Source organism: Tachypleus tridentatus, chromosome 2 (genome assembly GCF_004210375.1).
Source record: "Tachypleus tridentatus isolate NWPU-2018 chromosome 2, ASM421037v1, whole genome shotgun sequence".
In the NCBI taxonomy this organism is placed as follows: Eukaryota; Metazoa; Arthropoda; class Merostomata; order Xiphosura; family Limulidae; genus Tachypleus; species Tachypleus tridentatus.
This window is the reverse complement of record NC_134826.1, coordinates 42,010,805-42,080,928: the sequence shown is the minus strand read 5'-3', so window position 1 is coordinate 42,080,928 and position 70,124 is coordinate 42,010,805. Positions and strand designations below refer to the sequence as shown.

The following is a 70,124-nucleotide window of genomic DNA, read 5'->3' as shown; positions in this document are numbered from 1 at the left end:
ATATGACATCACTAGATGACGCAACATACAATATATCCATGTCATATTTGTGTATGGTTTGAGCGTGTGTGTGTGTTTTCGTTATAGCAAAGCCAAATCAGGCTATATGCTGTATCCACCAAGGGAATCGAACCGTCATTTTAGCGTTATAAATTCAAAGACTTACCGTTGTCCCAGCGGAGAAATAAGGTTTGAAATAGACACTTATAAAATAAAAGACTTCAATATACTATAAAATTTGTATAGTTATGAGTTATTACTGTACTTAGATATACTTCGTACACGTATATTATAAATATGTATACATATATTGTTATTAGTAATTATTTTGGTAATTTACTTTTATTCTGATTCTAGATAACTTGAAAATTACACATCAAATATATATTTAAAAAATACAGCCAGATTTCTGAATGGTCGTGAAAAATAAGAAATGGACTCAAAACTTATCTTAACGAAATTATTTATTTACGTTTCAAATATAAGGACTTTTAGCTTCTATTACAAAAGGTAAAGATATGATCAACATTGGCACAAAGCAGCGCTATAGGGACTGAACAGAAGTTTCAACAGACTGAGAAAAAACATTACTGACTTGTTTTTATATATGCAAAGAAATTAGTTTAAGTTCACGAATCATACTGTTAATGTTGTAAGGTAGTAGTAATACAGTTAAGTGTTAATATCTGAATATTTTAGCTTGTAATTTTAATATTCTTTTGTTAGACACACAGGTCCAATATTAACAATGCAAATCATTTCTTGGACTTACAAAATAAAATAGCTTTGTTTTATTTTACTTCCAACTTCTCTTGCAGGAAAACTTTGACTTGTCCATTGAACATTACTAAAAAACAGGAGAACAATCTAGCTGACTATCACACCTCTTCACCCGGCGTATCCAGGTTGTTAGGGAGCTCGGCCCGTAATCTGAAGGTCACGAATTCGAATCGCCGTCACACCAAAACATGGACGTTATAATGTTACGTTCAATCCCACTATTCGTTGGTAAAATAGTAGCCCAAGAGTTGACGATTGGTGGTGATGACTAGTTGCCTTCCCCTCAGTCTTACACTGCTAAATTAGTGACGGATAGTTCTCATATACCTTTGCGTGAAATTCAAAAACAAACAATCAAACCATTTTATACAAACTGCCTACAACACCTCCCTTATTCACTGAATAAATTCGACTTGAATATTATTAGTTACTTGGAGTAGAAATAGCCACAGATGCAACTCTTTACCAATCCTCCTATATCTTTCGTACAACTGGCACAGATCCATGGGTAAGCAACCAAGTTCTCGGATGAAACCATATTTCCAGTGTTGAACTCTGTATGATAAACACCAACTTGGTCAAAACATCATTACAAGTCGGTTTCTAAGATTTATTATAGTCCCATAAGTTTACCAAATTTCAAATCATGTGTTACATTGCCTGTTTCCATGTTCAGCCTTTCCAGCCTTCAAGAAATGATAGAGGTCCTCATTCGTTGCACCCTCAAACATCAGAGATGTGATTTGTCTTACATACACTGCTGGCCAAAATCTTAAGGCCAATGAACATAAAGAAAAAATATGCATTTTGCGTTGTTAGACTCAACAACTTATTTTAGTAGAGCTTCCGAAAGATGAAAATAAGAAAAGGGAAAATAAAAAAAAACCTTTTTAGCATTTAATAGGAAAAATGTGAACACTATGAAATTGGTCTAAATACTAACTGGTCAAAAGTTTAAGACCATACTGAAACGAAGCGTTAATTGGTAAACACGTAACGAAATTTAGTCATTTGTGTTCAAGCATTAGCGTGGCCAACATCTCCCACTGACATCTCCTGTGTTACATTGGGTGAAAACACGACAAAGGCTAAAGAGTTGACAGAGTTTGAACGTGGCAGAATTGTCGAGCTTCAAAAGCAAGATATCTCTCAACGTACCATCGCTGGTGAGATTGGGCGTAGTAAAACTGTTGTTGAAAATTTCATAAAAGACCCTGAGGGATACGGAACGAGAATTTCAAGTGGTTGGACCAAGAAAATTTCGCCGGCATTGAGCAGGAGGATTCGACGGGTTGTCCGACAAAACACCAGCCGATCATCGAACCAGATTAAGGCCCTCACGGACGCAGAATGCAGCTCAAGAACAATGAGACGGCATCTACAAGAGAAAGGCTTTAAAAACCGTAAACGTCTTCAAAGGCCACGCCTTCTTTCATACCACGAAACAACTCGGTTAAACTTTGCTCAGAAGCACCAAACATGAGACGTAGAAACGTGGACGAAGGTTTTGTTCTCTGATAAGAAACAATTTAACTCGGATGATCCAGATGGCTTCCAACGTTATTGACACGTTAAGGATATCCCACCGGAGGCGTTTTCTACACGACACAGTGGAGGAAGTTCCATCATGATCTACGGTGCTTTCTCCTTCCATGGAAGAATGGAGCTTCAGGTTATATAGGAGCGTCAAACAGCAACTGGCTACGTTGGCATGTTTGAGAGAGCATCCTTATTGACGAAACATCCTCGCTTGTGTGGAAATGACTGGATCTTTTAGCAGAACAACGCTGCAATCCACAATGCCCGCAGGACAAAGGACTTTTTCATGGCGAATAACGTGATACTTTTGGACCATCCAGCGTGTTCACTTGAACTGAACCCCATTGAAAATGTTTAGGGGTGAATGGCAAGGGAAGTCTATAGAAATGGACGTTAATTCCAAACAGTGCATGATCTTCGTGAAGCCATCTTAACCACTTAGAATAACATTCCAGCCAGCGTTCTGCAAACGCTTATATCGACCATGCCAAAGCGAATGTTTGAAGTTATTTACAATGACGACCGTGCAACTCACTACTAAGACCTCTTGTTGGACATTTCCTACCCTGTTTAGGACTTCTTTTTGGTATGGTCTTAGACTTTTGACCAGCTAGTATTTAGACTAATTTCATAGTGTTCTCATTTTCCCTATTAAATACTAAAAACGTTATTTATTTTTATTTTCCCTTTTCTTATTTTCGTCTTTCGAAGCTCTACTCAAATAAGTGGTTAATTCTAACAAAGCAAAATGCGTATTTTTTCTTTATGTTCATTGGCCTTAAGATTTTGGCCATCAGTGTATATATATCCCCTTCACCTTTGAATTTTAAATAAAGCCATTGTTACAGAATCTTAACTAACACAAGGCAGATACATCTTAAATGTCAGAGGTGCGATGCAGTGAGCTGGTACCCAAACAAATGATAAATTTCTGTTTATGGGCTGCAAGGTGGCCAGCTATCAGGGAAACCTAGCCCATTGACATTGCACAACCAGCAAGTGTACCTCCAGTCATGAAAAGTTTCATCACTACCCCAGTTCAACCCGTCACTATTCCATTTTCTCTGTCTCATTTGCTGGCGAAATTGCACTTGTTCGTGTATGTTATCTTTCAATGACACTTCCAGAATCTCTTAATCATTTATAAATGTCATAATTCAGAGTGGATGTCGAATTATTCGGGTTATGAAATCCTTGAGAGTCCTGTAGAGACTGCCTTATCTAGTCTTAGATTCAACAGATACACGCCACTCTGTGCACTGAAGTTAAATCTCTTGACTGGGCATTCTTGGGCATATGATTTTGACGTTTCTCCTTCACAGGTCTATGGTCACAACAAGAAAGATGTTATAGACCTTAGCAGTATCAGCAAAGATTTAATGTCCAGAAGAAGGATCTGAAAACTCTCTTTAGTTGTTGACTAACCCCAGCACCTACCCCTATACTCCTGATTATACGTCCTGAGAAAACATCAGTTCCTCAAATATGTAGCTGAAACTCAATAAAATAAAAGTTCGACAAAGCACAAACAGATTCACACTTTAGAAGAAAACAACAGCAAATTCTCTACACAAAACAACAACAGATTATCTACACAAAACAACAACAGATTATCTACACAAAACAACAGCAGATTCTCTACACAAAACAACAGCAGATTCTCTACACAAAACAACAGCAGATTATCTACACAAAACAACAACAGATTCTCTACACAAAACAACAACAGATTATCTACACAAAACAACAACAGATTCTCTACACAAAACAACAACAGATTATCTACACAAAACAACAGCAGATTCTCTACACAAAACAACAACAGATTCTCTACACAAAACAAATTACCCTGCATCTTTGCATCCAGATCGCACTTGTAACCAGGAATTTCAATATATCTTAGCAAAAATGCTTATTTAGTAATCATTTAGAGTTGAAAGGAATTTTTCATGTTTTGTAAAACCTGACCCCTAAATTAGCAAACTTTTAATTACTGAGTAGTTTCATTGTGTTACTATATTTAAAACTTAAAAATGTTTCTATACGGTTTACGTTGTTTGTCTGTTTTTCATCAGTTATTAGCGTTTAAAATTTTCTTCTAAAACATCATAAAGGAAATGCATTCGTAATTGAAATGTTCATATATCCGGCACCTCCCACATCTGGATGCCAGATGATAGATTTTTATTGTATTAACTAAATGGATAGAAAACAAATTGTAAGCTTACATGTCACAATACGCGTCTTAATAGTTTGTTTGTAGTATGTACTTGACATATTACAGTGTAGCTATTTTTGAAAGATTACTTATAAATTTACGTTCCACATATACAAAGTGAGCTGAATTGCAAAACTTCGGTTTCTTAAAACTTCAAGTCACTGCACCACATAAATTGAATTCTTAAATTTTTATTTTTTATTTTTGTCTTTTTTTCGGTGTTTTATCAGCAATTCAGTACATATATTTATATTTATATTGCGCTTTCATGTTTTCTTGGCCCGACATGACCATGTGGTTAAGGCACTCGACTCGAAATACGAGGGTCGCAGGTTCGATTCCCCATCACGCCAAACATGATCACTCTTTCACCTGGAGCATTATAATGTGGCGGTAAATTCACTAGAAATGAATAAAAACCCTATAACCCGAGCACTTTCGAAAAGTAGGCTATTCGCTGATAAAATAGTAGCCCAAGAGTTGGTGGAAGGTGGTGATGAATCGTTGCCTTCCCTCTAGTCTTACACTGCTAAATTAGGGGCGACTAGCACAGATAGCCCTCGAGTAACTTTGCCCAAAATTCAAAACAAACAAACAGTTCTTATCTTTTCTTGTTTAAAAAACAAATGAGAAGCCTAATCTATTCTTCACACTGATCGTGTTGCTGTGTTTCAATGGTTTGAAGGAATTCTACTTTTCATTATTGGACAAGCGCAGACCTAAGAATGAGATTATGCCTCCTTTAGTGAATTATAGTCAACGTAATAATGTGTCTTAACGTTCTCTACTTAATCCTTTTGATCCGCATGACATGAATTTGAGTTTCTTAAATATCCGCTTTATCATTGACAGCATTAACTGTCAAGGATATTGTTTCACCGGACACGAACGTATAAGCATAATCATTTGAAGAACGGATAATATTAATGTTACAATTAATATTTCTGTATTATACGGCGTTCATAACGTTTGAAGTATCTTAAACATTTTCAGTTTTACCAATATAGGGTTTCCAGCATTAACTGAATTTCATACTAATAAATTAACTAGACACACGACAACTTAGAGATGCAAATTAGTACAAAGCTACACAATGGTCTGTCTGTGTTCTGGCCACAACATATATCAAAACCCAGTTTCTAGCGTAATAAGTTTGTAAACATACCATTGAACCACTGGAAGCCAAAATTGCATTGCAGGTTTATATTTGTTTGTTTGTGTTTTCTTATGGCGAAGCCACATCGGGATATGTACTGAGTCTACCGAGGGGGATTTGTGTTATTTCTTTTGGCAACAAAGTGAGAACAAACTTGAGCTAATTTTTAAAAGTTTTATTTAACTATACCATTATGTATTATTACGAAAAGTTAACAGTAGGTTTACGGATTTTCAACAGTAAAATTCCTGGTTCGATTTCTCATGGTGTACATACCCCATTGTGTAGCTTTGCGCTAAAAACACAGACAAACAAAATAATTATGTTATCACATTTTAACCAAAAAACTTTACATTTGAAAAAACAAATAGAGGTAAGTTTAAGAAAAGGATATGTGTGTTTTTCTTATAGCAAAACCACATAGGGCTATCTGCTGTGCCCATCAAAGGGAATCGAACCCCTGATTTTAGCGCTGTAAAGCCGATTAGTTACCGCTACCTCAACGGAGGTCTGAAGTAAATAAAACAATGAAAAATAATTCTTACAAGAAAGATCAAATTACATAAACGCCAAGTGATCTGTAAACAAGAACCAAGTTAGCTGAAGAGGTACAAGTATACTAACTTACATAAGGCACAGTTGGTGCAAACTCTCAAATTCTTCCTTTAAATTTAAGCTACTACTAGTTCATATTGCAATATCTCCTGCCAGTGGCATAGCGGTATGTCTTTGGACTTTCATCGCTATAAATCGGGTTTCAATATCCGTGGTGGGCAGAGCACAGATAGCCCATTGTGCTTAATTACAAACAAACAAATTCTATTGCAGTGAAAAATGAAATTTTTAATTTGAGGCCACGAATGAAACCGCGGGATAACTTTAAAATAAATAATATATCATAAATAATTGCTGTTCTCTAGCCCAAAAATACATTTGACAGACCTTCTACAAAATATCATCGGATTAGCGCTTTCCAGAATTATTCAATTGCATTGGATGTCAAAAGTTAACTTCAGTATTGATATAGTTTGATTGGACACATGAATGTATAAGATTTGCGTAGTTTCAATGTAGTGCCTCAGTTTGCATTCTGAAAAAAAATCATTGTTGTTTTGGATCAAACACAAAGCTACACAATGGGCTATCTGTGCTCTGCCCACCACGGGTATCGAAATCCGATTTCTAGAGTTGTAAATCCACAGACATACCAAACAAATAAAAAAGTCAAAACGTTGTTCTTTACTTTATTTTAATTAAAGTTTTAATACCCATACCGGCTGTCTTGAAATACATTTTTACTTCAAATGGGTTTCTCGTCATCATTAAGTGCCTTAGTTTGTGACCGCTATTTTTCTCACTGAATTCACAACCTTTAAACTTTAACCTTTCCTTATTGGTTTGTTAATTTGGTTTTGAATTTTGCGAAAAACTACACAAAGACTATCTGCGCTAGCCGTCCCTAATTTAGTAGTGTAAGACTAGAGGGACGAAAACTAGTGATCACCACCCATTGCAAACTCTTGGACAACTCTTTTACCAACTAATAGTTGACCGTAACCTTATAACTCCCTCTCGTCTGAAAGGGCGAATAGTTTGGTGTAACGGGGATTCAAACCCTCAACTTTCAGATTACGAGTCGAGCGCTCTAAACACCTGACCAGGTTTTGATATCTTTCGATGCGGTCAGAATACCCAAAACTGGCACGTGTCCGACTGTGATCTGCAATTGTTTGTTTGTTTTGAATATCGCACAAAGCTACTCGAGGGCTATCTGTGCTAGCCGTCCCTAATTTAGCAGTGTAAGACTAGAGGGAAGGCAGCTAGTTATCATCATCCACCGCCAACAAATGAATAGTGGGATTGACCGTCACATTATAACGCCCCCACGGCTGAATGGGCGAGCATGTTTGGCGCGACTGGGATGCGAACTCTTGACCCTCAGATTGCGAGTCGCACGACTTAACACGCTTGGCCATGCCGGGCCCATCTGCAGTTGATTGACATGTGTGACAAAAAGCTACGGTTTGTAGCTAGTCCTGCAGATTTTCGATAGTCCTACAGATTTTTTATTGAAATGATACCCAATGACTGCACTTGCCAACTGACAGCCGAGATATCAGAACCAAGTTTAAAGAAAAATGATTAATTATTATATTATTGTCTCGAAAATCAATTAGATTGCAAGTGCGATCGATATTGCACCAGCAACAGAATTCGGAATATTTCGAAATTAATTCACTTTTCAAAGAAACCAAAGATCGAATCTCTTCTAGAAGTATCTTCCAACATCATTATACCATTTCCCGTCGATTGCATCGCCGAAACAAATAAGTAGAATTCAGTCTTCATGTGATTTACCTCCATATTCATCTCTTCCATCAGTACAGTGATGGATGAAATGTGACTAATCAGACCACGTGACATGTCATTCATTATCTAAAGTTTGCGCTATACTTTCATGTTTACATTTGAGAAGTAATTGTCCAGATTGGTCAACAGGTGTCATTCGACAGTTTTTATTATATTTTACATCTTATAACAGGGAGCAAACGATTCCTCACAAATGTTTAAGAACTCAGTTAATTACGATACAGCTTTCAGTGTGGTGCACTTTACAAGTTTATCCACTCTTCTTCTATGTCAGTTGTCACCATAACTGTTAGTAAAGTGAGAGGTCTATTCCCTTTTTATTCCATTTTTAGTAGATTTTAACGACAAGTGTCTTTGAACATCAACTCAAAGAAACAATCTTTGATAGTTTGAACAGCCAAACAAATAAACCAAATTTTGTTACTTCGATTTAAAGGCACCAATTATAACGTCCCTGTGAAAGTCAAAGAGATTTGTGTTCTTATTTATTGTTTAACGCCATAGCTTAAATTCTGCACTTTCTAGGGCTTAAGTGTTTAACTAACACATCACATAATCAGTAAATTTTCAAATAGATTGATTGTTCTACTGATGGACGAAGAGAAGTTCTAAACATATTTGAAAATGAGGAGAAATAACGCAGTAGAAACGAAAACATGATGTTTCGAATGTAAATATTCAACTACGTATATTGAGTGCTCACCTGCTTATTTTCTTTGTACACATAATTTACTTTTTGTTACGTAAGTATGCAACCCAGTTTGTATCTGTAGGATGGTCTCAACAAGTGCTATCTTGTTGTTTCTATTTTTATGGACGCTCAGCTTTTGTACTTAATTAATTGTGTTTAATAAGTTTGTTAAATTGAAACCTTAAGTAATAATAGTTGTTTTATTCAACAGCAACTTAAAATTTCCTTAGTAGTTTAAATGGCTTTAGAAAACACAATGACATAAATTTAACTTTACAATATGATCCATTCAAAAATCCATAAACTCTTGAACGTAAAATATCAGTCGTTAACAGAAGGGTAATAACTGATCGAACCACGCAGAGAAAATAGTAATGAATGAAAGTAGTTACAATCGAACTTCAAGTAGAGTCATTTATTTAAACAATATTTGTATCAAATTTCCTTCACCACATTTCAAGGGCGATGACGGTAAACGTCATGCTTTGCACTGAAACACTTAACAATAATCCTTATCGGTTTAGTAGTAAGCTCGAGGACTTACAACGCCAAAACTGGGGACTCGATAACTGTAATGGGCATATCACAGATATCCCACTTTGCACCTTCGTGCTAAACAACAAACTAGCAAAACTTTTAATGACGTTTATACTATTTTCATAATAAAAATAATTTCAAGAATAATTCAAGTATACAGTATCGTAGTCTGTCGATAATTGAAGTATACAGTATCGTGGTCTGTCGTCTAAAATTGTTAAATTAAATATTATTACTCCTGAGTAACCTTTACGACTCTTTTAATCGTACTCGGTCAGCAAGATCAAATTATCGGACATCTAAGTTCGAACACAAAGCATAATAATGTAAACAAATTACCTCTTCTTTCATGAACTGGTCTAACATGGCCAGTTGGTTATGGCGCTCGACTGATAATCTGAGGGGCGTAAGTTTGAATTCCCGTCACACCAAACATGCTCGCCTTTTCAGCCATGGGTATGTTATAATGTAACGATCAATCCCACAATAAAAGAGTAACTTAAGAGGTGATGGTGGGTGGTGATGACTAGCTGCCTTCCCTCTCGTCTTATATTGCTAAATTGTGTAGCTTTCGCGAAATTCTAAAACATAACACATGACATCTTCATGAACTGAACGTGTTAAGAAAATTAGTTCTATGTATGTTTTGCATTAAATTGTCCAAAACAGCTGTTTAATATTAAAAAATGAAATTCATTATTAAAGTGCTGAAATGAGGATTTTGCATTTATCGTAGAACTGTAATTTGATTGGATTCATACATTCTTGTTTTATGAAAGAAAAAAGTTTAATATACATTCTACTTAATATTTTGGCTAGTATGTCACACTTGTAATCATTATTCAAAAAGGCTTTAGATGAACCAGTTCAGATATATAAAGAAACCATACTATTATTATTAAAAATTTAATAAATTACTCAAAACTAATTCGCTCTCCAATTAATGAAATAACTTTACACATCATACATGCGACTAAAACTCAATTGTTAGCTTTTTTGCTGCCATCTATTGACTATAACTGAAAAACAAAAGGAAACATAACACGATTATTGTACATTGTTATATATTATAACGTTGTTCTTTCATTGGCGGGTTCTTTTAAATTATCTGATAAAAAAATAATTAAATTTCAAGCCTGTGTAATACTAATAAATTATTTTATTTTGTCATGTAATGCTTTTATAAACTTAAACACTGTGGTATATCGTCTGCCACTTTACAAATAATGCTAGCTGTACTACGCTAACAATTACAGTATGCACAATTTAAAACACAGATACAAATACTTTACTAAAAACTGAACCACACTTACTGTTTCACTCTTTGTTCTCAATAATCTTGGTAACTCTTGTTCGATGCTTCACTGAGCTTTGTACATATATACAATCTTCCCTTTAATTTCTAGAAAACTCTGACGCCAAATACTTAAGAACTTTCCAGGATTTTAGGACTATCTTAACGTCATTGTGACGATCCACAACTTCTTCTAGCTAGCATCTAAGTTACAACATTAAAAAACAGCTTATGATGATACACCTTTATTGTTTTTGTGAATATAATATATACACAAAAAATTAAGAGGGAGCGTAAGTGTTTTGACAATATTTGATTTATTTACAAATTTTATGGGATATAATTAGATCACATGTTTTCATCTATGCTCTGCTGCATTAATAAAATTATTTTAAAATAATACGGTGGTAAAATTAACCTACATCTGTCAGAATGGATGGTATTGTTTTTTTATCACAAGGATACCGTATAGGAATCGAGCCCTGGATTTTAGCATTGTCAATCCATAAAATTACCGCTATTACACTAGAGGACGTCACTGTAGGAATTGCCAGATAGGACAACCGTTAATATCGAACCACTACAGTGACTAAATGGGCCGATAATATAAATTATGTAAACCTTTTGCAATAATAAAAAAAAACATTGTGGATTTGAAAGACAAAGCAAAATTAAAGACCTATATTTTCATTCTATTATATAAAAGAATGCTAAATATGTACTATTGCAAACAGACTTTGTAGTAGTTATAATTAGGATTAAACGACTAAGTGATATAATCCAAGGTAATGGAATTTGTGATTAGTTGTTGTTGTTTTCTTAACGCAGCGTACACAACGAGTTATCTGCACTCTCTTTACTGCAAAGTATCGAACTCCGGATTTTAGCGTTGTTAGTCCGCGAACTTACCACTGACACAGTGAGGAATGTTTGTGAGGAAAAAAATTAGTAAAAATATTTAATGTTTTCCTTTTTTTTCCTTGTAGCTTTTTAATAAATGTACTTCTGTTCTGACTTCATATTTCATATATTTCAAGCTCAGTAAAAGTTATGTATTTTACAAACAGACATTTTAATCTCATAAAAATGAAATATCATTAAAAAGATAAAACTTTGAGAGAGTATAGTTTTGTTTGTACATACATGTTTTTTATAGCTTTCTTTCAAATACCTGTATTCATATAGAGCTACACAACAGTAATTTGCACACAGCCATTACTGAGTATAAACTGACAGACTAAACAGAGAGATTAAAAAACAATATGATGCACCGACATCTTTGGAGTGCTCAATTCGAATAGTGGGATTTCACTATCGCTCCTATAACCTACTCACTGCATCACAATAAGAAGCCTAATTTGAGGACAACAAGATGCGAACCTTCGGCCCTTGGATCCACTTTTAGCTTACTGTTAGGCAATGCCTGGATGACCTTCTTATTATAAAACAAAGTTTGATTGTTACCAAATTTTTCGACTAAATCTAAAATTATGGCACATATTGTAAAAATAAGCAATAAAGTCTACAGTATCAATATTATCGGATTATACTAAAATATCTGTATCATACTTATTATCTTTTGAATTTCAAAAAGGACTTGCTGAGCCTCAGTTGTTGACACAGCTTGCCTCAGGTTGGTTAATTATATTTTCTTTCTGACTCTAGTAATGAAATATTTACTTCATAGATTTACATCTACTTTACAAATACAACTAATAAATCAACGTTTTTGTTTTAATAAGTACTTTCATAATTGTTTTGCTCTTTTTTATTTCATTTATTTATTTTTTGCTCATTCACATAACTCTTTTTTTGTATACCGTGAAGTTGTCTCCATTGGCAGCATCTCTTCAACACCGTTGAATTTTTTTAATCCCTAGACTGTGGTTTCAGTCCAGCCTAACTCATTATTTTATCCTGTCAGGATGAAAAAGCAAAAGCTAGAATCATTATTTCCCTTGTGACTTAGTGATAAGCCTCAGGGCTTTTAACGCTAAAAATCGTATTTTCCGTGTTTGTCAGTTTCTTTAATTTATTTTAACCTTCTTAACTTAAGACGAGAGGGAAGGAAGCCAGTCATCACCGCCCACCGTCAACTCATTTACCAAAAAATAGTGAGATTGAACGTTCGTTATAATGCCCCCACGGCTGAAAGAGCGAGCGTATTTGGTGTAATGGAGATTCGAACCCGCAAATCTCAAATTTCGAGTCTATCTCACTAACCACCTGGTCATGCCGAGCTGAATTTTGATTATCACTGTCAACAGAACACAGATAGCCAATTGTTTAGGATTGAGCTTAACAATAAACAACAATGGTGGAAACATTATGGAGATTGCTCGTATACACATATAACGTGGTTAGAAAGGAATTAACTTCTCGTAAAATGAAAATATAATACGATTACAGCTTTTTTTAATACTGATGTTTTGTAATTGCTTTAAATTTAATCATCGGCGTTAAAATCCCAAAAGTTAGTTACAGCATTCTATCCATAAAAAAATGTATTTTTTAATACCGTCAATGGCGTAGAAAGAATAGATTTGAGCAATAACAGTATAATGGGATGTACGATAAAAGGTACTGTATATATATGTTTAATAATATCAAGACAAAATACCATAAAATCATTAAGAAAAACAAGTTAAATGTAAATATAAACATTGTATCTTTATATAAAAAAAAACACTAATTGTGTTATAGTCAAATAAAAACACTGAAGATCTGAAAATGTTGTTATTTAGCAAAGGATGGTGATAATTAGAAATAGAAAAGCCATTTTATAATAAAGGGCTGTAATATGTTGTTCTGAGGCCGATTTTATATTTGTATGTATTAATGTGTTTTGAACGTTTATTACAAAATTTCGTTTTTCACCTGATGAATAGTTGCAAAGTCATCAATATAACATTCTGTTATTTATGTTTTGTAAAATTAATTTTTTACTTTTTAGGTAGACAACTGATAAAACTAATTCTTGGTTGTTCAACGTTGGCATTATAAGCGAAAAATATCAATATTTTAGATAACATTTTGCACTCACCAGTCTTGTTACCAAATAATATTGAACATTTAGAAATTTACAAACAGCCTTGTTAATTGGCCATCTTCTGGCTAAACTGGGAAATTGAACATTGGGTAAAGGGAAATGATACTTTCAGTTGTGTATCCGAGTCGAGCGGGCAGGGGACCTTGATTTGTTGTAGGGAGTATTTGGAAAGTCAGTTTATTAACACTAAAGGAATGAATTTGTACACGTAGTTTATGTACTGTGGAATTTACTTGATGTATTGTAAACAGGTTTGAAATACATGTTTGTTGCTGAAACATCGCAAATGAAAATAAGAAAAACTGGAATATAGTGATACAAGTACAATATGAAGTAGGCAAACAAGCGGATGGTGCAAAGGCGATTTAGCCACTGTATCCAGTGCGACGAGTAATGCCACACTATTAGTGTTGCTGTTAGTACTACTAATAGTACTGGTGCGTAAACTTAATTCAGTTTAACATTTACCTTATTTATTATTGTTTACTTTACTTTAATAGTTTAAGCTCTCAATATGATTATGATTTCATTAGCTATCGTTATTAACTATTGCTTGTTTTATATTTAAATTATTGTTGTGATTTTTATTTTTATTTTCTATATCGTAATTCACATTTATAAGCTGTTCCTCGTTATTTAGAACTTAGAAAAATAGAAACACTCGAGAGCTATATAACGTTAATTATATCCCGATAACTAAATTTTAATTAATTATTTTGATACTGACAGTGACATTATGCTTTTGATTATAAAAACAAATTAACAGGGATGTTTTATAAGTATAATTTATTAAATCAGTGATAACGAATTGAAATCCTTAACGAAATACTCAAACAAACTTTGTGAGTACATTAATAAACCAGACTCTTATAAAGTAAATAACTAATTTGTAATACTGTTAATAGTTCTTTGACTTTGGTGTGGAATTATTCTTTCAAAATGGATGGCGAATTTGGAGCACTGAAAGTTGGAATGAATGTTGATATTCAACGGTCAGATGGTAAGTTGATTTAATGTTAGTATTAGTGAACACAGAGTGGAAGCTAATTAAATGTAAATTATTCATACAAACAAATGTTACATATCTGAAGCATTCAGGCAATTTTACAGTTATTTTATCAGAATAACTTTTCCTATTCATATTAATGACTTTAATGCGTGTGCACTTAGTAAAGTTTCTGGATAACATTAATTAAACTTTTGGTTATTTTTTGCTATATTGAGGTGTTAAAGAATGACTTGGAACAGTTGGCAAGTTGAACAAATTAATTTAAGTAAATACAAAGTAATGAATTTGGATCACACCTTACTGTAGATATGAGCCCAATCAACAACATGGCTATGAAATAATGAATCTTCCATGAAGGTAGATAAGTCACACAAGTTATTAAGATAGTGCTCTGTTGCTTAATAGGATAGCTACATCAAAATATATTTTTGTTACTTATCTGTTATAACAAATCTCTGTGTAGACTCAGCTGGAGTGAAAATGAGTGAAAGCACAGAGAATATGTAATAACATGTTAACTACACTGTATATGCTGTATACATTACTGAAGAGGGCTTTTGCCCATTTACCATGGTTTATCAGGCCAATTGAGGTACAACAGACATAGTGATTGAGGTGCTGTTTATATCATCAGTTTTATAAAAACTGCCATTTATGACATGAACTAGATTAAGAAAGTGAGTTCCAAAATATTATTAATTACATATTTAAGTCATTTACAAATTAGGATTTAGGGTAAACAAGAGTGGATAGTGTTCAGATGAGAACTAATGAAATGACTCCAAGGATTGATGGACATCTCTGTTTATTTCCTTCTGAGAAAAGGGAACCTTACTCAAGTTTACAAAAACATCCAGGAAATTGGTAAATTAAAGTCTTCTAAACGTTTTGTGCTTAATGCAGAGTCCATAACATTAAATTTTTTTTTTTTTTTATACAACAGTGTTTATCTATGGAATGAGTTTCTATTAGCAGCAGTGGAGACCAACATTTTAGGTTAAAAGGAGGAATTACTAAATTTTGGAAAATAAGGAATCTGATTAGTTTGATGGGGTGTGGGGTGTGTTTGTGAAAGGACAGCACTAAAAATCCAGCTTGGCTTCTTTGTCCACATCATATGCTGGGTTCAAAATATTTATTTTTGAATATATCAGAAGATAAGAAATGTAGAGTTCAACTTTTCAGTCTGTGAAAAAGCATGAAGTAAAATTGTATGTTTATATATATATATATATACACCTCAAGCTATATGTTTGTTTACATCTACCAAGAGTCAAAAGTAGTAGTAAAACAGTTGTAGGTGGCCTAATACCTATCCATGTTGTCATAGCATTATTAATAGTGCCTTGAAAAATGCTAATTAAGTCACTAACATGTTTTTAATGATTTAAAACTGCAAGAGACTTTTCTTTAGTTGAGATGTCTTACCTTTAGATACTCATTATAATTAAGGTATTGGAATGGCTTTTCCTACTCAATTTCAGACATGGGATACAATGAAACTTGGGGAGTTAAGCCTCATCCAGAGTTTATCAGAATGGTATTCAGTGGATACCAATTTCTCTATTTTAGAGAAAAAAACCACTTGAAAGGAATTTGCAAAAAAAAAAAAAAAAAAAGTTTATTCATGATGTCAGAAAAATACACAAGTCGGAGATGTTTTGATATAAAACCCTACATCCTAAACACTTTCAAAAGGGTAAACTGCTTTGAGATTCCACTTGTTATATGACTGTATGAACTGTTCCTACCATGTTTTGGATCCAAACCATGATCTTTATTATGAAATGGTCTTGTTCACCCTAAGGCACAAGGTTACCCCTGGAAAAATTGAGTGATATGTGTTTGTAGATAGAATATAATAATTGTAACTTATTTTATGTAGGAGAAATTAAACTTGGTTAAAAATTTGTGTTACTAAATACAAAAAAACTTAAAGGAAAAACTGTATGTTACTTTGCATGTAGGCCTTAGCTCTTTGATAAGTCATAACAGTGAGTGAGATAAGACTAAAATTATTGACATCTTTACTGTGTTTCTTTACCATTTGGTTACAAACCTTTATTACTTTTGTAAAATATGTACCACTTTGTATATATGTGACCATTTTTGTATATTATATGACCGTGATTTTCTGAAGTTAATTAGCATACCCTTGAAAATGGTGACTGGTATTTATTGACAAGTTAGGTAGTTTTCTAATTATTTTTTGCCAGTATATTTATTTTTGTAGGCTTATTAAAAGTTGTTAGCATCCTAGTAGCATACATCTTTTTAATGTCACTACAATTTTGTTCAATGTTATAATCTCTATACTTTTCAGCTTAACAGTTCTATAAGTAAATGGAACTTAAATATTATTTGCTCATGAAACCACTTCCACACATTTAGTGTGACATAAGGAAAAGGGGGCGATATTGGCTTTCAAGCTGTCCATGTGTGTTTACCATCATGAAAAAAAAAACATTTACTTTTCAGGAAATTATTGATTTCTTGTTCAAGCTGTTGTACAAAAAAATATTCCATAAGTTAATCACTGTTTCATTAAAAAACCACCTAAACTAGAGTTTTGCCAGTGTTTACAGATGATACAAGGTGTTTTCTTGCATCTTGTTATCTTTGAATTTAGTATACAGAAATCAGAGGTCTTTTATCCTATCAAAATTCTGGCTAATATATTATGAACTTCAATTATCACCTTATATCTTACATTTCTCAAGAGCAAATAATCCATCTTCATCAGGTAACCCTGTCATCCTTGGATTCATCCAAATAGACTTATCTGAACTGTTTCTAGTAAGTCAGTATCATTTCATAGCTAAAATACAAAATAATACCAATACACAGTATTTTAAAGTGAGGCCAAACCCAAGGTTTGTGTAAATAGTTTGTATGGTTTTGTGAGGAATCAATTTAACATTATCTTTTATGTTGGATGTAGGTGTCTGTTAGCAAATATTCATTTATTCTTATCATTTATTATCACTAGCATAAATCACATAATACATTGAATATATGTTAACAAACACTACTTATCTATAAGCAATCTCCTCTTCTGGGGTATAAAACGTTATTGTAAGTCAAGCTATAACAGTAGTAACTTATGTGGGTCATTTCTTATGAAAGATATGTTAGAGGTCAGTAATATAAAGTGCATGATTTGAATAGTAAAAAAGAAAAGGGAGAAACTTGCTTAATATAATTAAAATTGAATTAATTTTGCTGTCTTTCTGATCAGAAAATCAACAGGAGTATATACACATGCAGGTTGGATGGGCTGCTAATAAAAGTGGACTAATTGTTATGACTAAAGGAGGCTTTGGTTTTTAGTAAAGTTGGGCTATAATACAATTAATTGATATAATTGGTCAATTAAAACTGTAAAATTGATTAATGCCATTGAAAATAATTGACTAATCAAAATTAGTGTTGTTGATTATTATAGTTTTTAATTTTTCTAACTATCCAATATATTGACATTATAATTTTGCATTATTATTTTCAGGTTATTCAAATGTATCCAGTTTAAATCTTTAGAATCACTGCAATAATCAACTTATCAAAATTATGGCTTCTGTTTATTCCAAATGTCCAGTAATTGAAACATAGACTTTATGATTTCTGGTTATTATCATTTTTTTAATTCAAGTAAATAACTCGCACTTTCATCCACCAGGGTGTTACATTTATTTCTGAGTTATGGCAAAGCTGTAGTCAGTCATGCTTGAAGAGCACTTAATGGGGCATATAATTATTTTCATCATTTCTTTGGCTTCATTAATGAAACAAACACCAAAATGAATCTTGGCAAACTCATATTATTCCTTTTTTTTAATATTGAAAATGTGTTATACCTGGGAAGACATAAGTACATAATATCATGCAGTCACATTAGAGTAATTTTATAAGACATTTAAAACTCAGCATTATAAATTTGTAAATTCAAAAACATTTAAAGGAACAAAAAGAGGTTTATTAGCCATCAAGAATGATCATCCCAGCTCCCAGCTTTAACCACCCCTTACTAATCATGTATTCATTCAATCTTTATTTGAAGTCTGTTAACCTTTCTGCCTCTACTAACCTTGAAGGCAGCTCATCCCTAAAGCAGACCATCCTATCTGAAAAGTAATACTGTATAAAATGCACACAACTCTTACACTGCCAAAATTTGAATTTACGTCCCCATGTGTGTCTACCACCAAAAATAAAATTTCAGGAAATTATTGATTTCTTGTTCAAACTGTTGTACAAAAAAAAGCTAATCACTGTTTCATTAGAAAAACCACCAAAACTAGAGTTTTGCCAGTGTTTACAGATGATAGAAGGTGTTTTCTTGCATCTTGTTATCTTTGCTAAACACGAAGTTTGATAGATCTGTATTATTAATACCTTTAATAATCTTAAACACCTCAACCAAATCCTCTCTAACCTTTCTCCTGTCCAGAAAAAAACAAGTTAAGATATTTCAGTCTTTCCTCATAGGACAATCCCATCATCCTAGTGGTTCTTCTCTGTACCTTCTCCAACAGTTTTATGTTGTTCTTCAGGAAGCTCAAAACTGTGTACAGTACTCTAAATGAGGCCTTATAAGTTATCTATACAGGAAACAATAATATCCATTGTTTTGTATTCACTGTTTCTATAGATGTTACTATTAGCCCTGTTGCTAACTACAATACACTGTGTAAATTACTGGAGTAATTTTTCTGTCATAACACTAAGATCTTTTTTTTCAACCCCAGTTTTTAATGTATTTCTGTTTAAATTATAACATTAATTTGAATTGTTAAAATCTGTATGCATCACCTTATATTTCAGATAGTTAAACATCACTGCCATTTATTGGCCCAGTGCATCAAATGATCTAAATCTCCCCATAAGTCTGCAACATAAAACTTGTATTTATCTCTGTAAAACTAAAGAAAATATACTTTAATAAATTCACCATCATATGATTTTCTGAGGTCAGCTCCACACTAATTTCTAAGAGATCCAGTCCCCATTGTAACAGCTTACTTGCCAGTCATATACCTAAATAATTCTTTATTGTTTAACTCTTTCAGCCAATCCTCTTTTATATACAGTCTTTGACTTCCTTTCTAACCAGCTGTCCTGATTTTCTATAATCCTTAAAGTCTTTATTTCCAGTAATTTTAAATTTATTATGTTTATCCCTGACATGATCTCTTAAATCTTTACTAAACCTTTGCCCTTTTTTTTTATATAGAAAATATCTTTGTTCTGTACCATATCAGTTTTTTCTTAAATGCATCCCACGTTATTCAAGATCCCCTCCCAACTCTTTAATCCAATGTACAGGAGACAGATCATGTCTCTTTCCATCAAAATTGGCTTCCCTGAAATTTGGGGCCTGGCACTCAACTCATAATCTGAGGGTCGCAAGTTCGAATCCCCATTACATCAAACAAGCTCACCATTTCAGCTGTAGAGGCATTATAATGTGATGGTCAATCCCACTATTCATTTGTAAAAGAGTAGCCCAAGAGTTGCTAGTGGGTGGTAATGACTAGCTGCCTTCTCTCTAGTCTTACACTGCAAAATTAGAGACCACTAGCGCAGATAGCCCTCATGTAGCTTTGCACAAAATTCAAAAACAAACCAAACCTGAAATTTGAAATCGGGGTAATATTCGTCCTCTGTTCTAGAGGTAGTAAAATCCCAAACCTAATGCTGCAATGGTTGCTTGTAAGAAAATGCTCACCAACCACAACTTTATCATATTCACTGTAGATATAAATATTAAATCTAATATGGGTTACCTCATGTTTTATTACCGTTTGGCATATAATGTGTCCAAAACAATTTACAATTTTTATATTTATTTATCATTAAGTTCCACATTCTTAACTGGTGGTCGAAAGCATGTCTCAGTGATACACATGACATCAAAATCCTCAGTTTCCACACCTGTTTTGAACTCATCAGTTTTATTTCTAATACTCCTAGCATTACAATAGTAACAATTCATCATAGATTTTATAAATATTTATGTTTTATGCCTGTTGTACATGTTTTCCTGTCAATTATATTTGGTATTTAACTAATATCACAGCAATCACCTCTGTCTGACTGTAATAACAAAGATTGGAATTTGTTTTTCAGTAACATGATGTTGTACAACCTCGTATGCTGATGTAAAACTATCTTATAGTTATTTAAACATACAATGCATGCTTGATTTCTTGTAATGGGGGGTCTGCTATGGTCATCTTGGTAATATGAACAAATGATTTTTAAAATGGAAATGATTAATATATGCACTTACTTAAAGGACTGTTTAAATGATCACATTGTGGTGATCAAAAAGCATGGCCATTTTGTTCACAATTCCATTTGTGAATTGTGTTGTGTGATAAGAGAATAGTTAATTAAATGTAATAAATTAATAAGCTTGATGATTGCTCCACCAGTAAATTATGCTTAACATTGAACTCTATGGGACAATGACAGTGTTGTAAAAATATACATGTTTATGTGTTTGTCCTGTGATAATTAAAATTTATAATAGAAAATAAATTGCACAATTTTTAATTATCTTTATTCAAAAATCTAATTTGGAACAAATGAGAATTATATACTTTAAACATTTGTCTTTACAGTTTCCAGTTATTACAAATGTAAATCACCCATCCCTTATCTAGGTAGTAATGTTATACTTTTCTTCAATTCAGAGAGGTTAAAAATCCCAAAGCAAATGGAATATGTTTTTAACATAAATGTTGAAATGTAAAGTGAAAGTTGGGTGTGTACTTTTTCATTGGGTGATATTCGTATTAAAATAAATATTCATATGCTTATACAAACGTTGAAAAATGATTTTTTGGGAACTGCAAGCATTCATACTTCAATGGTAATTTCATTGGTCTACATACTTGTGTATTTAAATAATTTTATAAGCTAGTATCTTTCCCTATGTCTGTACTCAGCTCATAGTTTTAGATACTGAAAACAGTTAGAAGATTATTTGTCACCTAAAATTCTGTCTTTGTTCTTTATTTATTTCAAAGTAATTGCTTTTTGTTATATTTTTGTCTCGTTTTTCAACAACAGTATAAACTACTACATAATCTCTATGAAACGAAATCAGACCAAAACTCGAATTTTTATGTATTTGAAAGGAAATATGTTTTCTTTCACTACATATGATTATGTAACAGAGATTTATCTAAATTTATCGACTTTGCAGGTGGATTTCAAACCTGAAAGCTTAGCTCTTAAATTCTGAATCGATTTTTTAAAATGAAATAATATTTTCTTTTTTTAATTCCCATTTACATTTTCTTAAGTAGTTCAGTTTTATTAAAATAAGGAAATCAAATTGAACTCGGTACTTAAAGTGTAGTGTTAATGTTTTATTCCCATCATGCACTTTGGTACTTGCTTTGTTACAATAAGGAAATCAAACTGTTGTGTTAACAGTCTTAGACTAAAGTAAAATATCATTTTAGCATTGTAAAGCTGTGGCTGGAGACTGAAACATAGCATGTATTTGTAAAAGGAAGGTTTAGTAGTATTGTTTTCTTTATCAGCTCATGCTAAATCAAGTCATAAAAGTAAACAAAAAGTGGAATCCAGAAACAGGTGTCTGCGTGTACATCACATTTATAGATTTGAATAAATATGTATGTGTGTGACATTTGAATTGGGGACAAGGTGCTATAGATCTGTTGCTTGTTCCCTTGACAACAAAACATGCCGAGCAGAGGATGCAGTAGTACTTATGTACATGTACATTGTTGCTTGTACTGTGGTTGTAAAATCACCTACTATACTTTATACAAAATATTGATCATGACTAATTTTTTATTGTGTTAGTATTGCTGCTACTTTGTTAAGGAACTAGTTTATAAGTGCTTATTGTTATCTCCTTTCTACATACTTGTATAGATAGATATATATTGAGAGATTATTATAGTTTACTGACAATACTTTACAATAAAGTCGACTTTAAATTTCATTGTGTGGAGTTACCAGGGGGAAAAATGTTATTTTATTTAAATTATGTTACTTCACAACTATTTCACATCCAGCAAACTTGGTTCATTAGGTTTAATTTTAGCTTGGAACATCACAGGTTAAACCAGATATACAGTTTATAAAGAAACAGGGTGATAGAGTCTATTTGGCTTCTTACTTGTACTAGTTAATGGGTGATTACTAAGTTGAAACATTTATCAATCACCACAAAATTATGCAAAGGGTTCTATAAATTAATAATTCAAACAAGTCCAAGTCTTGATTTCTAAATATTATTCTTACAGAACTGCCTCTAGGGTTAAAGCAAATATTACCAACAAATAATTATATACTAAAAAAGAAACTTCCAAAAGGTAGAATATTCAAGTCTAAGAATTTTGAAAACCTGTTTAATATTCTGTTTAATTCTACATGCATGCTTCAATAAGCTTGTTAGACATTTTCTCTTAGTATTGATTTATTTTTCTTAAATAATTGTTTAATCAAATTAGTCTTCTTATTATGTTTTGGGACTGATTGAGACCAGGACAAAGTCAAAAAATGTGCAAATTTCCTGTCATAACAGTGAAGAAACAGTGGTGTGTGATGAATGTAATTGTGGTTTTGATGTTCTGGATCAAACTTGTGTGGTTTGGACAAATATTTTCAGATCTAGGAGCCAAGTGTGCTTAATGTAATATTAATTTCCCTTCTGTGTTTAAATGTATGAACTGACTGGCTAAATTGAAAGAAAGAAGACAAAGTGGTGCAAAATTGATGAGTTTTATTCCTGAAAAAGCATAAAGATGTGCTGAATCCACTATTGAAACCCTAAAAAAATAGTTTGGTTTGAGACTCGGAGAATACAAAATAGTTCTGGACTTTCAAGTGCTACAGTGAAATTTTTAGTCAACATGGTGACCTGGTACCCAGAATTTGTGAAGACCTGGGTTACAATCAAATAAACTTGAATTATCTTAAGTGTTTATAAAAGGTGGAATAAATGGAGATTTTTTAGATTAATAACTTTAACAAACCAGCAAACACAAGAACAAAATATTTAGTGAAGAAAGATAAATTGGTAAATGTTAAAATTAAAGGAGGGGTTAATTAAGATGTTAAATGGAAATGAAACTGATGACAAAGTTAGGCTAGAAAACTTAGATATAAATCAAAGAAACTTGAAATTAATTTTGATATGAGAAAAATGTTTAAAAAGATGAATTATATTAAAACCTCAAAAAAAAAGTTTATGGGATGAACCCTCAAATAACCAACTTTTTTTTATATACTGTTCCTTACCCGTGAGGTTCACAAGTTGCACCAAATTCAGTAATTATATGCATTTGCTTGGCTCAACACTTAATGTAAAGAATTTATCAGAGTTGCTAGTGTGTAAAATTTGTAGAGGAACCCAGCAGTAATTAATGTAGTTCATGGCCAGGTGATTAAGACACTTGATTCGTAATCTGAGGGTTGTGGGTTTGAATTCCTGTCACACTAAATATGTTTTCCCTTTCAGATGTTGGGGTATTATAATATAACAGTCAATCCCATTATTCATTGGTAAAAGATTAGCCCAAGAGTTAGCAGTGGGTGGAGATGATGACTAGTCGCCTTCCCTCTAGTCTTACACTGTTAAATTAGGGATGGCTAATGCAGATAACCCTTGAATAGCTTTACACGAAATTCAAAACAACCAAAACCAAACTTATTAGGGACCACATAAAAGAGTCGTGTACCCACATGTTCCATGATTATTTTTTAAACTTTTTTATTTTCTAAAGTCAGTGAAATCTAGTATATATTCGCATATGTATACAAGGCTAAAACATTAACCTTGATATAGCATACTTTACATACACCTGACATGAAAAACTTTCATGAGCATACAATTACAGAAGGCCATGTGGTTGGTTAATATCATATCTTGTTCACCAAAACAAACTACCAAAATGTTAAAATTTAATAACATCCATTTTTATCTGAAAAAAGTTTTTAAATAATTCGAACAGACAGCATATTTCACTTGGTCCAATCAATCACTTTAGAGTTGATAACATAAATCGATGTATTAGTCTAGAGACATGAATTGTATAGAAGTAGTGTTGTTTTATTCAGAACTGAAATTATTGTAATTATTGTGGATCAGTATTACATACGGAAAAGTACAACTTTCATTCTGTATTATGAGTATCCATAATCATGAATTTGAATATATTTAAAATAAATTATAACTTTCTTTAGTTGTGTTTACACTAGTGTAATGTAGTTCTGGGTTGTTTATAATCTTGCTTTATGTGTAGGCCGTGTGCATTCAGCTGTTATTAGTGGCTTCAAAGCAAAGACTGGAACAATTACTGTGGAATGGTTTGAAGATGGAGAAACAAAAGGGAAAGAGGTATGCAACTTAAGTATGATGTATGAACACATAACTTCCCCCTTTGTTATGAAAATGTTTTCCACACGTATACTATCATGTTTGATTGTTTTAAGACAAAACTGTAGTGCATGCAGACAAGTATAAATGTAATTATAGTGAGTGCCTGTTCTGTAAAGCAGCTTTCTAAAAATTATATTGTCACATATTAATCTTACTAATATACATGTTTTTAGAATAAGTTTAGAAAACTAAATGGATATGTAGACACGTGTAAATGCCCGATGTTTATTTGTAGGTTGACTACGATACACTTTTAAACCTCAATCCATCATTAGTAGAAGCACCTCGTAATATCAGCAGGAAGGTAAGAAAAAATATGGGTTTTATACAATGTATTTCATTATGATTTGTATTACAAAATATAAGACACACATGTAATTTCACACAACTAACACATACAATGTATTAGTTATGCTGATATTAATGTGTTTCTGGTGTTATAATTTTCATTTGTGAAAGGTTCATGTGATTTACTATAGCCAATAAAGTACATTTAGATCGAAGTGTAAAATGTTTTCATCTTCACACATGATACCTAATCAAAATTATATTTTTATAGAGAACATTTAGTTGTTTACTCCATTTTACTTGGAACTTGGACTATACAATAAATTAGGTGCAAAGATATCCTACTTGTAGTACAGAAATATCTTTTGCTAACTGTTTTTCTTAAATGCTCTCATTGTGATTAAAAATTGTTTACTTTTGATTGGTTATTCTTACTTTTATTGTTTCTTCCATCTGTTTTTCCAGGGTATGCAAATATTTATTTCTTTTTCCACTCCTTCTCTGAGTTAATTTAAGGAAAAACAGTTTAAAAAGCAACAAGTTGGATATCATTGAATCTATTTATAAAAATGCCAACAATACATTAGACTAAATACATTTTCATCATCAATTCTTTGTTAACTAGGGATTGACAATCTGACTTGATGAACTTCTAGGAGTTCTTCTGGATGTGTGCCAGATGTTTTTGTTTTTCTACCTTCATTGTATTTTTTTCTTTTACTACTACCTGATATATTGCTTTAATCTGGTATGTTTATTTTTGTTTTCAAGTGGAAATGATACAGTAGGGTCCAGATTTTTTTTTTTTACCTTTAGTATGTTTTACTTTCATCTTCTACCTTAATATTCTGCTTTAGGCTAATATTTTTCTAGATTGAACAATTACAGGGGTTTTTTCAACCTGCAATTGTCTTGTCTCTCTATATGTGTCTTTCTTTAAGGCTTGTAAATATAAATGTGCTTCAGTGATGTCAAGAAACCCACTTGTAGAGAAATATATATGCAAAAACGGCTCGTTTGGGTTGAGAAAATATTTTACATAAAAGAGCGAACAACGTTTCGACCTTCTTCGGTCATTGTCAGGTTCACAAAGAAAGAAGGAGGTAACTGACCGGAAGCTGACCACATGTTTGGAAGGGGTTGTGTAACTGAGTGTCGGAATGTAGAGGGCAGTGTTAGATGTTTGAATATATAATTTTTATTTATTTTATTATATTAATATAGTTATAAAGGCATTCCTTTATATTGGTTTATTTTGGGTTTAAGTTGTTGTATAAGTGAGGCTTCTTTAATTTTGCATTTGTTTATGTTTGTTTCTTTATTTAGTATTTGAGTGTTTTCTATGGTTATGTTGTGTTTATTTGACTTGCAGTGTTCGAAAACATGTGAAGGTGACTTTTTATGTTCTTTGAATCTGGTTTCCATTTTTCTACTTGTTTCTCCAATATAGAAGTCGTGGCAGTTATCACATTGTATTTTATAAATAATGTTGGTGTGGTGTTTGTCAGTGTAGTTTTTACATAGTATAGACCTCAGTTTTGTGCCCGGTTTTTGAATAAATTTGGTATTAACTGGAATGTCATATTTTGTTACTAGTTTTTGCCAAATGTTGGTTATTTTTCTGCTGATGTCGGGAATATATGGTATGCAGCAGTATATGGTTTCGTGATTTTTTTGATTCGTGAGATATATTTACTTTTGTTGGTTGATTTTGCTTTCTGTCTAGGTGTGTGCGTATAATGTTTTCTACGGTCTGTGGAGGAAACTTATTGACGTTGATGAAGTATTGTTTTATTTTGTGTAATTCATCGTTAATTTTATCTGGTGAGCATAGTTTTGTGGCTGTGTTTATTTGGGTTCTTAGTATGTTAAGTTTTTGTTTCATGTGCTGAGTCCTAAGGAATGTATATGTATATGTATGGGTGATTTTTCGGTGGATTTCTGTTTTGAATTGTGTGTTGGTTCTTGTAATTTTGAGGTTAAGAAATGATATTTGATTGCTTTCTTCCTGTTCACATGTGAAGTTAATGTTGGGATGTAGAGTTAATGTGATTGAAAAAATTAAGTATGTGTTCTGTAGATCTGAATCCCACAACCGTGTCATTTACATATCCGTACCAGTATAGTGGTGGATGTAATGCTGTGTTAATTGCTTGTGTTTCAACTTGTGTCATAAAACTATTGGCTAGAACTGGTGATACTGGGTTGCCCATGCTTAGGCCATTTGTTTGTATATAGTTGTGGTTGTTAAACATGAAGTTTGTCTTTATCGTGGTGAATTCTATGAGGGTTGCTAATTGGTTGCTGGGAATGTCTATAGTTGGGTTAGGGTCTTGGATATAGAGTTCTGAAGCCTGCAAGATAGCCTTATATAGCCTATTCTGTTATAATATATATCCACCTTTTTTCTACTATGAAGTTCTTTTAGCATTCATAATTTCTAGTCAAAGGTATGGATGTTCATGTTAAATCAGACTTACATTTCAGGGTATGTTTCTAAGGAAAAACTTGTTTGTATTTTGGTTACAAATACATATAGTTTTAACACAAATTGTTTTTATGTTTTACTGTATTGAAATACTTCAAGTCAACCAGTAATCTATGCTGGAATGACATATTCTTTCAGGGCTGAAATTAATACTCTTAATATGATAAAGGGCATGATTTCTTTTTTCAGTGTTATTTTATCATTTTTTTAGGAAAATGGCATCTCCTTTCAGTGCTAAAACAACAGTAAATTCTCAATTTCAAGTATTGGTTTTCTCTTTTTCAAATGAGCAGACATTCCATTAAAGACTTGTGTATATTTGTGTAAACGCTAACATTATTTTGACTAACAGCTTTTGCACATTTATGTAGCAGAGATGAAACACTATCAAATACTGATACCAGATTTTGTATGTGGTATGAAAAATTTATTTAGTGCCTTTCACTGAATAAAAAATGCTTATCAAAAGAAAAAAAAAAGTTAGTTTTTCATTTGCTAAAATAAAAATTCTAGCTGTTTGAAATGTTTTCGTATAGTTATTCTTACTTTGAAAGTAAGAATTTGTAATGTTTGGTACTTAAAGTTGTTTACTTAATTTTTTTTCAGCTGCCTCCTAGACCTCAAACTTTGCAGAACAAAGGTAAATAGTACATGTATTTACTGCATGTATGTACGATGTAAGTACCATCATATAGATTTAAAACTGATATCAGGATTATGATCCATTTTGTATGATCTCATAGTTATATAAGAAACACAAAAAGAAATAACAAATTCTTGGCAACTTAGCTTTTCTGGTTTTCACATGCCTATTCAGTTACATGAGAGTTTTATATAGAATTACAAGTGTATTTTCTCAACCAGTAATTATACAACTGGTGGTGATTAATAATGATGCATGCAATTCAAAATATTAATTGTCTTTTGTGATAAGACTGGTGTCAGTAATTTACCATTTTGACTAACATTTTTAGAACGTTAATTAATTTGCAAATATTTGTGAAATACAAGGTTTATTTTTAATGTGGTTGTTGATTTTAACACACTGATATTAACTTTTGATCAGAGCATGCATGGTTACTTTGTGCAAAAACAAAAGTCAACCTGGTAATGAGTATAACATTGTTATTCTAAATGTAGGTTGAAACTTGTTTTCCTAGCGAACTGTACTTGAAATATGTTTTCATAACATTTTTCCAAACCATTTACTTTGAAATTTAAATTTCTGTAATAAAGACATGGGTGAGGCTTACTTAAATGGTCTATTTTATTTTTGTAGTTTTATAATATATTTTGCTACTGTCATTTGAAATCAGTTTTATAATTTCTGATGCTCAAAGAATTCTGAAAAGAGGCATATATACGTATAAATATGTGTGCGTGTAGACACACATATGCACACACTTTAACCACTTAGCTACAGAACCTGCCATGTGGTATGATTGTATATTGACAAGCAGTTGTGGAACGCACTATATGGTTTGTTTTAATTTCTTTCGAGCAACATCCTGTGGAAACCCAACTGATTACTAAATTTTGATTGGTTGATAATTAATGTCATAAAACTCTGCAGCCAAGGTGTTAAACTACTGGTGCTTTTGTATGAAGTAACAGAAAAAGGAATATGTAGTTTTCATTTTTTTAATTTTTATTGTTCTAATGATAGCTACTTTGTGTACATTATAAACTTATGTTCATAATATGCTAGTATTGTATCATGAAAAGTGTTATATGGAATCTCAATTTGACTGTTACAATCATATGTAATCTTATTTTTACAGGATCCTCCTTCAACAATTCAAAAAGCCCCACTCAGAATGGGTATTCAGATAACAATCACACAACTTTGCCTCCACTCAACAACAATTCAGTTGTGTCAGCCTCACCTACAATAAGTCCTCCAGCTGCACCACTTCAACCAGTAGCCAAGAGTGGTACACTGACAGCTTGTATGTTACATTCACAAGACTAAAATACCCTGCTTCTTGACATAGATTTAGACCAACTTCCCATTTTCTAATTAAAAAACGAAATCAAAATGTAGTTTTTCATGGTGAAAATGCTAATTGAACTTTGTTTGTTTTTAAGTTAATTTTTCTTAGGTGGAAATTATTCATTCTCATCTTTAAGTGAAGTGTAAATACTGGTAATGTCGTATACATTGTGTTGATAATTTAGAGATTAAAATTATAGTAATAATTTATAAAACCACAGAATTAAAACAGTGGTTGATTAACTATTGTGCAAATAACATTAAACATACTTGACACAAAACATACAACACCTTTCATGTGTTATTTACTTTAAGTTGAAGATTGCAAATTTTATGCTAATTCAGTTTCAGTTAATCAACAAGTTAAATAAGGGATGAAAATATTGTCAAACAGAGCTATGTATTGCAGTTCTTTTCTATATAGTTGGTGGTATGTTTGTGAAATACTAACAAAGCTATGTGTATGACCTATCTGTTATATTACAAAATGAAAAATCTTCCAAATGCCTTTAATGTGATCATTGTTATTGTTTTTTATTACATAACATGAAATTACATCCTTGAGATGCCTCAAGTTTTCTAGCAATTACATATTGTATAGTTCACACATAAATCCACAGCTTCTCAAACATTCAGTACTTTACTTCTGTAGCTGTATGTTCCTGTTTAGGCATGATAAACTTAAAAAAAAAGGAATGACAGAACGTTGATTCGTACAAACATTCCCCTCTCCTCATTATCTTTGAGAAAGTGAGAACATAAATATCAACGAAGCTGCAAGGGGAAAGTAGGTCTAAAAATGTTGTATAAGCATTTTTGAAGTTTTACTAAAGAATGAATCAGATATGTTCAAGAACAAGTTATTCTACCATAAAATCATAATCTATTTTTAATGGCTTTGAACATTGTGTAATTCCCCAAAACAAGTTTTCTGCTTAGAGAATGAGCATTGCTGGTGCTATCAGTGTGTTGTAGCCCCTTTACTCTACCAGCAGTGTTTAGAGAATGAGCATTGCTGGTGCTATCAGTGTGTTGTAGCTTCTTAACTCTACCAGCAGTGTTTAGAGAATGAGCATTGCTGGTGCTATCAGTGTGTTGTAGCTTCTTAACTCTACCAGCAGTGTTTAGAGAATGAGCATTGCTGGTGCTATCAGTGTGTTGTAGCTTCTTAACTCTACCAGCAGTGTTTAGAGAATGAGCATTGCTGGTGCTATCAGTGTGTTGTAACCCCTTTACTCTACCAGCAGTGTTTAGAGAATGAGCATTGCTGGTGCTATCAGTGTGTTGTAGCTTCTTAACTCTACCAGCAGTGTTTAGAGAATGAGCATTGCTGGTGCTATCAGTGTGTTGTAACCCCTTTACTCTACCAGCAGTGTTTAGAGAATGAGCATTACTGGTGCTATCAGTGTGTTGTAACCCCTTTACTCTACCAGCAGTGTTTAGAGAATAAGCACTGCTGGTGCTATCAGTGTGTTGTAACCCCTTTACTCTACCAGCAGTGTTTAGAGAATAAGCACTGCTGGTGCTATCAGTGTGTTGTAACCCCTTTACTCTACCAGCAGTGTTTAGAGAATGAGCATTGCTGGTGCTATCAGTGTGTTGTAACCCCTTTACTCTACCAGCAGTGTTTAGAGAATAAGCACTGCTGGTGCTATCAGTGTGTTGTAACCCCTTTACTCTACCAGCAGTGTTTAGAGAATGAGCATTGCTGGTGCTATCAGTGTGTTGTAACCCCTTTACTCTACCAGCAGTGTTTAGAGAATGAGCATTGCTGGTGCTATCAGTGTGTTGTAACCCCTTTACTCTACCAGCAGTGTTTAGAGAATGAGCACTGCTGGTGCTATCAGTGTGTTGTAACCCCTTTACTCTACCAGCAGTGTTTAGAGAATAAGCACTGCTGGTGCTATCAGTGTGTTGTAACCCCTTTACTCTACCAGCAGTGTTTAGAGAATGAGCACTGCTGGTGCTATCAGTGTGTTGTAACCCCTTTACTCTACCAGCAGTGTTTAGAGAATGAGCACTTGCTGGTGCTATCAGTGTGTTGTAACCCCTTTACTCTACCAGCAGTGTTTAGAGAATGAGCATTGCTGGTGCTATCAGTGTGTTGTAACCCCTTTACTCTACCAGCAGTGTTTAGAGAATAAGCATTGCTGGTGCTATCAGTGTGGTGTAACCCCTTTACTCTACCAGCAGTGTTTAGAGAATGAGCATTGCTGGTGCTATCAGTGTGTTGTAACCCCTTTACTCTACCAGCAGTGTTTAGAGAATGAGCATTGCTGGTGCTATCAGTGTGTTGTAACCCCTTTACTCTACCAGCAGTGTTTAGAGAATGAGCATTGCTGGTGCTATCAGTGTGTTGTAACCCCTTTACTCTACCAGCAGTGTTTAGAGAATAAGCACTGCTGGTGCTATCAGTGTGTTGTAACCCCTTTACTCTACCAGCAGTGTTTAGAGAATAAGCACTGCTGGTGCTATCAGTGTGTTGTAACCCCTTTACTCTACCAGCAGTGTTTAGAGAATAAGCACTGCTGGTGCTATCAGTGTGTTGTAACCCCTTTACTCTACCAGCAGTGTTTAGAGAATAAGCACTGCTGGTGCTATCAGTGTGTTGTAACCCCTTTACTCTACCAGCAGTGTTTAGAGAATAAGCACTGCTGGTGCTATCAGTGTGTTGTAACCCCTTTACTCTACCAGCAGTGTTTAGAGAATAAGCACTGCTGGTGCTATCAGTGTGTTGTAACCCCTTTACTCTACCAGCAGTGTTCAGAGAATGAGCATTGCTGGTGCTATCAGTGTGTTGTAACCCCTTTACTCTACCAGCAGTGTTTAGAGAATGAGCATTGCTGGTGCTATCAGTGTGTTGTAACCCCTTTACTCTACCAGCAGTGTTTAGAGAATAAGCATTGCTGGTGCTATCAGTGTGTTGTAACCCCTTTACTCTACCAGCAGTGTTCAGAGAATGAGCATTGCTGGTGCTATCAGTGTGTTGTAACCCCTTTACTCTACCAGCAGTGTTTAGAAAATGAGCATTGCTGGTGCTATCAGTGTGTTGTAACCCCTTTACTCTACCAGCAGTGTTTAGAGAATGAGCACTACTGGTGCTATCAGTGTGTTGTAACCCCTTTACTCTACCAGCAGTGTTTAGAGAATGAGCACTACTGGTGCTATCAGTGTGTTGTAACCCCTTTACTCTACCAGCAGTGTTTAGAGAATGAGCACTACTGGTGCTATCAGTGTGTTGTAACCCCTTTACTCTACCAGCAGTGTTTAGAGAATGAGCACTACTGGTGCTATCAGTGTGTTGTAACCCCTTTACTCTACCAGCAGTGTTCAGAGAATGAGCACTGCTGGTGCAGTAAATGGGTTACAACATATTGACAGCACTAGCAAATTCCAAGATATTTTAGGAAAGTCAGTCACTTGTAACATATGACTAATACTGTAGTATAATCCTTACTTAAATTTGTATAAAGATTACAGTATACAGTTTTGTAAATAAGTGATCATTTTATATTTAGCTAGAAGACGATCCAACGTAGTGAAAGAAGTGGACAAGATCAAGAAACAGAGAGAAGAAAGAAGAGCTCGGCAAGCTGAACAGAAAGCAGAGAAATACGAGTCAATGGGACAGGACCGTACACATCCTAACTGGGAATTTATACGAATGATCAGGTAAACTATAGTTAAATTTGTAGCTACACATAACTGTATTCATACTTCCATCTTCTGGCTTTACACATTTAAAACTAATAATGTTCCACCAACAATATTTGTGAGTTCTTATTAATGTAGTGTGTCTCCTTTTTAGCCCAAAGTTCTTATTAGTGGTAATTGTAATTTCAAGAGGTCAGCAGTAAAACATTTTAATAGACAAAATAGGCTTGTAATTTCAGGACAAATTAGTAGCTGTTGAGAGAGAGATGTATAATCAGTGAAATGCTGGTTATTGAAATTTTCAGAACTAACACTTTAGGTATTGAACTGCTAAGTACAACTTTGATGACTTAGCAGTTTTAAACAATGAAGGAAATAAACCAAGCTTTTATTAAGGTTTCTTTTTTCCAGTACCATGATTTATAAAGAAAATTTTAACATGTGAGTGACAAGTCTTAAAACATACCAAAACTTCTTTGTTTTAAAGATCAAAATTTATTTAAATCCAATATATTTAATAAAATAAATGAATATTATTAAAAGTGAAGGAATAGATTATGAAGATAAATTAATCAGAGAGACAGTGAATATCAGCTGATTGCATGGCCAGTGCCATTTGCCATAATAAGTAATAACAGAATTTGAATGCAGGAGTATTTATATCATTATAAAAGTTAAAGGACTAGTATTTGGTCCATAATAGTGGAAGACATGTCAGACTTGACAGGGGCTCTAATAAGTCTGTGATAAAACACTTTTACAGGCAAAATTGTGATTAATTGTTATTCTTCGTTTCCTGTAGGGAATACAGAGCTCAATTGGAATTTACGCCAATTACTTCTGATGACCCAGTATATAACCAACTGATTTGTGTGGCTGTTAGGAAGAGGCCTTTAAATAAAAAAGGTATTTTTCTTATTTGTTTCTGTGTTATGAATAAATGTGTTATGTTATTTAAACATAACTTAGGGAATCTGTACCACATCTTTAAAAAATGTAATTTTTGTTATGTAACTTCTGTTATACACAAATGTTTATGAATAGTGTGTGTATATATATATTCTGATTGCTTATTTTGTAGAGTTTTGTCTCTGTTAGTAAAAGTTTATGTTAAAGAGCATAGGTATGTGGTTAAAGTTATTAATGATAAACAGTGTATTGTTCAGTTTTTAATAATTAACAGTGCATTGTTCAGTTGTTAATAATCAACAGTGCATTGTTCAGTTGTTAATAATCAAGAGTGTATAGTTCATCTGTTAATAATCAGTGTGTATTGTTTATACTATTATTTATACACAGCTGTGTTCTGGTAATTTTAGATAATTTTGATTAACTGGACACTTTCTAATATTGTTCTAAGGAAAATATTTTTACTTCCACCTTTTTAGTTTTCTATCTAAAATCATTTCTGATGATAATTTGTAAAGAGCAATAAATATGTATGTGCAATACTTTAAAAAATGTTTAATATATGTGTGTATGTGTGTCTTGAATTATCAATTAGATATCACACATTTAAACAATCTACAAATAAAGCAGTGTTATAAGTATATATAGAACTGTACTGAAATAGATTGTGTATATCATTTATATACTGAATAATGGCTATTTTAGAAACTTAATACTTTTAGCCATCTGTGCAATTTTTTGCCACAACTTTTTCTTTAGATTTTAATAAGAAATACTATTTTTTAAGATAGTGTGTAATAACCAGTAGTAAAAATGTCACTTGCTTTCTGTGAAATATAATATAAAAGAGTGTTTAGAAAAACAACAACAACAGGATTCTATTTCCTTTACATTGATCAACCAAACCAGGTTATGTAGGTAATAAAACATCTCTTCCCAACATAGGTCCTGTAAAGTACAATGTGTTTCCCCTATTGTTTAGGAAGGGTTTCACTATATTAGTTCTTTAAAATACAGCTATTGTGTTGTGAATCCAGTTGTGTGCAGATGTTTGTAAATTGGCATTTGCTGGTTCCATCTTATATTTGTACTGTAGGCTTCATGTCATGGAAATACATGACACATAATACTGTCAGCTGAAAGAAGATAGATACTTATTGCTTGTATCTAGTCTATAGGAAGAAAATTTCCATTTCTGTGTGTTCACAGCAACTTGAATTTCTTAAATATCTTTGCTTGGAATGATAAAAAATTTCAAATTTTTAAAGTCGGTTCCTAAATATATTTTGAAGGATAAAATAATTTTTTTTATTATTCAGCAGAAGATCTCAGTGACATTATACAATAGATTAGAGTTTCCTTTAGTTTTTTTTTACATTAGATTAGTTTTTCCCATATTTACATGAAGATTATTGATTTATTGTAGTTGCTTGTGGTCTATAAAAATCAAGTATGACTTAGCACCTATAACATCTGGTCACGATCATGAACGTAATTATTTTGTTTATATTTATTAATACTTTGAATATAAAAGCTTTTTATCTCAACTTTGTGTGAGGTATTGAGATCAACAAAAGGAGATTGTATTGTTTTATTGTACAGAAATAGGAAAGAGAGAAGTGGATGTAATTACTGTCCCTAACAAGGAGCTCATTGCTGTGCATGAACCTAAATTAAAGGTGGATCTCACAAAATATTTGGAAAATCAACAATTTCGCTTTGACTATGCTTTTGATGAGAATTCAGATAATGAAATAGTGTACAGGTGTGTACATTTTTTACAAAATCTTATTTTCTAAGGTTATTTGATATTTAACCTTTTTATTTTCAATCTATTATCACTTTTATTTCTATTTCTTGCCTGTACTTAACAAGGTTTCATGAATAAATGAGACTTAAACAGATGCTTTTACACTTGTAAATAATTTGTGTATTTACTGCTATTTTAGGTTTCTAAGCTAATTTGTAAAGCTTCAATATTTGCTGTTTTAGTCATAAAAAAGTATACGTACAAGGTGGCACAAGATGTATTAACTCATATTTTTTGAGTTTACTGTAATGTTCTTAAGTTTTTAAATTTTCTTTGTAAATTATAGAAAATATATCTCTACAAAATAATATGAAACATATAAATTCTTAATCTCAAAGCTTAGCTTAACAGTTTCAATTTATGAAATATCTAATGTAAAAAACTACTTTAACAAGATATGAAGCATACATGTGTTATGTGTACTCCATAAGTTTCTATGTTCGAGTGTAGTGACCTCAGTTTTTAGAATAGTTTTTCCTGTAAAAAATATATAACACATTCACAAGCTGATTTTAAATATTAGTTTGATTGGCCTCAATGAACATTAACTGCAATTTTATTTATCTTACTATCATTTACTATGAACTGTTACAAAGTTTATTATTATTGGTGGCTTGCTGCTGTTTGGAAGAAAACAGTGGTTAAAATAGTCCTTTGTTGTATATCATTTGATCTCTTGTTGCTTCAGTTTGTTTTTGATTATAATATGAATGTTGATCATGTATTAATTCTATTTATGCTTATTAACAATTGACTGGGATTTTCTTGAGTTTTGCAAGTAATGACTTACTATTTCTCCTTTATTCTTAGATACTCTTCGTATTATCTCTGATATCTTAGAATATTTTAACACTTGAATATTCCTTTTTATCAGTAATAATGTTTATAATAATATTTACTATTTTTGAATGTGTACACTTATTAATTTGTATTGTTGACTTAACAAACCTTTCAATAACTAATTCTTTCTAGACTGGGAAAGATGAGGTTACTGACATTTGTTGTTTTTCCTTTCTCACAGTGTACATAACTAACATACTTGATCAGAATATAAAATTATCTTATTAAGTAGTATCTGCTTTTGTCTTAAAAACTGATTCATATAGTTTGATTTACTTCTATTACTTTTTTATATTGTGAAACTTACACTGAAAATTGTTATGAGATATTATTTGAAGAAAGCATTCTTCATTTCAAAATAGGATTAGGTCAGACTAGGTGGCATTATTTTTGCTGACAACTTTCTTGGTTGAAATCAACTTATATCAAAGTAATATACTTTTTTTTCAATAAATCATATTTTTTTTATTCTTATGCATTGTTTGTATGTCATAAACTAAGAAATAACATTCAACAAATAATAATTTGAATATTTTGTTGTCACTTATTGGACTTTCTTAATCTGATAAAGAGCTAACCTAACATTCTTACGAAACTTAATGACCTTCTCATACTAATTTATTTAAACTACATTTACATAAAACTATGGATTCTCACCATCCCTTTTTGGGAGTGAATAAGTTAACAAATTGTTTCCTATTACTCAAACCCTCATTTGTATTCAAAACTTGAAATTTAAAATGTTTCATGGTAAGCCTAACCTCAGATAACACAAAGGCTTATATTTTTTTTGTAAAGTATACAACTTTAGAATGAAACTTAGAAAAAAACTCAAATGTTTTCAAACATTTCTTTGAATCTTTTTAAAAGTACAAAAACTGCTCAACAAATATATTAATCTATCTAGATTTACCACTAAACCTCTGGTGCAAACAATTTTTGATGGAGGAATGGCTACTTGCTTTGCTTATGGTCAGACAGGAAGTGGGAAAACACATGTGAGTGTCAAACAAATGTAGAGTAAAGTAAATAATCTTTTTTTTTTTTCTGCATTTTATTAGGATATCCATAAGTAATGATAAGATCCTTTTTAATATTTGTGCAAATTTCATTGTTAAATAACAAATGAATATTAGAGATTATTTGCTCTATGATAACCACATTTACCAATTTCTTGTTCTGATTTTTCACTAGACAATGGGTGGAGATTTTCATGGGAAATCACAAGATTGTCATAAAGGAATATATGCTTTAGCAAGTAAGTTGTGAAAATAACAGAAATATTTGTGTACATAATTGATATGCGTAATGTTTACTTCTTGAGAGAAAAAAAATTATGTATTCTAATTTTACATATGTTTAATACAACTTCTTTACGTTGTAGTATTTGGCGTGTTTTGTTTTTTTTAACCAAGTACACCAAACAGAGAGATACGTATTTCTCATTAGTTTTTATTGCTTTTTCATGCCCTCCATGTCACCAACGAAGTTGAGGTTAGAATTTACATATCTCCATGTTTTTATCAGTATTCATCAGAAATTTACTCTATTAAACAAAATATTTGAAGATACATTGTTAGTTAGTAACAAAGAATTCTCTCTTTCACTTACCATCTCTATTCATAGAGATTGTGTGACAGTAAATATAAAAATGGACCTGTTTACATGTATGCAATTTTTTATAACAATTATAAAATAATTGTTTAAAGACATCCAAGTAACCTAAAATTCTTTGGCTTTTCGACTTGTATGAGAAACAATTTTGGCTAAAATTCCCAATGTTTCACCATAAAGCTTTACAAATATTTCATGATATTTTAGGAACCTGAGTTACAGCAGCTCCTGAGTAACTTCCTAGGCTGTCCTGAACACTTTCAATAACTATTCTGTTGTGCTACAGATTCAAGATTGTGATGTTTTACTTGTATATCATTTCTAAGTAGTCAGAAATTTAATTTATCTTATAGTATTGCTTGAAAGTTTAGTAGCTTATCAGTGAAAGTAGTTTATCTCTGTCACACATTTTCTGGTTCTTTACATACATATTTACAAGGCTCATCAATATCTTGGTCCATCATTCCTCTTGAAAGGTAATGAAGAACTATTGTTCAGGACTTATGTTTTTCTACCATTAGCACTGAGTAAAATTTCCTTCCTTTTTCAAATTGAATTGATAGATATTTCTGAACCTAATACCAAGTCATTGTCTTGTCTGTTTACCATTTTATCTTTTTAAGTTTAGTTTGTCCTCCAAGATTTGTGATTCTGGAACTATGGAGTGCTCCGTGAGAGGCATCAATTGCTAATCTGTTTTTTTCTAAATGATTTGGTGATTTTAAAAATAATTCATACCAAACAAAAATATCACAAACAACTTTATCTTGTCAGGATGGATACTGTATCTACAGACTTCATCTGTGTGGGTTTATGTTCCTCTGCAATCTCACACATCATAAACTGTTGAGAGAGAGTTTTTTGTGATAATTTTTTTATTATCTTAGAAAAGTTTACTATGACAAAGTATGAGAATGGTTGATCTTTATATTGTGGAATAATCCATCACAACTTTTATCTACTTACTGTCATTACTTGAACATGGTAGTGGACCTGTCAAATGAAGGAAAAATGATTATATATCACTGTTGTTTAAATTTGTATGTTTTTAATCATGATTGCTGCTGAGTCCTTACCACTAACATGTCCAGCTAACAGAAGTTCATGAAAATGATGAAGTGTTTCTGTATGTACCAGTATGGGTACTGACAGCTGGAGATTTCTTTTATGTATCTCAGCATATCTTTCTGTTTCTGTACAGTATTTTACTGCAATGTAAATCTTACTGAGGTCAGTACATCTTAGTCTGTGGTCTGTAGGGAGTTACTGTCTGCCATGATAGTTTTTTTCCTTCACATTTATATTAATTTTAGAATCATTCATAAACATTCTGTGTAAAAATACTTGTAGAACATCTTGCATTGCTGTTGACTAGCATTGGATATCTGATTCTGATGTTTGTCATCTCAAGTCACCATTACTGGAGAACTCCTTTGGCAGCATATTTTTGGTTCTGTCGAGGTCCTTGAACTTGAACAAGGTTAAAAATCACAATTTGTAAGTTCGATAAGAATTTTGTTTATAAAAATCTGTGTATATTTTTTTAAAATCCCAAACAGTCTTAATGTGGTAGGTTCAGTGATTAAACTTCTGTGTTTACAGACAATGATGGAAACATTTCAGTTACAAGTAATGGTTCCTTAAGAGCATTACAATGTGTTCTTTCTGAGTACAATTCTAATAACATAGTATCACCGTAAGTTTCTCTTTCATTTGTGTTAGTTATCACTGGATCTTTGGACAGGCTAGTACGTACACTGAGATAAAATGACTTTCTTGAAATCAGTAAATTCCTCTTTGCATTCACATTTCAGCAGAACAGAAGTAATTTCTTTCTCATCTTCAATAAAAGTGTCACATCAGACAGTGGCCTAAAAAATCTAATACTACAGTCTTGCACCCAGTAAGTTGGATGTATGATCACTTCAATGAACAATGATCTCATCCACAGGATGTTTTCTAATGAACATTTTAAACAGTATTAATTTACTATTATAAAACCATAAATAAGATATTTGAAAGTATGCACACAGAGGTTTGAAATTAATGAAGCTTGCTAAATCATTTTCCCTCATAATTTTGTACACGTTGTTGTCAGATTTATGTTAATATTTGCATTGGTATTCTACTGATTTATAACAATTTTTATAATTTGTTGTGTACTTTCATGCATTTTTTAAATGCATAATAATGTTATTGTTTTCTTTTCTGTTATTTTTAGCCAAAGATGTGTTTAGGCTTCTAAAGTCTGCCAAGTTTCGGGATGAAGATCTTACAGTGACATGCAGCTTCTTTGAAATATACAGTGGAAAGGTAAAAAAAAAAAATTAATTCTGTGTTCATTCTAATTTATTTGTTTTTACAGTTGAGAGATTTTACTTTTTTTTAATCTACCATTGATTACCACAATGTCCATATCAACCAAGATCTTTCTCTGTAAATCCACAGTTTCTTTAACACTAAAGAATACAGATAAGCAAATTATAAATCATAGTTTATAACACAGTAGAAACATTCAATTTGTATCTTATTCAACATTAAAGAATACATAATACAGTAAGATACATAATACGGTAAATTTACTCTCACAGTGATGCCGAGAAAACCCACTTGTAGAGAAAAATATTTATGTAAAAACGGCTCGTTTGGTTTGAAAACATTTTTTACGTTGAGGAGCGAACAACGTTTCGACCTTCTTCAGTCATTGTCTTCCTTTCTTTGTGAACCTGATGATGACCAAAGAAGGTTGAAACGTTGCTCCTTGACATAAAAAATTTTCTCAACCCAAACGAGCTGTTTTTACAATTAAATTTACTCTCTATCTAACATTAAAGTAACCCAAAATAAGAAGTTAGTGTAACTGGCTGGACTTGCCTTCTCTTTAGTTAGCAGTTGAAAGTTAGGAACAGTTGTAGATGTCTTTAGCCTCTTTGTCGTAACACAAAGAAACAAACATAGTGCCCATGTGGCTGATGGCACGTAAAATGAATCCCAGATCCTGGATTCACAAAGCAACCCTCTAATCACTAAACTGTACCAGCCAAAAACCTAATAATCATGAATTCATAAAGGAAAAGAAATCATAGTAACATTATTTTAATTACTTGAATAGTTGGAATAGTCATAAATTGTACTTTCTTAAGTCATACTTTTGAACACTTGATAAGTTTTGAATAATGATTAATTACAATGTAAAATAGATTGATTAAAGTTTTTGTCCAAGTTTTGGGAAACTGAAATTTCTCAAAGTTTTGTATATAGTATCTTAGATAACCTTAAAGTAAAATTTGTTGTGTAATGTTTTATTCTGACATCCATTTGATATATGTTTTAATATATACTTTACTATTTTAAGTACTTTGTAATATTGCCTAACTTACAAAGTGGACTTACTTAGACTTTATTTATTGTGATAAATTTGAAAAGACTCAAAGTTTGTGACTTGTATATTGGTGGTAAATGTTGAAGGCATGATGATTGTAATGCGTGACAGTAGCATATTAAAATGTGCAGTGAGCATATATGTATTATTATTATTTGGTTTGATGTTGAAATTTCAAAATATTTAAAACAGAACTTAGTTTAGTGGAACATGTAAAAGTACATCCAAAGAAACACATTTATTCAGTGGTATATTTAGTGGAGATTATACATACTGGTAATATGAATAAATATAATAATGTATAGAGGTTGAGTGAAAGGGTTTCAAGAGAGATAGCTTTGTTTAAATATACGTCATATTTATTACTAAATGTTGTTAATGTCTGCTTAAAGACTTAACAGAGCTTATTACACATTCTAGCAGGAACACTTGACTACAGGCAGCTGTCTGAGCCAGTAATTAATAGCTGTAGTATTCATACCTCATTGAAAAAAAAAACTTAAGTGAACATTTTTCAAAAAAAAAATTATTTCTGGGAGGTACTGCATAGGAAAACTGTTTGGATTGTACTGTTTAATCAAATGCATCTTGTTGCATACAAAATGGTTCGATGTACAAAACTGAACATTCTCATAAATCTTGCTTGTGTAAACTGTAATGTTTCCATGTACTAAAAGTGGGTACCATTTATTTTTAAAAAGAATAGTTATTGTAAGAACTCTAGTTTCTCAGTAATACTGTTCAAATTACATTTTTATGTACAGTCCTAGTGAAAGTTGTGTTCCTGTTGTGAGGAGAATACTTTTGTTATAAAGAAATGGTTGTTGCACATGCCACAGTTATTTTCTAATTGTCTGAATTTTGAAAACCAAAGTGGGAAATTTGTCAGGGAATTTTGTTTGTGGTGCCTTTCAATGGATGGTGCGAGAGATTTGTTTATATACATGTTCTGACATGGACATTATGTTCACATTATATGCATATTCTGACATACACATTATGTTCACATTATATACATATTCTGACGTGCACATTGTGTTCACATTATGTACATATTCTGATGTGCACATTGTGTTCACATTATGTACATATTCTGACGTGCACATTATGTACATATTCTGACATGCACATTATGTACATATTCTGATGTGCACATTATGTACATATTCTGACGTGCACATTATGTACATATTCTGACGTGCACATTATGTACATATTCTGACGCGGCGCATTATATACATATTCTGGCGCGCACATTATGTACATATTCTGACGTGCACATTATGTACATATTCTGACGTGCACATTATGTACATATTCTGACGTGCACATTATGTACATATTCTGACGTGCACATTATGTACATATTCTGACGTGCACATTATGTACATATTCTGACGTGCACATTATGTACATATTCTGACGTGCACATTATATACATATTCTGACATGCACATTATGTTCACATAGTAGGGTTATAATGTAAATCTGGTACTGTATGAAACACTGAGCATCCCCGTTTTTGTAATTTTTATCTCTTTCAGTTAAAACAACAATATTTTATATTATTCTTTGAATCTTACTGTAATTTTATAGAAGTTTGTTTATTTGTCCTTTAATTCCTCTTAGACTTTTCCATTTGTACCTGTTAGGTATGGTTTAATTAACTTGCAATTTGCCAAGAAGTTATCTTTCTTTTAAAAGTATAGATTTCATAACTCCAGTAATAGTTAAATATAGATCAGTGAGTGGGGGTGGTCACTATAGATACTTTTATCCTAGAGTACATACATAGTGTATGTAGTTTCAGTTATAACTGATTTATGTAGGACAAAAACATAAACAGTACTTATGTTCATAACTGCCAAAATATTAATTCTACAATTGCATTTCATTTTCAAATGTCATCAATCATTTCAGGATGTATTTTTCATGCACTGTTTACACATACCTTCAATGTAAGACACTTACATTAAGTAAGATGTATTGAAGTAGCATGCTGCTTATTGCTTTCTGTTATAGAAAATAAAATATTATTTAAACAATCAAGTTCAGTGGATATAAATTATATTATTATGTTCTTTTGAATCTAACATATTTTGGAAAAAAACTTTAATAAACCTCTCACTATGCATAGCATGGATACATGTGCTTAGTACATATAATAATATAGGTGATTTTATTATTTGCTAGCTACATTACTGCCAACAGTGGGATCTACAGTTTAGTAAATAATTCAACAACAGAAATAAAACAGTGTGTAATGACTAAATATGATTTCCAACCATCAGATAGCATGGGAACTTAAAATGTCTTAAGTTATTAAACCTATTTGCAAAATTTACACAAGTGTAATGTTCATTGAAATTTATTCTGTTTCTCAAAATGTAGTACTTAGAAAAGAACTAGGATGTTTTTAGTATAATGTAACAAAAGTTTCCTTATTTTAAACTACATTCTTTTACTTAATGCTCTGTTCTCCACTTGTATTTCACAATGTGTCTTTGAATATTGTTTTATTATGATGAATTTCCAATTGCATCCACATGTATGTCCATTTTTTCTCACTTGTTTCTAAAACTAATAGATTGACACACACAGATTTCATAGAAAATGGGAGGTCAGTATTAGGACAGTCCTCCCTATATTTGGACAAGATCCAATTCCAGATTCTGGATCACTTTGAATCATATTTTAATAATTGAAAAATAGGGCATTTTCATAGCTTTTGGTTATTTGTGAAGTGTGATTGAACTTGTACCAAATTTCATGGGTGATTCTGCTCGTCACATTACTGAAATGTATCTGAATCATTGATCATTCTGGTTTTGAAAAGGATTTTTTAGTATTCAAGTATTTTTAAGTATTTTAATTCATCCATTTTAAACACATACAATCTCTGAAAAGATTGGCAGGATGAAGGTATACACTCTCTGATTGTTCTTGTTTCCTTTAACAACAAAAAGTGTTGCTCTTTCAATATTGTTTTATTTTGATGGTTCCTATTTTATTCTGTACAATTTTCTCAATTCGTCAAAAACCATACAATGCTTTATATCACAGTACTAAACTAACGATGTGTGATACCATTCATGTTACCACTGTTTCCTATATTACACCTAGAGATCACATAATCATTGTTTTTACATTTTTTGTTAATTTTTCAGTTCATCTCTTAAGAAAGAAGATTTTTTACCCTAAAATGCTTGCATTTCTGTAATTTTAAGATATGAAATATTAAGTAACACGAGTGGATGTTATTTGAGACAAACTAGATCTAGGTAAGTTTTTCAAAAACATTATTGTCGCTTTATAGTTGTTATTGGTAAAGGGTAACAGCCAGTTTATGCTTAGTTATATTTACATATTTTATATATTATAGGTGTTTGACTTACTTAATAATAAATCAAAACTACGAGTTCTAGAAGATGGGAAACAACAAGTGCAGGTGGTAGGCTTGCAAGAGAAGAAAGCAGGCTCTGTGGAAGATATTTTGAATCTGATTCAACGTGGAAATAGTGTTCGGTGAGAGGTCCTGTTGTGGTATAAACCTATTACACTGCACAACAAATTTTTTGAAAAGTTTTGCTTCCTGAAAAGTTTTTGCTGATTGTGACAGGTACCTGGTGGGTATGCACAAATATAGTTTTGGTTTTGCTTCATCATGTAGGAACTCTGAGAAATAGACAGTTAACTGTTTACTGGCAGTAACGTACTTAATTGCGTTTATGTTTCTAATACACTATTAAGTTCAACATAATTAAAAGTGTTTTGCTCCTGATTTTCATTTGTATTCAATGTCCGGTGCATCACGTTGCAGTGTCAAACAGTAGTCAGCAAGCATTGACGGATTCCAGTAGTCTTGATATTGTTTTTTCGTTGTAGCAGTGTCCTGGTGAAAACTGAAGATTTTTATGGAATGGTATGTGATGGGCAAATTTGGATGTGATTTTCATGATCAGCAGCCAAAAATCTATAAGGAACACCCAACAGTGTTCAAGAAGCAAAAACTTTGTTGTGCAGTGTTATTTCTGAAAATACTAGAAATCTTAGAAAGAATAATCAGAATAAACGTTCTATTTCTAGCCATGAAATTCATCAGATGTGGGAGATAAGGTACATATGTTACACCTTGACATAATGCAACTTAGAAATAATTTCTTTTTTCTTTGTCATTAGGTTTCTGTTGCTGTCTCTGTATACAGCTACATTTGTTAAATTGTATATTAGCTGTTGTTGTGTCACAAATATAGTTTCCAATTATTTAAATCATATTTTATGTGTTTTATGTGTACTGATGTAAATGGTCAGTCTTTTGACCAACTAATTTTTATTTGCTTTTTCAACTTTGAGTACTTACTTGATTAATATGTTGTACTGCCATGAGATACTCAAATTTCTGTATTTATTCTATTTTATTGTGATGAAATTTGAGACAAGGTTACCTTTCTTGTACAAATTGGTAATTTGTTGTTACCAGTATAGATGTAGAACTTGTAATATATAATCTTTTCACCATACCTTTATTGGTCTGCTATATTTTCACATAAAAATGAGGAATTTTTAAAATTTGTATACTATCTGTTTAACATATATTGCCAATATAGACAGTGTCACACCTTTAAATTTTAGTTTACTTGCGATATATTCATAATTATGCCATGTTTGTCCACAAAGAATGATTATTATGAAGAAGCAATAGTAAGGTAAATGTAATAAGGTAAAAAATAAGAAAAAAGAAAGAAATCATTTTCTCAAATTAATATAACAATGTAATGGTTTTCTTTGCTGTAAAGAAACCAATGTTAAATATAAAGAACAAACTTCACCACAGAGTGAGAAAGTGTTACAAGCAGTTAACTCTCTTGACTAAATCTTACAACATATTCTGGGATTTATACTTTCATTTTACAAAACGTTTGTTAAGTTTAATTGTCTTGGGTTTCAGATATTGAAAACATTTGATGTTTTTTCTCGTAGTACATCAGGTCAGACCTCAGCTAATCAGCATTCTTCACGATCTCATGCTGTTTTCCAGATTAATTTGAAGTTCAGGTAAATTTGTTTTTATTGTTGTTTTTCAAAATCAGCCAATAGAGGGATAATGAATCTAAAACTGTAATCAATATGTATTTCTTGTGGTTTTATAAACATTCTATGCCTACTTGAGGCTCTTTAAAGATTTTTTGAGACTATATTTGAAAGTATCGTGCAGTAAAGTAACTTACATTACTTTTTTGTAGGATTCAGTGCTTCTCCAGCTTCAGTGTAATAGATTCTTCACAAATTGGAATCTACTTTTTATAGCAGCTGAAACTTGCGAGTAGCAGAAATCAGGACGACTTAAAAATTTCAACACTTGGCACTACTGAAACGTCAATATGATAAATATATATAAATGTATAATGTTATCAGGTTTAAGCTATTTAAACTGAACATTTGTGTTTTTATGTTAAAAATAAAATAGAAACCCTTTCACCCAAGTCCTTTACAAAGTTGGATCTTTCTTCTTCAGGGGCAAATGTGTTTTTGTATTATAATTTCTAGTAATTATAGAAAAAAACAGCAATTTACATTTATTTCCTAATTTTTTACAGAGGTTAGTTATGAAGTTAGTCAAAGTAATTTGTACAGAGATACAGTAGTGAAAATATAAAATAAAATATAAGTTTTTTTCTTCTAAAAATATTTTATAATTATCTGGAGGTTATAAAAATTTACTTGTGTTATAAAAGTACTTTAACCTTTAAATTATTTTGCATGTTAGATAGTCAGCATTTCTAAAGAAAACATTTTGAGAAAGTCTTTATTTTAAAAATTTTAATACATAATTTGAAAACTTTATATTTTGTGTTGAAAAGCCTTGTAATGTTTACCAATAACCTGTAAAATTTGTAAAGATATGTATACATTATCAAAAAATTATAGTATTACTACTTTTGTTGTTACAAGCTGGGTGAATTCTACTCAAAGTCTAATGGAAGGGTTTAACCCACAAAAATAGATATTTTTTTTAATGATTTCATAGTAGAATCCTTGTTTTTATATTTTTTATTCATTCGTCTTTTAATAGCACTTAAAAATAGCTTGTATTAAATTTTAAGTTGACAATTCGTAGTTACATAATGTATTTGTCTGTATATATGTATATTCAGTACACAGTACCAATAACAAAAGAAACATGGAACAAAAAGTGAAACTTCTACAGCTTTTAAAGCCTTAACTGTTTTTGAGATGACAGAAGGAAACCTTTTGTACAGGTGGAAGCATGGTTGATCTTATTTCTTCCAGTTTATCATTGCCAAACAGTGTTATGCTGCAGCAGAAGTAAAACAATAAATATTATTGTTGTTGTTGTTGTTTTGAATTAAGCACAAAAGTACACAATGGGCTATCTCTGCTCTGCGTACCACAGGTATTGAAACCCGATTTTTAGCATTGTAAGTCTGCTGACGTACTGCTGAGCCAGTAGGGGGGCATGAATATTGAAGAAGCCCCAAGATTCATGCCAAAACTTCTATAAAAACATGTGTTTATAACATGTGACCTAAGTCCTACAATGTTTAATCACCAGAAAACTTAGATTCACCTGGGATGCATTATATGCACAGCTAAGGGAAATTGCATCTGTATGGAGATATATGGGGAAAAGAAAATTAGTGTGTGCCACAAATTCCATATTATGCTTCAAGCTTAACAGTAAAATGCCGTGAAAGAGTTAACAAAAAAGGGGAGACAGATTTCTATCCTTACCCACAAGTTTTGTCTTGTCTTTAAAATGGACTGTAGTTGTCCTTCAGTTTGTATAGGAATGAATAAAGCAGAAACTTAAAACAGATTTATGGCTTTGACTTACAACACTGTGACAGGAAGCTGTGGTTATGCAAAAAAACACTTAGTATAAACCAATGGATATTGTGTAAGATGTATATTAATATTACTACATTATGTACATTAATTAAATAGATGAACATGCATGTATTAGTTTCAAAGTGTCAGTTTGAATGAAATTAAGAGAAAAGGGAAATGTATCTTGAAAAATACATTGCTACATTTGAAAATATGTTTCAGTAATTAAACAAACCATATTGTGATTTATATTACAGACAAAGCAGGTATTTAAATGCTGTAGTAAACTATCACTATAAGAAAGATAATTTACAGTACCATTACTTACGTTTCTCAGACTAAGATATAAATTTGCACATTTTCCTTTCCCCCTTCCAATAGAACTTCTGGAAGGCTTCATGGAAAACTGTCTTTGATTGACCTGGCTGGAAATGAACGTGGAGCAGACACTTCCAGTTCAAATAGACAGACAAGAATGGAAGGAGCAGAAATCAACAAGAGTTTGCTAGCATTAAAGGTAGAATGGTGAATTTAACATGAAAGTTGGATTTAAAATCTTTTTGCTTTTTGTACAGTTATCCTTGGTTAACTTCTTTTCCTATCAAACTTGCATTGTTAATGGTAAAATATCTCTTACTAAAGCTTTGAATCACTTTCATAACATAATTAGGTAATTCAGATAACGATTGGACATTTTAATACCTCCGACTTGTGTACAAGAGGTAGCCCATCTGCAACACATGAAGTAAAGACTTGCATTACACCTGTTATCTAATCAGGTTTAATTCCTGTAGAAGAACTCAGTAGGAGCTCAATATGGCTTTGCTGTGAGAAAAACACACACACTTGTGTCATTTAAAAATATTTTATGTTATGGTATGAAGCACACAAAGATTGTGTGGAATTTCTGCACACACACACATGAAATATTATTAGTAAAGTTAATTTTGTATTAATTATTTCATTTAATTTGTAATGCTTTATGGTATGTGGTTTGGAGTGTTTTTATAGCTAAGTAGCAACATTAGCAAAGTTCAGAATGGTTAAACTTAAATATTTGCTGTCCCTGTTATACTTACACACCCATACAACTTTGCTTTCTATTGTAAAGAGTATAAAAATAAACATTGTAATATATTTTATAGCTTGGTAAAACAACGAGTGTTTAATTCAAATGAAAAAAATATCCAATATTGGCAGAAGTTTTAATATGTACATTTACCCGTAGGTCGTTAGTGGAATTTGATAATCAATTAATTTTCACACTCAGTGATGTCAAGAAAACCCACTTGTAGAGAACAATATATATGTAAAAACGGCTTGTTTAGAAAGGGGTGTGGTCAGCTTTCAGTCAGTTACCTCTTTCTTTTTTTGTGAACCTTACGATGACCGAAGAAGGTCGAAACGTTGTTCGCTTCTCTATGTAAAATATTTTCTCGACCCGAATGAGCCATTTTTACACATATAATTGTCACACTCATTAATTGGTTACATGCAACTAATTGATTGTTGCAATACAAGACTGTAAGGGTTGTTATAATAAAAAGTACTAAAAGTTCAAAACACTAATTCCAATTTATTGATTATTTTCCTAAGTCCTAACAAAAATATATTAAGCTTAACAAACTTGAGTAAATCAGAAATAATAATAAGTCATAATTGCAACATTTTTATCATGTAGATTGTCGGTTGTTTTTTTGGAATTAAGCAGAAAGCTACATCAAGTGCTATCTGTGCTCTGCCCATTACAGGTATTGAAATTAGGTACCTAGCAGCATGAGTCCACGGATATATCACTGTGCCACTGGGGGCAGGATTGTCAGAATATACATAAGCACTAATTTTGATTAATGAGTTACTTTGTATTATGTTAATGGAGTTAATTGCTAAGGTGTACCTACAACATTGAACCAACTTGCTGATACAAGGATGCTGTAATACAATTTAAAATATCTTTTTTTACAGTAATCATAATCACTTAATTGTTTTCATATTCTATTGTAACTGTACGAGGGCTGTTCAAAAAATATGCGGACTGACATCATAAAACAAAATGTACTTTATTTATAAGTTACAGGTGTGGAACCCCTTCAAAGTACTCTCCTCACTAACGCACACACTTATCCCAACGGTGTTTCCACTTGTTGAAACAGTCATGGTACGCTTCTTTTGTAATGTCCTCCAGCTCCTTCATCGCATTTGCCTTAATCTCGGGAATCGTCTCAAATCTTCTTCCTTTCAAGGGTCTTTCGAGTTTGGGGAACAAGAAAAAATCGTAAGGAGCAAGGTCAGGTGAGTATAGGGGTGGGGAAGAACAGTGATCAAGTGTTTGGCCAAAAACTCACGAGTTCTGAGGCACAAATTTCGCAGCAACGCGGTGGATCTTCAATTTTTAGGTCAAAATCTTGTAACAAGATCCAACTTATATTCCACATTCTTCAGCAAGCTCCCTGACAGTCAGACGTCGATTTGCCCGTACCAGGGTGTTGATTTTGGTGGCGTGTGGGTCGTCAGTTGACATGGAAGGACGTCCAGGACGCTCATCATCTTCAATGAACTGTCGACCATCCTTAAAACGTCATGCCACTTGAAACATGCCGTACGCTTCACAGCAACATCACCGTAAGCCGTGTTAAGCATAGCAAAAGTTTCAGTTGCAGATTTTCCAAGTTTAACACAAAATTTCACAGCAAGTCGTTACTCCTTCAGGTGATTCATTCTGAAATCCACCAAACGAAAAAAATCGCACTTCACTTAAAACCGCGTAGCTAATACACAAATGAAGATATCTGCAATCGGAAAATGGCGTCGTAATCAGCTGATTTGTGCAAACCTAGCAACACCAAGCGGATTCCCCTGGAACCAACTGGAGCCGCGCAATTCAAACAGTCCTCGTATTTTTTTAACAGACTTCGTATATAAAGGTACACACGTGCTCGACTTATTGCAGTAATTATTCTCAAGAGCACCAAAATTCTAATTGTTGTATCAACCTCTCATAATTAGAGAAAGTACAAACAAAGAATGCATGATGATGTCAAAAGTTAATACACTCAAGTTTTTGAAATTATCGTTTCTGTAAACTAAACCTTGAAGCTGTGTGCATGAAACATTGTTCATGTTAAATATATATCACATCACTGAGTGTTCTTGTTAACTTTATAAAAACTGGCAGAGATTTTGGTTCAAGTACATATTGTGTCAACTGGAGCTACACAGAATGAAAGTGAAGAAATTTCAAACATTTTACAACTTGAGAATACCACGGCCTTTTACATGGTGCTATTCAACATGGTGTCATGTATTTCATGTCAGAATTTGTTAACAATTCAGTTTACTCTACAGTTCTGGTTTAGCAACATTTGATGGTAGAGAAAAATATATACCAGATGCATTATGAAAGTATACTGAAAAGAAAAAAAATGTAGGTATGAATTTAGAAGTTTTTGAAACTATGTAAAACCAGTATGAAAACTTTACTATGAAAAAAAAAGAATTTTTATTCTTCACACGAATGTCAGTGTACAATCTGCCCTATCGTAGTCAAACTGATATTATGATTTCACAGAAATCTGACTTTTTGTATGTAACAGAGTTCTACATTTTTATGTAGATACATGTAGCACATTCAAAATTATAATCGACATTACTTTTCTAGTAGATGGACCCTACATATGTGGTTTAAGAGTATAACTGTTCAGAGCTTCTTGTTGTGCTAACACACGAAACTCATTCAATATAAAAGTGACAGAAAATATAATCAGTATGACCATTAGAATTCATATTAACATTGTCGTAATGGTATCACTATGTATTCTTGGTATGAAGAACGTAAGCTTTGTATAAGTGTTTACTTAGAGAGTCATTCAAAAAAGTAGCAGAATTCTGATGTTTTGTAAATGTAGCAGATTTTTTGTAGGTTACAAATGACTGAGTTTTTGTGTTGTTTTTTTTTGTAAGGATCTACCTTCATTCTCATTTAAACTTGTTTATAATCTGTTATCTGGAATAATAGTGTTTGATTTATTTTATATATATACACACATACATTCGTAGGATCTGTTTTGAACCAGACTTTGTTTTTATCCTTTTATAATATGGAGCAAAAAGTTTTTTGTTCAATGTACCTTTTTACAGCTGTCTCTCTAATTATTATTTAGGAATGTATTCGAGCATTAGGCCGTCGGGGAACTCATTTGCCTTTCCGAGCAAGTAAATTAACTCAGGTGCTGAGGGACTCTTTTATTGGTGAAAACTCTCGAACATGTATGGTAAGTATAGAATGGATGTTATTCTTTTAAGCGTATGGTAAATATAATGCAACATAAAAAGACAAGAAGGTGCATTTTGGTGTATCTGGACTGTTGTATCAACTAAATTAAGCTAAGCACTAAGAAACTTTAAGCCAACCCTTATCATTCAAATATTTATCAAGCTTTTCATAAAACATTTAATTGACATCTTGAAACAATTTGTTTTGAAGATCAACCCACCTATGAGAAAAATACAACACTCATATATCAGATGACTCCTACCCCACATTAACATATATTTGTATTCCATATACTTACCATACTTGCCAATAAACACTAAAACAGGTGAGACATCATCACTATCTGTTCTGTAAAGAATCTTAAACACATCAATTAGATTGCTTCTAACTCTTTTTTTTTTCAAGAGAAAGCAAATTTAAAGATCTTATCTTGTATGACAACTTTCCCACTTTTGAACTCTTTCCAAGAGATCAATGCCTTTCCTAAAGTAAGAAACCTAAGACTGAACATAGTACTCCAAATGTGGCCTAACCAAATAATTACTATAAATTGGCATTATAACCTCTTTAGAGTTGAAATCAATATATCTGTAGATTTAACCTAAATTCCTATTTGACCTACCACTAGCAACAACACGTTGCTTAGATAGCCTAAAAAACTGGTCAACTGAAGAATCAAGTTTGTTTTTTTCCAGGCCAGGTAGTTAGGATACTTGAGAATTGTGGTTTTGAATCCCAGTCCCAACAAACATGCTCACCTTTTCAGCCATGGGGGCATTATAATGTAACAGTCAATTAACTATTTGTTGATAAATTGGTAGTCCAAGCACTATTGATAGGTGATGATGTTTAGATGCCTTCCTCTAGTCTTTCATTGCTAAATAAGAAGCAGCAAATAGAACTTGTGTAGCTTTGCAAATGATTCAAAACAAACAAATCTCTTCTTCTGTAACATTGTTAAGGCTATTGTATCAAAATTATACTCATAATTCAAAATGTGATATTCCTCATGCATTATTTCATTTATTATAATTAGAAGCCAGCTGCTACTTATTTACCTAACTGACCAAATAATCCAAATCCTCTTGTAAATCTTTGGTAATTGTAAAGTGGATTCTATTCTTTTTTAAACATGCATGGTAAATATTTAACTGGCCTCTTTATAAAATTCCTGTAAATGTATTATGGATCTAATTCTTTGTTTAACATCTATGGTAAATATAGACTGGATTCTATTCTATTCAAACATGTTTCACAGAAATAGACTAGACATCCTTCTTTATAAAAAATACTGTAAACATAAACTGTATTATATCTTATCCAAGCATATATGGTAAGTGTAGACTGGATTGTATAGTTTTTATGTGCATTTTAAAAATAGACTGGATTTTAGTTTCTTTAAACCTGTAATGTTAATGTCGACTGGATCTTGATTCTTTAAAGTTCGGTATATCAGTTTTTCCTTTCCATGTTGTACATTCATTCTATTTATTTCTGAGTTAACTTTTCTAGCATTTACCAACTAAAACTTTTCCAAGTGTTTTATTTAAATTTAAACTTAAGTTGTTTTTTTAACCAGGAACTTTCTTTAATAGAGTATAATTATCTGATGACAAATAGGTTTAAATGTTCATTTCAAACACTTTTGGTATATATTTTTTAAAAATTTCATGTGTGCATTTAGAAAATTTGTGTGGAATGTAGTTTTAGTGATAAAGTTTGATACTGAACCTATTTTTCTATAAAGTTACCCAAACCTTTTCACTTGTATAGGTAAGGAACACTAGAGTACACTGTAAGTTATATACTATAAAAGTTGTAAATAGTAAAGTTTTAGCTCTATTGGACTGTATCTAGAGCAGGAGAATGCATTGGATTCTATTCTGAGGCTTGTTTTATATTGAAATCCAAGTTGCTAACTGTGTAGCAGGTACCTGTGATAAGAGTTGTTGTATTTTTCTCGTATGCTTAGTTCTCTGTGTGAGTAGGCATATCTGGTAGTGCATTGTGTGACATTGTCATTCATACTGCGAAGTTTGGTAAGAAACAACACTGATGTCAACCATGTGGTTTCAATTAATTGTTGGTCAGTGTAATTTAATGTAAAGAAATTCTTAAATTTTACTTGTTGTCTGATGATGAGCTATGCTCAATAGTTGATGTTGATCACATTGTTTAGTTGATGTTGATCCCATCACATTGTTTAGTTGATGTTGATCCCATCACATTGTTTAGTTGATGTTGATCCCATCACATTGTTTAGTTGATGTTGATCCCATCACATTGTTTGTTTTGTAAATATGTCTCGTCAGTGCGTAATTTTCCAGATGTCAGTTTGCTGTGTCCTAAAGTTATTTTACTCAATGTTTGACCTGTTTCACAAATGTTTTTGATGATATCTTTGTGTTTTAATTTATTGACAGGTTTTCTTTCACTTGTATTAGAATGTTTTGAAAGCTTTTTTTTTTAGGTCTTAAAAAATAATGTTGAACTTGTTCTCTACCCTTTTGAGTTTTTTGCATAATTGAAGAACATATTATAATTTTAATTTTTGGTTAATCTTGCTATTGGAGCTGGGAGCTATTTGTTCTTCCAAGAAGCTGAGATGAAACTTGCAGGGTAATTTTTTCAAAGACTTTTTTCTATGAAATTAATTTCTTTTTCAATTTATTCTTCAATGCAGAAATTGTGGTTGTGTCTAAACAAATTTGTAATCATTTCAACTACTCAGTTTGATTTGCAAGTACCAATTAATGTGTGTGGATTTTCTGTATAATGTAGTGTTGCAGTGATCATCTTGTCTCTAAATAAGGATGTTCAAGAATGATGTATCACTGTTTCCTTCTGTGTGCTTGATGAATCATATGTTAGAGGAATTCTTGAAGAGTTGTTTGTCCATATGACCAACTTACAAAAGTGTTAATTTTACAAAGCAACCACGTTTTAGATATTAAGGTACATATTTTAGGATTCTGATTTCAAATTCTTCCAGAAATGTCACTGAGGGCTGAAGAGAATGGCAGTCTCATAGTAAAAATAATGTTTGTCTAAATATGAATGTTTTTTGGGGTTTTTTTACAGTCTGTAATGGTTACAATGGATGGTGCTTCATGTTAACTTACTAGAATTTATTCTTCAATTTTGGAAGAGTAAGTATTATTAGTAAATATAACAGTTGTAATAAGTCGCTTGCTTCTGACAAGTTAATGTTTGTTTTTATTAAATACACAATCGATGTATTTGCATTTTTTTATGATAATGTTCCAGATAGCCATGATATCCCCTGGGATGAGCTCGTGTGACCATTCTCTTAATACTCTACGATACGCTGACAGGTAATCCTTGCTTTAATCCCTTTATTTGAAACTTTTTCACGTAAAGTAATAGCTTGGTGTTTTTGGATCCTCTTCAAGATCACGATTTGTGTATTAAAGGATATACCCCATATCAGATAAAGAAAAACTAAAAATGTTTCACATGAAAATTTAAAAAATGTGTTTATTAACATGTTAACTTTGACATTGCTAACTCAGTAAATAAATATTCTTTTTAGCTACCTTACCAATTTTGCTGGTAAAACCAATTCAGCAGAGAGGTAAAAAAGCCAGTGATGTCTCAAAAAATCTTTTACTTTTCTTCAATTATCTGTAAACAAAATCAATTGGGCTAAACTTCTTTAAACATGCAAAAGTCCACAGTTAAGAAATAAGATATAAAAGTTCCATCTTTGTCTGGGTCGAAATGTAAAGGCTGAACAATCTTTGTTAAAAGTGTACAAAGCTTTCCCTGGCTAATTTAGAATAGAAAATATATAGAAAATGGAAAGTTTCGATAAAAAGAGCACATTATATTAATAGATATTATACATGTGTATTTTCTAACTTTTAAAATAAAAGCTGGTAATGCCTGTAAGCAGCTTTAAATACAAAGACATTTTAGAAGTCTTTTTCTAGTTTCTTGACATGCACACATAAAATACATATCACTGAACTTACAGTTGCACAAAAAGATTTTTAGTTGATGAAAACTTGGATAGTTTACCATTTAAATCTCTTGTGAATTCGAAACCTTGGAAGCCAACTGTGCAAAACAGTGATAAGACAGGAGCTCTGGATATCTTAATATCTATTGATTGAAAAATTATTTTTTACTATGAGACAGGTTTTTAACTTTTATTTTTCCAGTATGGTACTTACCTCTCTCACAAGATTAGATATTCTTGTTCAATGCTGCCTTCAAACTATAAACTATTTTACTAGTGCATGCTGCAAGCCTTATGCTTACCCTGTTGAAAGATTTCAAGCTTTCACGCAAATCATCATGCATCACTTATTTAACCAATAGAAGTGCGGCAGGCTCACATGATGCATGTGACTCCATCTACACTCCCTTTTTATTTGGCAGTGTTCATGTAGGACCTCATTCTTTTGTTACATTTTGGGCTTGAAATGGCTAACCTTCATTTAATTTTTGATTTATTTTGTTTAATTTAACTTTTGTTTTGAAAGCATTGCACTGTCTCCAGTGACAATGATCCCCAATGTATTATTCCCACCACCCTTCTCAAGTAGAGTATAGGAGTCCTTGCCACTTTCAAGTTCCGACAGTTCCAAGCCACTGGGATGATGGACCATGGAGGCTCCCTCTTTGATGGGTTCCACATAGATGGCTATTCAGTTTAGGGTATGGCAGTGGAGTTTTGCTTGTGTGAAACTGGTGTTGCATGTTGTTACATATTACGAATACAAATAGCATAAAGCTGAGTTAAATTGTAATTTAGATTTAGAAGTTAAATAAATGTTCACATGTATCCAGTTTATGATATTTACCAACAAGACCCACAGTTTATTTCTTAATGTAAGTCTATTTTAATACACAAACAGTAATACAACTTACAGTAATGGTTATTACAAATAATCTTTGTACAAAAGTTCTACGAACTTACAAACTGTGTCGAATCTATTTCTGGCCTGAAACTTCCTTAACGTGTTATTAGGAGTTCACAGTGAGCAAGTTGATGTAGGTAAAATTCACTTCACAGGGAGCTAGCTACTTCTGCATTGTACAGCATTCACTTGTCAGATGTTGAGTTTTCCACTGATGAAGCTATATAATGACTTCATAAAAAAAATCTAATGTATGGTGTGAATCTACTGAAGCTAAATGGTTTGTAATGTTCAAAATCTATAAACGTTTTTGGCCAAATATCCAAAGTTCCCACTTAATAAGCAGTAATCAAAGTTACAGCTTCAGAGATTTATAGCACTCCAACTGTAGCAAACTGATAATATATACTGTCTCTTGGCATATCGCATTGGTTACATTTATAGGCATTAGGAGAGTTTCTAGAAATTTTAACCTGTGCAAGAATACAGGCAAATACACACATTTATTGTCTTACACCCAAGAATCTTCTGCAACTTTAGTAAATAGGTGGAAATTTCACAATACAGATTTAAAAGTACAAGTTTCTTAAATTTCTAAATATGAACTTAATCATCAATATTACAATAGATATATAATAGTAAATCTGTTAGGTGCCCTCGCCACATTAAACTTCGCATTTTCTACCCTTGTGTCTTCTAGATTACATATAAAGGCAAAGAGAATATACCTGGTTCAAAATTATTTGGGAAAGGTAGAGTTTTACCACTTCTTTCTGGAGGTCCACATATTATTGAAGGCACTCTTAACTTGATACACATGTTGTGGGATCTGTGGTGGGTAGTGGATCCTGAGGAAAATATCTCCCTGCCTTCTCAATGGGCCTGTTTGAAACTTCTTCCAAGTATATTAGTTTATAGTGGAAACACTTTCAATAGAAATATCTAGAACTTCTTCTTATGCATTTTCTTAAAAACAGAGAAGCTATAAAATATATTTAATATATGTATTAGATACTTTTCAGCTGCTAAGTTGTGCCAACTGTTACAGAAATGTTACTTGTTTTATCTGTCTTAATGCCTTGAATGTTTAATTTTCATTTTTTAACCAGATGTTAAAAATGAATACAAGGAGTTATGCCTACCAGACTTAGCAATAAATACAAACTAAAGACAAACAGACACAATGTATTTCATGGTTTCTCTTTAGCACAAGCTGATGCATTTCAAAATGTTTAGTAACTTTATGCCACTAAGCCTGACTTGAACACAAGATAAGTATTGAAGAAATTATTGGAATGTCATTGAATTTCATCTGTTAGTGTCAAATTAAACACAGTTTTATGGCTGTATGTATATGTAGAAATATTCATATGTTAAAATTGACAATCCTGCTCTAAAATGGTAATTGAAATTCTTAGTGTTGGTATAATGAAACACATCGGTGTCTACCGGATGGTAAGAGAGCTTTAATAACTTCCCACTTGTTTGTTTATTCTGGATATCCAGAGTCAAGGAATTGGGGGTGGATAATGCAGACTCATCTCCAAATGGAGAACAGGAAATTGCTTCTCCTGGTGATGATGATTTTGCTCTACTTCGTTCTAGAAATGTGAGTTTTTTTACAGAATATTTCATCTAAGACACTATTAAAATCATTAAGGAAAGAAAGAGGAAATTGCTGCTTGAATAGCTGTTTGCTAAAGGAACCAAATAGTCATTATTTTTAGCCTTTCCTGTCACCAGAAAAGTGTTGTTTTTACTTCTGAAACTAAAGGTTTCGTGTTTTCTACTAACAGTAATTGAAATTTGGGAAACAGAAGTTTAATATGTATATACTTACAAACATTACTTGGAAATGTACAGTATCAATTTTTATTTCCAAAAACATCTGTGCAAATTAATTGAATCAGGGACATTCTTAATGACTTAGATATGCTTTAAATATTGCCTTGTTGACAACACAGGTGTATTCTCACAGAAGATTTTTACCATTAGCAGCCACTCACATTGAACACCATTTGTTTCTGTTTAGATTTTTTCTAATATTCTTTAAAATTTGAAAAATACAATTTCTTGAAGCTGTGTGTTAAAACACTTAGATGAATGTTTTAAGTATAAGTTTTTACTGTGAGTTAATGAACCAGAAATAATTTAAACTCCAAACTTTAATAAATAGTATTTACTTTCTGTAAAGTATTGTACACAGCTTTCAGCTAGAAATAAGACAAGAGGGAGCCCTCAGTAGCTGTGGCATTTGAAATTATTTAAGGCAGGATTAGAGTAAATTAATCTGAGACCTTGAACCTGGCCAAATATACTTAAAGGGTTTGACTTCCTTGAGACCCAAACTATAATTAGATCTCAAATTGATCCAGAGATGATGGACCTATGAGCTAAAAGTTTGTACTAGTAACAAAACTCAGAGCCATTTTATGAGTCATTATGTTGCAGCTAAAAAATAACTGTTTTCCTATTGTATTGAAGCCTCCAGTCTTTATTTTATAAAGGTCAATATAATCTAAATTAGGCATAGCTTTAATATGATTACAAAATATTAAACAACTTTCTATTCTTATTACTTTGTCTGGGGTAAAATCATAAACATCTAAAGATATTTAACAGGTTACATAAAAATGTCCCCAGTTTCCCTGTAGTATCTGAAATATTTTTATAGGATACATAAGCTATCTGAATATTGTATCTGTATTTTTAATACAAGGTCTTAAGATATCCAGATAATCAGATTTCAACCACTCTGAACTGTGAAGTATGCAAACTTTAAAAAAATACATAAAAATATAAACATCAATTGTACATGGAAAATTTTGAAAAGCATGTAATCTAAGTCAAAGGACTTTTGTTAGTTAATTAAATGAGATCTAATGATATTGTACAAAATAGATCCACATAACAGGGGATGTGAATGTGTATGTAGTTTTGTGTAATTAATGCTTTGTGTCTTTCCTGTTGATTGGATAAACTTCCTTGCAAGTTATGGTTTTTATATTCTCAGTTTTACTGATTTTTGTTTTTCTTCCATTTTTTTCAGAAAGAGGAATTATCAGATAACCTGATGTCTTTCCACACAGCTGTATCTTTTCTCCAAAGATTGGAAGATGAAGTTTTGGACACACACAAAAATATTACTGAGGTTTGTGAGACACAATTGTTAGTTTTCATTTGAATCTTGAGGATTAAAGTCGTGATTGCAAATTCTAAAAATAACTTATGTTTATACTTGCTTGCTTTAAAATAGTCGTGTATCATCTTTATTCAATAATATTCTTGCATGTAGAGGCGTTGAAATATGTTAGGGTTAATATAAACTTGATAGAAACTTGTTACATGAAACAATTCTTGTACAAAACATTTTAAATAAAATGAATCAAATGAGATATCAAAGTTTTTTACTTCACAGTAATTTATTAGTAAAATTACAAAAAAAAACTTTAAAAACTACACTCTTCAGTGGAAATAATTCCACCATCTTAAAGAGAATAAATCACAAATTACAAATTTTTAAATTTGAATTCATGTCGCACTTGGTCACAAAAATGTCCTCAATTTTATCTTTTGTTTATAGGGCTATTAATGCTTCTTCATGCAATGAAGATTTGATGTCAGTATTAATGTATTTAAAACAGGAAGTGACCAATAGTGGATGTCAACCTAAAATTGTAGATAGGATGTGTAATAAATATTTTAACGAACTTGGAATTTCTGGACGTATTAAATTGCAGATAATAAAAAATGGGAGAAGAGGAAGAATACATTTGCCCTATTTTTCACCATGATCAATAAAAATCCATAAAATGTTTGGGCAAAATACAAATTGCCAAGTAACATTTATTACTCAATTAAATTTAAGTCATATAGTTAATAGTTTGAAAGTTTAAATTAAAGAATGAATGTGGTAGAAACTTAAAATTTAGAATAAAGGAACATCTAAATGCAGTTGATAAATTAAAAATGGGTGAATTAGCTTTAGCAGGATGTGGCAAATTACACACGTTATTGACTGGAACAACATTAAAATACTGAAACAGGTAATGGAAAAAGATGAATTAAACATAAGGAAATCCTTAGATATTGTTATAAAAAAAACTAATATAAATAGTAACTTAGGCCCAGGAGCCATGTAAGTAAATTTTTGGAAATTGTTGTTTTAAATGGTGCCACTGTGAAAACATGCTAATTATACACGTACGTAAGCTTGTAATAAACTTCATGTGTATTTTGTGGTATTCTCCCAAAGATGGCAGGATTATCTGTAGAGTTTCATTTAACTCCACAAATAAATTGTTTATCCTATTTGATTAATTTTGCATTGAAATTAAAGCTGTTTTCTGACTTGTTGATGTCTGCTCAAAAGATGTTTTTACATATGCGATACCATCAAAAAGAAAAGTATGTTAGTAAACTATTTCAAAAAAAACTTAGGTGTCTTTTCTTGACATAATGAACTCAATTCATTCAAAATATTGTTATTAAAATTTTTGGTATTACTAACTAAATACAAAATTTGTAGAAATTAATGTATTGTGCATTTGATAAAATTCCCTTAAAATATATATGTATATAATGCCATAAATTTTTCTCACTGCTGTTATCGGACATTATTTGATTTCATTGTTTTATTATTTTCAGTTATCTGACAAGTGGTTACAAAAAGATAAAGACCTGCTTACGATGGCAAATGAAGTAGATTATGACGTAGACGGTAAGATTTTAATGTGTACTATGTCTTATGTTATGATTTCATTCATGTGTACATGATGTTTTAGAAACCCATTGACAGGAAAATAAAGCAAAAATGAAGAGGTGTAGGAACGTTACAAAGTGATGTGATGAGATGTGGGCCTACCCTATGACAGTATTCTTCAAGGTCATCTTAAAGTCATGTGGTTTAGAAGTTTTATTAGTATAAGACATACTCAGAAAATGTTAATGACAAAGATATATGAAATAATTCTAAAAATGAAGGATTTTAAACCAAGAACAATAGTTGTAGGCCAACTTTCTTGGGTATGGAACTATGCTACAAAATATTATGATGACAAAGGTTGTTACACAAATCTTGGTTGAAATTTGACACCTTTTTATGGTCCAAAAGATTAAAAAAACTTTAAAACAAAAGCTCTCTACATGAGACAGCGCATAAACATTGTCCTACAATTTCTCCCAAGTTAATGACGCAACATTCCATAGAAGAACAGTTTAACACGGGCCTTCCATGTGGATAGTGTCACTGTACAGGCTGGTACTAGATTGTATGCATAATGGTTGCCCAGTCAATGTCTTCCTTAGTACTGGGTAATAGGAAATGTGTGGATACTGCAGGCTTAGGTACACAAAGAAGCTATGCAAGCCAATTGAGTATAGCAACCACTTTTGATTACAAAGCTGTTACATCCGGCTGCACTTTAAATACAACTGTTGTATGCCATTATTTCATGATACTGCTCAGATGTTTATTTCAACTGTGTTTATGCTTATAACATTTGCTGTTGTGGAATGATTTTTGTAAGTTTTGATTGGTTATTTTATAAACCTTTGGAATTGACATATTTTTAGTGTGTGATGCATATTAATAAAAGCTTCAATAGATACAGCCATGAATTAGATCATGCAATACTACAAGTGTATATTATTCTTTACTTCTCTATTTCTGAATTATATGTCTGTTATTGGACATCCAAATCATCCAGTACAGATTTCCTTGCCTAAGATGAGATGTTTCGTTACAAGTATGCTGTAAGATATTGTTATTTTGTTTTACTCTATTAACTGTCTGCTGATTGAAGGTTTTTGTTTTTCTTTAAAAATCCTGAGAAAGTCTCAGACCATTTTTTTTTTCCTATCCTGAAAAGTCTAAAGTTTGTTTTTTGGTGTCTGGTCATGAAATAATACTAACACAGTAATCTCGTTATTTGTATGAAAAGAGTACCTTATTTACATTTGTTTTATTCAAATAGTTTTATTGTACTGTCTAATTGAATATATTAATGTGCAATAGTTTTGTAATTCAGCATATTATTTGTTACTTTAGACCTGAAATTATTTGACTTTTGAATGTCTGTAGGACATACAAAAAAACATCCATGCCAGCTTTCCTTCTCATCCTATATCTATTGCATGGAGAAAAGTGAACACTTAGCGAAACTAATAATAAAAGTCTTAGCAACTCAATAAAATGTTTGTATCTTTGCTCAGTAAATGCTCTAAGTATATAGGTTAAATAACTGTTTCAGAGAAGTTGAGAGAAAATATTGAAACAATTTTTAAAAAGTAAATATCTGAATTAGGTTTTCCCACAGTGATGTTTCCCTTACCTGTCACACTAGTGTATTACTTCTATATCAGATTTTTTTCAGTAAAATAAGGGTATTTTGAGATAGATGAATCAAAAATACAAATGATGTAACTGAAACTGAAAATGTTGAAATATATCCTGTACAAGATATGAACTTAAAGGTTAATTTTTAATTTCTGAAACTTCATACTAACTTCATTATAACTTTAATTTTTTTTGTTGGCAGTGTAGGCCCAACATGGCCACTTGGTTAGGGCATTCAGCTCATAATCTGAGGGTTGTGGTTTTAAATCCTCATCCCACCACATGTGCTCAACCTTTCAGGGTCATTATAATTGGAGCTCAATCCAACTCTTCATTAGAAAAGAGTAGAAGTGGATGTTGATGAGTAACTGCCTTCCTTCTAGTCTTCCACTGTTAAATTAGGGACAGATAACCCTCGTGTAGCTTTGTATGAAATTTAAAAATCAGACAAACAAACTTGTTGGCAACCTATTGTAGTTTTTTGTTGTTTTTTCTCAAGTTCTGAAATAACACATAGAGACAAGCTATAAAGAAGGATTTTTTTTTTCTTATTGTTAATTGCTATGAATTTACCAAGCTCTGACTAAATTAATGGCATGCATATAGGTGAACAATCAACTCACCCTAACTCTTGAAAGTTCCACTTACCATGTAAACAGGATTACTATTTTGTGTGTTATGCAGGCAATGTTCAGTCTAAACACAAAATTAACATGTCGAGGACACAGGGCTTCAAGATGCACAGTTGTATAACCCATGAAAGACATTTGGCCAGAACAGCAGTCTTGGAACCTCTCTACAAATCAACAATTATAAGATCTCTGTAATACATGCATAAATCCTGCACTTGTACTGTAATATTACATGAAACAATCATAAAAATATTTTTATTTGTGATATAAATTTGTGTGTTCTTTATGTAACTAACATTACTTGTTTTCTTCAGAGGGGGTATAATATTCCTGCCTCAAGACCATTGTAGATCTGAGTGCATAAGTTTGTCATTATTTGAATAGTGAAAGCACTATTAGTGAAATGCTTTTTATTTCTATCCACTAACTGTGCTTGCAATGTATTTATAGTTTGTTCTTTTATTGTTTGTTTTTTTATATATGGATATTTACTTATGAATTTTATGCAACTCTTTTGTTAATTAGTTGTCTAGTTAGTTTTCACTTGATCAGCAGTATGTGACTTTTCAACTTAAATGTTTAATTTTGTGGTTATGAATTCATTGTGTCTTGTATTTTTAACTTTTACTGCCTCATTGGCACTGTTTGTAACATTAAATTATATAAAAAGAGAAACCTAATAAAGAAAGAATCTTGACTTTAAAATGATAATTTTCTTTCAAGACGTTTAAGGTTTCTCCTATCTAATATTGTCCATTTTGGGTTTTTTTCTACATTCTTTTCAGTTTATTTACTATTAATATGGATTTTATAATAATCTGAAGTAATGTGACTTGTGTTTTTCTAGTATATGCACAACAGTTAGAAGAGTTACTTGCAGAAAAGGTGGACAGGTTATCCAAGTTCAAAGGTTGGTATAAAATAGGTTATTGTATTTCAAAGGTTCCTACAAGACTCCTTTAAAAAGTAAACAACCTACAAAGTAAAACAATGTTACATTGTGTCAAAATTTACTGCAGTTGTATTTATTTTTCTTTTTTTTTTGTCAAATTCACCTGTTACATTATTGATGAAAATTTAAGTATACTTTAAAATATATATCTGTTACCCCTTAATCAGTGGTAAGAACTATATAGGATATCAAATTTATATTCCAATAAAGATTATTATATGTCTCGAGGTCTAGTTTCCCAATATCAGAAATGACAATTATTGAAATAACAAACAGTAAAACAGTTGTAATTAAGCGACAGATGTATTGTGACAACAGTGTTGTGTTACGTAACTTAGGTTCTGTGTAAATACACAACCAGGTTGAAATGTGATGACGGCTGTTTTTATTTTTTACTTTTCACAGAAAAAGTAAAGTCTTTTCGACAGCAGCTCACTGAGGAAGAAAAGATTAGTAGGACAATAACTGAAGACTTGAAAAAGTACGTAAAGCAGTGATGAGTCAGAACTACAGACAAAGAATGATTTGTTTCATACCAGTATTACTACTTGTTAACATTGTTTGCATATGCATTTTCTGCTCACAGTATTTTTGTCTCCTCTATCTAAGAACTGGATGTTTGAAATAAACGTTTGTAAAAAGGTCAATATTATGAACCAGTGTAGTTGCTATACATATTTGTTGTTCTGTCTCCGTATTCTTTAATATTCAGTAAACAGTAGATGAATGGATGTATATCTCAGCACGTACTGTTTAAAGTCGAGGTATTGCTCAGTCATAATATGATTAAATGTTAAACAGATGCTGATTTGTTTTCTTCAACGTACATTGAAGTGAGTATTGATGAAGACATTAGAGTTGTTATTTCCGTAGTAATTTATCATGTATTGTTTTCCAAAGCTACTAACTATTGTATTGTTTTTTTGATATTTGACTTACTATGTGCATAAATACTAAAGGAATCAGAAAAACATTTCTGTTTACAGCATTATTTAGTGATGTTTCTTTTGTGTGTCAGTAATGGAAGTTTCAACAGCTGTTGACAGTAAGAAACAGAATTAAAATGTATGACTGAAGATGAATGGAGATAACTTTATAATAATATCTTTAGGATAACATGTTTTATATACAGATTGGCTCAAAACTTAAAACCTTTTTAAATTATTGTAAAGTGTATGAACCCTTCTCTCAGTTGGTTGGTTGTTTTTTTCCAAATATTTACAAAAGTTCAACTACTTTTTGTGTATGAATTGTTCACTATTTTTGTGATGTATCTATTTTTAATATAAAGTGAAAAATATATGTTATTGAAAAGGTATGGTTCAGTTACATTTTGTGAAATAATTTTAAAATGTATAGAAAATGCTTAGATTGGCACAAGGTATGACTGGTACCATTTAGTTTCTTGAATTTTGTAGTGAAATGATGTTATGACTGAGGAAGAGAGAGTAATAACATGGCTTACTGGGTCCAGTGATACCTAACTGAGCATGATGAAGGTATAGTTTATAGTTTGATGAACTAGTTTTGATAAATATATCAAATAGACATGAACTAAACACAAGACATACTTAATATAAGTGTAGAATGGCAGGTTTTTTATTTGGGACCGAATACTGTACTGCATTTAATACCCCAGACTGGAAAACTGAGATTCTGTTTCTTGCATCCTGTTGCTGTGAAAAGCAAAACTATGCTCTTCACTTTAGAGCTAATAGTGCACTGTAAGAATGGCAGTCGCAACCCACTTTTCACTCTAACAGGAGTAGTCCAATAGTTTTCCCTCAAAATCAGAAATGATAAGCACAGAAAACCCTCATATAGCTCTGTGCAAATTCCAACAAACAAATTTTAGTTAAGTGAAACCAATATTCTGTTACCATGTGTATATATGTATACATTAAGACTGAAATTGTAGGGTTTGTTTTGAAAAAAGCACTTGTATACACATATGCAGCGCATGTACGGTCACACAGAGTAAAAGTCTCGTGTTGTAGTGGTAAATAGAAGCAAAGTTTTGATTTATTATGCAGAGATCTTGGAGATGGGCCAGTACTTTTTAGAAACACCCCACTGAAAGAGAGTTTAACAATGTTATTTTATTGTCGTAGTAAACATTTCAAAATTCATCCTTTGTTTTGTGATTAGAGATAAACTTAGTTTACCTAAGTTTACAACTGTTGTATACGTAGTTTTGAGATCTCTGTGAAATAAGGATAGAGTTGTGATATTACTTTTAATTTACTTATTTAATAAAAGAAATTATTTAATATTCACAGTATTTATTCCATTTAGTCCAGTATTAAATCATTGGAAATTCAAATATTCTTTATAGTTTTATATAGAATTTCAAATGTTTCTTCCTTGTTGTATTTATTGAATTATTACTGACAAAAAGAGTCATGAAGGAAAGCTTATAGCTGAAAAAAAAAGTCTGAAATAATTTCAGATATTACATAAATGAGTTATTTATGAAGACACAATCTGAGATGAAAAGATCTTCAAATTAGTCTGTCACCTGTAATAAATCTGTTTCTGATGTAGGTTTACTTTGTTAGACAGTTCTTTTTTGTGTTTTTTTCTGTTTACTGCTTCTTAAATTTTATTTACACAAATTACTTCATTATTGTATATATTTTTCTTATTAGAACATGCCATAAAGTTTATCTTTTCAATAAGAAAAAAGTAATTTTTGTATTTGTGAATTTCTGTTGTTCACAACCATAAAGGTGTTATACAGTTGTGATAAAGTCCAGCCTAGTAGGCTAGTTTGTCTTTGTATACAGGGTGGTTTTAAGAGTTTTGCGTAGCTTCATGACTTGCACATCAATCTGTTTTGTGCAACATAACATTATATTTATGGCATCAAAGCTTTGCTCTGAAGGGAACTAACTGAAAAGGTAATTTATATCAGTTTATGTATTTTTGAATTTCTGTTGTTCACAACTGTAAAGGTGATTAGATAATTGTGATAAAAATCCAATCTAGTAGGCCAGTTTGTCTTTATTTACAGGGTGGTCCAAGAGTTTTTAAGTAGCTACATGACCTGCACGTCAATGGGTATTGTGCAGCATAACATTTAATTAGTGACATCAAAGCTTGTAGGTCCTTTGCTTGAAGAAACTAACTGTTACACCTCCCTGTAAGTCTAGTATTGTGATATTGTTAACTTTGTACACATTTTTTAATTATATACTGCATTTTTCATATATGCCAAAAGTTCAGTTTACGTAGGCTAAAGTTACCTTTAGCTACATGTTTTATCTAATTTTGTACATTATCTAGCAATGGTTGTTCTTGAGTACTTGATAAATGTATAAAGACTTCAGAATATGGAAAAATGAGTTGTTCTGTTTTGTTAGATAACAAAACAAGAAAGATATTTAAAAATTTAGATAACATTAACCCTAATTCCCCCAAGTTCTCAAACTTCTGCTTAGCTGTGTACAAAGTTTTATGGAAATGTGTTTGTCATAATGGAGATATTGGTTGATGGTCTTAAGTTATATGTGTTTTTATTTAATTCATAAAATTTTGTTTGTTTGTTTTCATTAATAATGTAAATAGAAAATTATAAAATTTATTAAATGTTTTAATAGTTACCATAGACCACTGTATATTTAGTTCTTGTGGAATTCAGTGGAAAAAAAAAAAAAGAGCACACATAGAAGTTAATGATCTATGGCTTATGGTTTCCAAAGAATAAATATTGGGGAATATATATATATAAAACAAGCTGTCTAGTTTAAGGCACAAAATATTTCCTGTGTGTTTTTAAAACTTTTAACGTCACCTACCTATATGTGCATTTTGAATCTTATTGGTATCGAATACTGTATTGGCTATTTTAAATCAACTAAAATATTTACAACTTAGAAGTTGTTTAAAATAGGTAAATAGTAAAGTTGTGCGAGAAAGAGAGAAAATATTGAAACAATTTTTAAAAAGTAAATATCTGAATTAGGTTTTCCTACGGTGATGTTTTCCTTACATGTCACACTGATGTGTTACATCTATATCAGATATTTTTCTCAATAAAATAACCGATGTAGATGTATATAACCAGCAGATTGCACTAAGTATCTCAAAATTGCCGTTATATAATTCAATACTTTTTATTAAATTTTGTGTTTTTATTAACATCATACAGA

General features: G+C 31.8%; 1 protein-coding gene across 2 annotated transcripts; it reads left to right on the top strand.

Moving 5' to 3' along the window:
- Positions 1 to 13,738: 13,738 nt before the first annotated feature.
- Positions 13,739 to 69,575, top strand: LOC143241886 (kinesin-like protein KIF2A). 2 transcript variants are annotated; one of them, XM_076485199.1, is made up of 22 exons: positions 13,739 to 14,071; positions 14,540 to 14,634; positions 24,930 to 25,024; positions 25,302 to 25,370; positions 28,449 to 28,482; positions 29,624 to 29,791; positions 33,354 to 33,507; positions 34,292 to 34,395; positions 36,001 to 36,163; positions 37,956 to 38,046; positions 38,243 to 38,306; positions 40,884 to 40,975; positions 45,427 to 45,569; positions 47,025 to 47,099; positions 49,275 to 49,410; positions 53,054 to 53,164; positions 56,434 to 56,501; positions 59,559 to 59,661; positions 61,102 to 61,203; positions 62,700 to 62,772; positions 65,869 to 65,931; positions 66,379 to 69,575. In XM_076485199.1, exons 2-22 carry the CDS (start codon positions 14,574 to 14,576, stop codon positions 66,468 to 66,470), a joined length of 2,061 nt encoding a protein of 686 aa, XP_076341314.1. In that variant the 5' UTR covers positions 13,739 to 14,071; positions 14,540 to 14,573; the 3' UTR covers positions 66,471 to 69,575. The 2 variants fall into 2 exon arrangements, with proteins under 2 accessions (XP_076341314.1, XP_076341317.1); XM_076485202.1 differs by having other exon boundaries at positions 13,741 to 14,071; positions 29,624 to 29,776.
- The last annotated feature ends 549 nt before the right edge of the window (positions 69,576 to 70,124 follow it).

Coding starts and splice junctions, on each gene's coding strand:
- LOC143241886 (XM_076485199.1), top strand. CDS start 14,574: ATGGATGGCGAATTTGGAGCACTGAAAGTTGGAATGAATGTTGATATT. Junction 49,411..53,053: donor AGAGTTTGCTAGCATTAAAG/GTAGAATGGTGA, acceptor ATTATTATTTAG/GAATGTATTCGAGCATTAGG. Junction 65,932..66,378: donor CAGGTTATCCAAGTTCAAAG/GTTGGTATAAAA, acceptor TACTTTTCACAG/AAAAAGTAAAGTCTTTTCGA.